Source organism: Spermophilus citellus, assembly GCF_964194105.1.
Source record: "Spermophilus citellus genome assembly, chromosome: 5".
Taxonomy (NCBI): Eukaryota; Metazoa; Chordata; class Mammalia; order Rodentia; family Sciuridae; genus Spermophilus; species Spermophilus citellus.
In genome coordinates, this window is record NC_138186.1 from 52,935,328 (window position 1) to 52,996,275 (window position 60,948).

The 60,948-nt window shown below is 51.8% G+C and overlaps 2 protein-coding genes and 1 pseudogene across 4 annotated transcripts; 2 read left to right on the forward strand and 1 right to left on the reverse strand.

Annotated features, from left to right (window-relative positions):
* The first annotated feature begins 14,172 nt into the window (after positions 1-14,172).
* CDKN1A (cyclin dependent kinase inhibitor 1A) lies at positions 14,173-22,224 on the forward strand. Of its 2 annotated transcripts, none has more exons than XM_081295816.1 (3): positions 14,173-14,304; positions 18,784-19,227; positions 20,751-22,224. In XM_081295816.1, exons 2-3 carry the CDS (start codon positions 18,789-18,791, stop codon positions 20,798-20,800), a joined length of 489 nt encoding a protein of 162 aa, XP_081151942.1. In that variant the 5' UTR covers positions 14,173-14,304; positions 18,784-18,788; the 3' UTR covers positions 20,801-22,224. The 2 variants fall into 2 exon arrangements, with proteins under 2 accessions (XP_081151942.1, XP_081151943.1); XM_081295817.1 differs by having other exon boundaries at positions 14,295-14,433.
* A 5,167-nt stretch (positions 22,225-27,391) lies between these two features.
* Positions 27,392-58,619, forward strand: RAB44 (RAB44, member RAS oncogene family). The gene is made up of 14 exons (XM_081295866.1): positions 27,392-27,512; positions 32,599-32,817; positions 42,701-42,812; positions 43,734-43,905; positions 44,817-44,963; positions 45,760-45,850; positions 46,101-46,196; positions 47,614-47,801; positions 48,284-49,527; positions 52,239-52,320; positions 54,135-54,249; positions 55,277-55,378; positions 57,316-57,392; positions 58,302-58,619. Exons 2-14 carry the CDS (start codon positions 32,611-32,613, stop codon positions 58,390-58,392), a joined length of 2,724 nt encoding a protein of 907 aa, XP_081151992.1. The 5' UTR covers positions 27,392-27,512; positions 32,599-32,610; the 3' UTR covers positions 58,393-58,619.
* LOC308650338 (transmembrane emp24 domain-containing protein 10-like) lies at positions 34,045-34,670 on the reverse strand (annotated as a pseudogene). Its single transcript has one exon. The product of its transcript is annotated as a transmembrane emp24 domain-containing protein 10-like (transcript).
* Positions 58,620-60,948: the final 2,329 nt, after the last annotated feature.

Consider the following 60,948-nt stretch of genomic DNA (forward strand, 5'->3'; position numbering starts at 1 on the left):
CAGATTGTTTGGGTTCAAGTCTGTCTTCTGCAGCTTCGAGTCTAGGTTGCCTCTTCTACAAGGTTAGTTGAGCAGATACTTGCGAACCCTCAATGAGCAGCTCGAATGGGGTGATCCCAACCTGAGTGTCAGCTGTTCCTGTTATTAGTGGTTAAGAGCCTGGACTCTGGAGCCAGCCTGTCTGGATTCTCTGATTGGCCTGGGAAATGATTTCATCTTTATCTCTACCTCAGTTTCCTAATCTGTGAAACAGGGATGAAAGTGATGATGCTCATGAAATGAGAAAGGAGAAAATTAATGAACTCACTGTGGACAAAGTACTCAGAACAGAGCCTGGCACATAGAAAGTGCTCAGTAAAAGTGGGAGTCTCTTTACTTCTGATTATTAGTAGTATTATGACTGTTGAAGGAGATGGGAAATAGGAGGGAGCACCCTGTGGGGGTGGGGGTGTGCTGGCAGGCGCTGCGGGAGGGCCCCATTCTCTGTCCCTTACCTCTCCAGTGTCCTCCTCCAGCCCCGGTTATTCTGGTCCTTTACGGTGTAAAACTGTGGGCCCAGGTGCCACCCCCCACTTCTGCACACACACTGCTACCTCCTGACCCTGCTTCAGCGCCACACAAAGGTGGATTTATGGTGCAGCTGATGAAGGGAGGCTTCTAGAACTATCATTTGCATGGGAGGTGCCCTGGACATATTCTGTTTATAATTTGTATCCTCTTTTCCATAAACACAGCCTCCATCATTCTGTAAACTTCAGCTCCAACAAGCTTGGGTCCTCCTTTGGTTTGGGGAAGGGGACTCCTAATTCAGATTTCCAAAGCCTACCTACTAAAATCCAGCCCTTCTTTAATTAGGCCTGGTCACTAGAGACCTACTCTGGGTGATCTTTTTGCCCAGGTGACCGTTTACCTTTTGATTTGTTTTGTTCTTGAGGAAAATCAGCAGGGAAATAGCTTTGTCCTGGGGTGGAACAAAGCCCTTGGCAGACAGGAGAAGCTGGAAGGTGTTTTTTGTTTTTTTTTTTTTTTTTTTTTTTTTGTTTTTTTTTGTACCAGGGATTGAACCCAGGGACGCTCTACCACGTGAGCTACATCCATATCCTTTTAAATTTTTATTTATTTATTTTGAGGCAGCATCTCTTTAAGTCACTCAGGACCTTGCTAAGTTATTGAGGCTGACTTTGAACTTGCAATCCTTCCACCTCAGCCTCCCAAGCTGCTGGGATTCCAGGTAGGCACCACTCTGTCCTGCTCTGGGAGGCATTTTTTAAAAACATTTTTTACTTGTAGATGTACAGAATATCTTCATTTTTATTTACTTTTTTGTGTAGTGCTGAGTTTCGAACCCAGGGCCTCACGAGTGCAAGGCAAGCGCTCTACCACTGAGCTACAACCCCAGCCCTGGAAGGCATTTTGAATGACAAGAAACTTTTGAGATCCCAGAGCCATTGGTAGCTCTGATCTAACTTCAAGAGACTTAACCAGAGCTGAAATGGACAAACCGCCACAGGACCAAAGGGAACATGATGGCTTGTGTTCTTTCCTGGGACATTATGATCTTCTTACACTTAGGCTTTATTAAGGCCAGTCTGCTTTATAAAATATTTATGCTGCTATTTAAAATTGAGTAAAAGGCTGGGGGCGGGGATGCACCCCTGTAATCGCAGTAACTAGGGAGACTGAGGCAGAAGGATCACAAGTTTGAGGCCAGCCTGGGTAATTTAGTGAGGCCCTAAGCAATTGAGTGAGATCTGGTTTCAAAATAAAAAAGAAAATGGACTGTGGATGTGGCCCAGTGGTAAAGCTCCTCTGGATTCAAGTCCCAGCAAAAACAACAACAAAAGAACCGGAGTGAGAAGGGGAGGAGGAGACATCTGGCTGTCTTACGTAAGGCATGAATCTGGGTGTCTTTCTGGGCTGTGCCTGAGTGGACTTTTCTAGACTCTGCTCAGAGCCTCATACCATGTCCCATATTAGGTGCTTCTCATGCTGTCTGTGACGTTTAGCATGCCACAGCTCCATCCCCTCCTGCAATTGTCAACACTGGCAAAGTGGTGACTTCCGTGTCTCACCCTGGACAACGCTCAGGGCTGGACTGAGTTGGTGGGTTGAGTTGGTGTGCTGGCTAACTTTATGTGTCAGCTTGGTTGGGCCGTACTCATTTGGTTTTGGTCAAGTGCCAGTGAAATTGCCACTATGAAGGTCATATTTAGATGTGGTTAACATTTTAATCAGTAGATTTTGATTAGAGCTGATTGCCCTCTGCCATGCATTGAGCCTCATACAATCAGTTGAAGGTCTCAAGAGAAAAAAATTGAGGTCCCCAGAAGAGGACCAAATCTTACTTCTAGACTGTCTTGGACCAGAGATTCCAACATCAACTCCTCTGGAATTTTCAACCTGCCAGTTTGCCTATGGATTGCCCAAGTGTCTTTTCTTTTCTTTTTTTGGTTTTTTAGTACCAGGGATTACACCCAGGGTGCTTAACCACTGAGCCACATCCTCAGCCCTTTTAATTGAAATAGGTTCTCACTAGGGTGCTTAGGGCCTCACTAAGTTGCTGAAGCTGACCCTGAATTTATGATCTTCCTACCACAGCCTCCCCAGGTGCTGGGATTATAGGTGTGTGCCACTGGGTCTAGCTACAAGAGCCATTTCTTCAGATATCTATGTATCCCTATCTATCTGTCTATCCAGATATGTATCTAAATATTTTGTATTGGTTTTGTTTCTCTGGAGAACCCTGACTGGAGGATATATGTATGTGTATATATATATGTATACATTATAGAATATATGTGTGCATGTCCTATATAATATATTCTACATAAATATGTAAATTACAATATATAAATATCATTATATGTAGATATATAAAAATACATGTTATATAAATATACATGGTTTATATATATTTACATACTATATGTATATTGCTTACAGGCTCACAGTCCCTTACCCACAATTCCATAATACAAAAATTTCTGAAGGCCTGGAGATGTAGTTCACTGGTAGGATGCTTGCTTAGTATGCACAAGGCGCTGAGTTTGGTGGTCAGTACTGAACAAAAGAAAAAATTCAGAAAAACAAAGTATTTTTCTTTGGGTTATAGCAAATTTATTTGGTAGCAAAACCAGAGCTGAAAAGACATGTTTTGTTTTGTTTCTATTTATGCCTGTTATTGTGAATATATGACACCTCAGACCTAGGGTAATTACCTGTCCTTGTTTGCTTGGGACTGTTTGGGACCCAGGGGACAGATCGTAGAGGGGATGTCATAGAATACATACTGTATGCACCTCATTATGCCTAAAATCAGGAAAATTACTGGGCAAGGTGGCACATACCTGAAATCCCAGTGACTGGGGAGGCTGAGGCAGGAGAATTGTACATCTGAGGCCAGCACAAGCAATTTATTGAGGGCCTTAAGCAACTTAATGTTTTGAATTTTAAACAGGGCTGGGGATGTGGCTCAGTGAGTAAGCCCCTCTGGTTTCAATCCCCAGGACCAAAGTGCAGGGAAAATCCAGACAGTTCTATACTCTGTAACCCAGCTGATTTCCAAGGGTTTTAGCTCAGGACCATGGCCCTGGTTCCTTGGCTATCTGGAAGGAGACATCAGCCACCAGCCACTTCCTCTGGGGAGGAAACAGTGGCTGGAGGGCAGGACCCCGGGAGTTTCAGGGCATATCTTTCTGCATATTTTGACTGTGAACCATGTGAATGTATTATCTACTCAAAAAAATAAATACAGGAAATTATGGAAAAACAAAACTCTCTGCACTTTGGACTACACTACAAATAGAATTTTAAAGCTTTTTGAAACAAAATAAATGACCGTGCTGCTGTTATTGATGTCGTCAAAGCAATATTTGTCTTTCTGATTCTGCTGACCCCGTGGACCCTGCTCTTAGAGCCGCTGGGTCTACTGAGCTCTGATTTGGAAGTCAAGTGTCTTGGCTTTGGTTTTCTAGGCTCCGCGGGCGGGGTGAGTCTCTTCTGGAGCATTAGGGGGACCCAGCTTGCTCATCTGCATCATGCTGCACTAAAGGGGGCCAGGGGAGGGAGCGGCAATTTTTCTTCCTTGATTGGTGGTGGTTGTTATTGTTTTGAAAAAAAAAAAAATCAAGAAGAATCATGCAAAGCAAGTGGAAACAGGCTGGGCCAGCTGAAAATACCCATATGCTCCTGCCCTGGGTCTCCTGGTGATATAATTAGCTGTGTTTTTCCAGCGAGTGGGCGGATTACTGCAGCACTGGGGCACTGGGCCAGGCCCCAGGATGATTCAACTGCAGGCAAGCCCGGGCAAGGCCGCTGGTGCTGATGCGGGAGAAAGATCGGGGTGTTGCAGGGGCGAGGGGACCCCGACCGCCCAGCAGGCAACCCGATCTCCTGCTCACCCAGCCTTGAGCACTTCCACCCACCAGCCGATGCTGGCTCCCCATTCCTCTCCCTCATCTCTACACAGTGACAGAATCTGCTGGGGGAACCTGTGCCCACATGGACTAAAGCCACCTTCCCAAACCTGGAAAAAGAGGGTGGGAATTTTCAATCTCCTAGGAGATTTTTCTTTTAATTTTTTTATTATTATTTTTTCATGGGGGTGATACTAGGGATTGAGCCCAGGGGCGCTGTACCACTGAGCTACATCCCCAGTTATGCTAAGATGCTGACGCTATCCTTGAACTTGGGGTCTTCCTGTTTCAGCCTGGATTTCAGATGTGTGCCACAACCAGCATCTCCAGACTTTTCCAAACCCCCGAATACACAGCCAGCTGACCCTCACTCAGTTTTAATTCAGTGGATTTCTACAGGACTAGAACAGGGGATACACACACACACACACACATTAATTAATTAATTAATTAATTATGGTGTTTCCTAATCAAAATAGACTATGAAAAACAAACTGAGCTGCTGGTGGTGGCGCACACCTGTAATCCCTGTGGCTCAGGAGGCTGAGGCAGGAGGATCCTGAGTTCAAAGCCAGCCTCAGCAACTTAGTGAGGTCCTAGCAACTCAGCGAGACCCTATCTCTAAACAGAATATTTAAAAAGAGCCTGGGATGTGGCTCAGTGGTTAAGCACCCCTGGGTTCAATCCCAGTACCAACAAAATAAATAAATAAATAAATAAATAAAATTAAACCAACTTTGCACCCCAAGGCAGCAGGCTGTGTGCAGCACAACTCCAGAGGGCGCTGTCCACCAGGGGTTAGTGGGGCCCTGGAGCTGGGCAACACAGGTGACTTGCTCCTCTCCCCACACACAGCCATGCTGATTGTTTCATTTCTCTTCTGGCAGAGAATCTATGTCTGTATAGGACCTGGGCGTTTTTCTCAGGGGATGCCCTTTCTCCCCCTCCGTATGTTGAGAATCCCTGGTCTAGGGGGACGAAAGTCTAGTGGCCCCATTTGGGACATGTGGAAAATCAGGAAGGGGACTAGCGCCTTCCTTGACGTCTCAGCACAGCAAGGCTGAGCCCCCACCAGATCTAGGCTGAGTCCTAACACCCGGTCAGGAAACCATCGGGGTCTCTCTATCTGTATTTGTGGCAATGAAAGGACTTTTCTTCATAAGTACCCTTCTCCTAGGGCCCTCGGGGATTTTCAGATGGATTTGCTGAGTAAGGGATTTTTCCTACATTTCAGTCCAGTGACTTCTCAGACTTTGATGTTGACTAGTTTAAAAAAAAAAAAAAGAGCTGTGTAGCTGAAGGAGGAAGTCAGTCCTGCTGTGTGCACACTTTAGGCCGCACACACTGTCTCTTTGTGTCTTGCTTCCTCCTTTGGGAACTGGGGAGGATAGCATCTACCTCCTTTTCAGTCTCTCAGCAGGGTTGACGGGGATCTGTCTGCCTCATCGTTTTCGGTTTCTCAGGGGAGCTGTAAGATCATAGATATGAAAGGACCCATTTTATAGGCGAAGATACTGAGGCACGAGGCCACTGGGCACGGCAGAGGTGGCACCATTCTTCCTTGTGGCCATGTCTGAGATTCAGCAGGAAAAGACCCTCTTGGAAGGAAGATGGGGGAAAGGAAAGGGTCCCTTCTCCAGGGTTCCCTGCTATTGGGGTGGGGGGATAGCTAGAAATCTGTGCACATACCCAGGGACCGCTTGGACCTGTGCACCTAGGTGGGGTTGTAAGCCAAGTTCTCACCAGTGGAATGTATGTGGAAGATGATTCTCAAGTCCTTCTGAGCCAGGTGTGACAAAATGCACACGCCTTCTTCGTGCCCTTTCTCCCCCTCCAGCAGGAGGCAGAGGTCCTGAGGCACTAGGGGATAGAGGAGCCACAGGATGGAAGGAGCCTGGATCCCTGACTCATGTCATGGAGGCCAGCCACCTGCCAACTGGGCGCCTTTATTGGATTCATATGTGGGTGAGAAGTGCACTTGGGTTGGGTTGTCACTAAGATGTGATGGTTTGGTACAGTGGCTGGTATCATCCTGACACAGCCCCAGTATTTTTCCCAAGCCCACTCCTGAGCTTCCAGGAGGTGCCAGGAGGGGAGACGTCAGCAATTAGTCTTCCCCCAGGTACAGGATTAGGAGGCATCACTGAGGACTCCCAGAGGGAGAAACGCCCTCCTCCCTGACTCTGAACTTGTTGGCTGCAGTGGGGCCACCAGTGTTCAGGGCTCGGGGTTGCAGCTACTGCATGACACAGTGGCTCTGGTGACATCGCCATTCCAGTGACACTTAGAGCCACCCTAGGGAAACAAAGACAAGGACAAGCAGCTGATGGGAGGGGGAGTACAGTAGGGAGGGGCCACATCCAGAGCACTGGACCTGCCCTGACCTCTGTCAGCCCAGACAAAGCCAGCACCTCCTGGGGCCTGTTTCCCTAACCACGTGTGAGTCTAAAACACATCCTGGCTGGGGGAGCCAGGGGGTGAGATGGCGAGTGAGAAGCGAGGTTGTGGATCTGAGGTCCTGACACGGCTGACCCGGCCCTGCGGAGCCTCAGAGGCTCTACAGGCCCTCTGTACTCTGATGGACGTAGGGCAGGGTTTTTTCTTTGGAGGGGCTTAAAATAATTTATTAAGGAAGAGAAAAAGTAAAGAACATTTATTCCTGCTCTTTTTGGGATTTTAAAAAATATTTATTTATTTATTTTTTTAGTTGTAGTTGGACACAAACCTTTATTTATTGACTTATTTTTTATGTGGTGCTGAGGATTGGACCCAAGGCCTCACATGTGCTAGGAGAGTGCTCTACCGCTGAGCCTCAGCCTCAGCCCCTGGGATCTTCCAGAAGGTTGTTCGGGGCTAAAGAGCCTTGGGGGCTTTGGGGGTAGCCCACAGGGTCAGACTCAGAGTTCGTGGGTCATTCCCCCTGCCCGTCAGGATCTATTCTCAGGTGTCACCGTATCTGAAATTCCACCAGTAGGGCTTCATTTCTTTGGATTCCTTTTTGTTCTCCCCAAAAAGCCACAAGCAGTGACAACCTAATGTGCATTAGACTTGTCCCAATAATCCTGAAAGACAGAGATGGCAAGGCACACATGTCTGGGGTGGAGGCTTCTCCAGTCACATTTCTCCTCAGGAAGATTGTGGGACAGTTCTACTCCTCGATGTACACCCAAGAGAAACTCTTGTCCACGTGCCCAGAGACAAGGGTAAGAGAATTTACAGCAGCCCTGCGTATAATAACAACAACAAAAAGAAATTGGAAATAACCCAAATGCTCACTGATAGAAGGGATAATTAGATATTAAAAAAGAGAGACAGAAGGATTGAATGAGGTTTTAATTATGTATGACTGCCTAACAAACCAAGTGAAAACACAGTGGTGCTGAGGGTGGTGACACACGCCTGTAATCCCAGCAGCTCTGGAGGCTGAGGCAGGAGGATGGAAAGTTCAAGGTCAGTCTCCGCAGTTTGGCAAAGCCATAAGCCATTTAGCGAGACTCAGTCTCAAAATACAAAATAAAAAGGGCTGGGGATGTGGCTCAGTGGATAAATGCCCCTGGGCTCAATCCCTGGTACAACAAACAAACAAAATAATCCACAGTGGCGACCAAAACCATTTATTTGCTCACAATTATCTAGTTTAGTCAGGGACTTATTGGGATGCCTGTGTGACTTCAGCTGGGCCTGTAGAATCAGCTTCCAAGGTGGTCCTCACATGGCTGGCAAGGTGGTGCCAGCTGTTGGCTGAGAGATTAGCTGGAGCTATTAGCTGGGAGCCAAGTTTACCCTGCATGTGACTTCTCACAACACTGTGGTCTTAGAGGAACTGAACATTTTAACACAGGAGGTTGAGGTCCCTAAGCATGCAAAAGCAGATATTGGGGCTGAGGTTGTGGTTTAGTGGTAGAGAGCTTGCCTGGCACATGTGAGGTTCTATCATCAGCACCACATAAAAATAAATAAATAAAATAAAGATATTGTGCCATCTACAACTAAAATAAATTCAAAATATTTTTTAAAGTAGAAATTGCTAGCCCTTCTTAGGGATTAGGCCTGGAATTGATACATGGTAACTTCTGTTCCATTCTGATGGTAGAAAGAGTCACAAACTAGCTGGGTGTGCTAGTACACACCTAATCCCAGTAATTTGGGAGGCTGAGACAGGAGGATCACAAATTTGAGGCTAGTGAGGCAATTTGGAGAGACCCTGACTCAGAAAATAAAAGTAAATTTATATACAACCAGAGGTATGAAAAATTGTATAAAATGAATTGTAATGCATTCCACTGTCATTTATTTAAAATAGATCAATTAAAAAAATAAATTGGGAAGAAAAAAAAGTGAAAGTAAAAAGGACTGGGGGTGTAGCTCAATTGTAGTGTGCCCCTGGGTTCAATCTCAAGTGCTTAAAAAAAATCACAAGCTGGACATATTCAAGGGGAAGCAAGTGTAAAAGAGTTTGAATACCCAGAGGTATACAGTACTGGGTGACACAGACATCCACAAATCACCACCTCCCACAATGACATGGATACATCTTAGGGTAGGCTATTTGCAGTAACAAATAGCCTCCATATTTCAGGGACTTCACTCAACCAAGGGTTCCTTCTTTCTTACATACTTGTCCCATGCAAGCTAAAGGACACTCTGCTCCCTCCAGTCTTGCTGGGATCCACAATGATGGAGGCTTCACCGTGTGGTGGCTGCATCATTAGGACATGAGACCTTGCTTTTGCCATAACTGTGAACAGGAAGACTGGAGAATTTCATCTGGCCTTACCCCTAAAGGAACAAATGTCACTTAGTATCATGTTTCGGTGGCTAGAACCAGTTGGCATGGCTCTGTCTAACTGTAGCAGGAGGGGGCTGGGAAATGTAGGAGAGGACCTGGAATAATTGACCACATGTGACAAAATGATTGTTTTAAATAGTTACATGTAAAATTCTTTTTTTTTTTTAAAGAAAGAGAGAGAGGGAATTTTTGAAATATTTATTCTTTAGTTCTCGGCGGACACAACATCTTTGTTGGTATGTGGTGTTGAGGATCGAACCCCGGCTGCACGAATGCCACGCGAGCGCGCTACCGCTTGAGCCACATCCCCAGCCCGCTACATGTAAAATTCAAGGTAGGGGTAGAACACATAGGAAAGGGCCAGTGACCGTTAATGATGAGTTTTGGGTTTGAGCAGGGAAGGTTAACTATGTATGTTTTTAAATGAATGAATGAGTAAATGGATGGATAAATGACAGAGAGGTCACAGAAGCAGGGGCACTAAAGCCTCACCCCAGAGTGCAGGCTAAAAATGGCCCTTCCATAAATATTCACAGAGCTCCCAGTGAAGGCCGCCAGGCTCCTGAGGTACAAAGATGAATAAAATATGGCTCCCTCGCCAAGTTCCCCGCTCAGAGGCCTTAGTAGGCACAGAAACCAAGCAGGCCAACAAGGCCCAGTGGACAGACTTGCTCACCAGGCTCTGGGATCCAGATGGAGCTTTGTGGAAGACTCATCCCAGGAGGTCATGCAAGGTAGGCCAGGCAGGGTGAGTAGGAGCTCAGAGTGGAGTGGGAATAACAGTGTGTGCAGAGGTGCGGAGAACCCTTTGCTCCTGCACATGAGCTGATCTGCTTACACTGCACTGGGCCACCTACAACCCCTGTGGCCAGGCACTCTTCTCCCCAGTGGCTGCCAAGCTTGCTGCTAAGGATGCCTTTGGCTTCTTCAGGACTTGGCTTCAGATAGGAGTGCTGTCTTGCCTGAGGCCATGTACCCCCTTGCTGCAGGGAAGTGAAATCCAAATGATGAATTGGAGCAGGGCTGTAAAGGCCTGGCCCCTTGCTTTCCTTTAGAGAACTCTGTAGGGCCATCCCAACTATGGAATTTGTGACACACAAACACTTCCAGCCTCCCAAACTTACCACCTGAGCCTAAAATCTGTAGGGCTATCCCAAGCCATCCCTTGTGGGATCGACTGAGGCCTCTCAAGAGCCTCTAGACCCCATGAGACCTCAGCTCCTCCCTTGCCCAATCCTGTTTCCTTTATATCCAGACAAGTGTGGGTTACAAACACGCTCCCCAATAAACCTTCAAATGACTCTCCACTTCAATGTGTTCTCTGAGAAACCGTCCTAAGACACCCACTAAATGTTTAAGGGACTACTGAATTTCAAAGGATGCTTTTTCAGGGAGTGTTTCTAACCAGTAATAATAACCGATATTCATGGAGTGGTTCTTTTTTGGGTGGGTTCTGGGGATTAAACCCAGGGGTGCTTTATCACTGAGCCACATCCTCAGCCCTTTTTAATTTTTTATTTTGAGACAGAGTCTTGCTAAATTGCTTAGGGCCTTGGTAAGTTGCTGAGGCTGACCTTGAACTTTTGATCCTCATCACTCTGCTTCCTGAGTTGCTGGGATTATAGGCATGATTCCTCTGTACCAGGCTACATACTTTGCCTATATGATCTTATTTAATGAATTTATGCCAAAGGAATGAATTTCAAACGGTGAGATTTTAAGCTCAGGTGGTAAGTTTGGGAGGCTAGAAGTGTTTGTGTGTCACAAATTCTATCACAGATTTCTCTGTGATACATTATGATCGGTCTTGACCCTGGTGCTCTCTGTCATTGCCCAGCCCCCTCCTGCATCAGGTTAGGCAGGGCCATGTGATTGGTGCTAGCCTAGTCAAGGAAACAAGAGCGTAAGTGCGACTTTGAGAGGGGAGGTGGGGGGTGGAGTGGGGGGGTCCCAAGCTCAGGGCCAGGTGCAGAGATCCACACCTCCATGTCCATAATCCCAGCAACCAGACTGTGGAGGTGCTGAGGCAGGAGGATGGCACATTCAAGGCCAGCTTCAGCCACTTAACAAGGCCCTAAGCAACCGAGACCCTGTCTCCAAATAAAAACACAAAGGGATGTAGCTCAGGTAAAGCGCCTCTGGGTTCAATCCCTAGTACCAAAACAAAACAAAACAAACAAAACCCCCAGGACTTCTTTTGCTCAGTAATATAACTTCTCTGTTCCGCCTTTTCTCTGGGGTCTCACTTCTACGTGGAGGTGAATTCCTCTGAAAGCTGACTGTCCCTGTTCGGGACTCTCCAGTCCTTTTCTAAGAAATGGAGCCGTCGTCCCCACACTTCCTCCCTGGCTTGGGTAGCTCCTGCAGCCACCAGGGAGCTCTCCTCAAATCCTCCTTCTCCAGGCTGGGTCTTCTGTCTTTCCCTCACCCACCCCACAAGGGCCCAGTCTGGGGTGGGAGCTGGTCTGGGCCCTCTGGTCCTCTAGCTGAGCTCCCTCCAAGTTGCTCCCTCCCCCTGAGCTGCCTGCTTTCTGGCATGCCCGGACAGCAGGCTACGGTCTAGACTGGCCCTCTGGCCCTCAGGAACATGTCCTAACATGTCAAACCTCGCTGTGGAGAATACTGCTGGTTGCTTTATCCTTGGAAATGCCTGCCGGGAGGTGAGAAGGGGCATGGTGGGACACTAGAGACCCCTGGAGACTTTGCCTGAGTCTCTCTGAACAGAATGTGATTTGCAGATTCCTTGGGATAGGTTGGGGTCTGGTGCACAGGTGTGGGCTTGTCTGTGTGGTGTGTGTGCGTGTGTGTGTGTGTGTGTGTGTGTGTGTGTGTGTGTATGTCTGTCTGTCTGTCTCTGTCTTGTGTGTGACTTTTGCTCCCTTGCCCTCTTCAGGGCTGAAGTCCTCCTTTGAAGACTGCCTGGGTACACATACAAGTGCATGGTCACAAACAGTTGTTGAAAGCTACTGAAGAGAGACAATTAGTAAGTGCTTAATAAGTATTTGTTGATACTATTGTGGTTGTGGTGAGCCAGAAGTTATGAATTTTTTTTCCACTTCCCAACATCACCAACAAAAAATAATTATTTCACTGTGAGGCTCAGAACCACAAAACTTTCAATAATTCATGACGATCCTTCATTTAAAAATTCCCCCCTAAAGTAGTCACATAGATAATGTCAAGTTTCTCTGAAATGCTTGAAAGCCAAGGAGATTCAAGTCAGTAGGAGGACATGTCTGTCCTCTGCTGTACATCTGACAACCTAGCCTTTGGATGACCTAGGTGTGGAGAAGAGGTGGGAGACAGCAGCCAGAGGTGGGAGTGGTCCTGGCCTGACTGCAGGGCCAGGCAGGACGGAGAGTCTGGTACTGAGTGCTCCAACCCCTGCTGGGACGCCCATCCCCACAGTTGAGAAGAAGGGGGCCTGTCCTCTCTGAGGTCAGCTGCGTTAGAGGAAGAGGACTGGGCATGTCCGGGCAGAGATTTCCAGACACCAAACTGCCTGAGACATCAGTAATTGTAGCTGATGCAAATCCAAATACAGTTTTTTAGTGAGATTTCTGTTTACACTCCATTCTGGCTATTTTTGAAAAACAAAACTGGGAATGTTTGAGGTAAAGGAGGGAAGGCCAAGGTCAGGAACAAGGGTGCTTAGGGGTGTGGAGGTGGGTGGGAGCACATGAACACCTCGCTTCTGTATCGGTCAGAAGCATCAGTGGACCCTTCCAGAAGTATCCTTTATCAATGTCATCTCAGTAAACTGCCTGGAATTGAGGGGTGCTGGGTATTTTCCTCATTCTGGACCTGAAGAAGTAGAGGGCCACAAGCAGAGAGCTCAGGTAGGAAGTAAAGGGCTGACCTTAGTGGTTTATTTGCTGTGTGATCTGAGTCAGGTCATTGGACTAATCTGAGCCTCAGTTTCCCCAGAAGTTTATGTGGGCTGTGCGGAGGAACAGTACCCAGGAGATAACTCACAGCCCGGATCTGTCTCCCTTTCCTAGCCAGCACAGCTACTGCATTCACACTGGTTTTACCGGGGAGGTAGGAGGGAGGTGAAGTCAGGGGCTCTGAGACTGGTTCAGTCTGCTTTCTCCATGTCCCTGGAGACCAGATTGTCCCTTCCCCTTTCTATTAGATACTGGGGATTGAACCCAGGGCTGGGGATTGCACCCAAGGTTGCTCTACCACGGATCTACCACATCTCCTGGCCCTTTTTATTTTGAGACAGAGTCTTGCTAGGTTACCAGGACTGGCCTTGAACTTGCAATCCTGCCTCAGTCTCTAGAGTAGCAAGGGTTACACAATTGTGCTAGCACACCAGGCTGTCGGCCCCTTCTGAAAAGCTTTGGAATCCCCTGACGAGCAATGACTTTGCATACTCTAGTTCTCTGGGCCTCTCTTTCCTCATCTGTGAAACAATGAGGATTGCATTCTATTCTGGACTCAAATATGCTTTGTTGGGATTTCAGGGCATCTCAGGTGCTTCTGGGAGAGGTGTCTAGTGAGGTCCGGGTGAGTACAACGGTGTATAGTAGCCTTTTTCCCCTGGGAATTGTAAAGAAAGATACATTATTTTTATTACTGATGGATTTGTATCTATTAACATCATTCCTCCTGATTTTCTCTGCCGGGTGGAATACATCTTACCCAGAGGGTGTCAGTGGTGGGCAGGCACGAAAGGGGACTCACCCTAACAATGTCCCTTCCCGAGGGAGTGCCAGCTCATTCACCAACTTTAAAAAGCCCGATCTGTGCTTCCCTTCGTGGGGGAAATGTATCCAGCACACAGACCCAGGCGACGGCTAAGGGGAGGAGGGGAGCGCCCTTCGCAGCCCGCGAGTTTCCCGGACCCGCTGGACTGCTGGAGCCGTGCCAGGTTCCGCTGCTCGAGCCGGGAAGGCGTGTCTCTGCGGCGCGATGGGCCGAGCGGCGCGTCCCGCCTCCCGACGGCTGGGAGGCGGGCAGGGGCGGGACGTTAATTATAAAAGGGCAGCGCCGAGCGGCACCAGCTGAGGTGTAAGCAGCTGCGGAGCCAGTTCTTTGGAGAGCCGGGATCGGGCGCAGGGGAGCAGATTCCCAAGGCACAGACACCCAGAGGAGGTGAGGGAGCCTCGACGCGGAACAGCGGCCCCCAGCCGGCGGCTGGGAGCTGAGCCCAGCGTGTCCGCGGGCGTCTGTGGGGACATCTGTTCGCGGGCGCGCGCCGAGTCCACAGGTGTTCTGTGGCAGGTGAATGGCTGGCGTGGGTCTGGGCGTGCCGGGTTTGACACCCGCGCGTCGGTACACTTGCGGGTGACAAGGGAGGCTGTATCTGAGAGCGGGAGCTGGAGTGACAGGGTCGCCCGCCACGCTCCCCGCCCCCTGAAGCCCAGCTGGGGCGAGGAATGAAGTGGTTAGGGCTGCCCCCAGGAGCTTGCTTCTGGAGGTGGGTGGGTCCGGACCCCGGGAGCAGCTGCTCGAGGCGCGAAAATGAAGCCCAGGTCCCCCGCGGGGGCCGAGAAGGGGAGGGGGACTCTCGTAGAACAAGTTCATGTGGAATCCGACCCGCGACGGTTCTCCAATCCAATAGGACCAGGACCGTCTGGGTCCAGGTCCCTGAGATTCAGGTCTTCTACGCCCTGGTGTCTGCCTCCCCGCTGGGAGCTGAGGTCAGCACGGGCTGTGTCCCTGGCCCTCGGGAACGTGTTAGGACATGTTTCCTAAGGACAAGAGAGGAGGTGACTCACGGTGACAAGGAGACCCTGGGGACTGGACTGTGAGATCAGAACCCCACCCAGACTGGGGAATACTGGCACCCCTGAATCGCTCTTCCCTGCCTCACCGAAGTCCCCGTCCCCTATCAGCACAGTGACCTATTTGGCTGGCACAGAGTGTTCCCAAGGAAGCCGGGACACTAGGAGGTCTGGGGCTGGGCGTCCGGTCCCCCGCTCAGTGGCGCGCCCTCGGGGACCGGGAAACGCGACCGAAGCTGGTTGGGCTCTCGCCAGCCTGCCAGGCGGGCACGCTTAGGGGTCCTGCCCACCTCTCCCACAGCTGCGGGAGAAGCCTGGCTCCCGCTGTCCTTGCGTCAGGACTCTGGGCTCTGGTGCGCCAGTGGAGCCGGCACTGCGGAGCGACACTAGCCTACGCTAGGGAGGGAAGCACAGAGAGGCTCGCATCTTTGCGGGATGGGGCTGCGGGAGGACCCGACGGTGCCCAGGGCATCTGTCAGCTGCCTGGGGGGCTCGGGGCACCTGGACCTAGCCCCCAACCCAGTCGGCAGGTGACCAGGCTGAGTGGAGTACAAGGGCGAGTCGCTCCTTGGGCGCGTACGCCCCGTCTGAAACCTGTAGGGGAACTTTGCGCCCTCCTGGTGTTCCCAGATGTTAGGGCTGGGTTTGGCATTTTGGGACACTCAGGAGGCCTCCTTTCTCTTTCCGTTCCTTCACGTCGCGTTTCTGGGAGGACTTTCGAGCGGTTTTTGTTTTCGTTGCTCTATTTTTATTTTCCAGGGATCTGACTCATCCGGAGTTTTGGGCGTGGAGATAAAGGTGGAGGGGCCAGATTTCGCCGCGCCTGTGCGTGCGCAAGTGTGTGTGTGTGTGTTTGTGTGTGTGTGTGTGTGTGTGTGTGTGTGTGCGCGTGTGCATGCCGAGCCAGAGCGCGCCGTTTCCCAACAGCGGCGGGAGTTTCGGAAGCCGGACGGCTCAGCGTGACGTGTTCGCGGCTCTGGGCCCCTCCTCCCCTCCCCTTCCCACCCCGGAGTGACGCGCGCGGCGGGAGGGGAAGAGAAGTTTTGGCGGGCGGGGAGCGCCTGGCAGGAAACTGACTCATCACTACTTGCTGGCGCTGTCCACGGCTTGGCCCACGCACCGTCCACCAGCGCTGCATTGCCTGGAGACCGGCGCCCCCTCCCGGCCCCGGCGCGAGTAGCAATCCCGCCGGCCAGGGGCGATGCCTCTCCTGCGCGCTCACGCGAAATCGCTCCCAAAGGCCCCTTAAAAAGAGCACCCACTGACTCAGCAGTAGTTACTGGGGACGTCACGGGGGAGCCAGTATTTACTGGCTGAAATCTATAGGAAGCCATTCTCAGTTGTTTGTAAAACGAGGGCTTGTATTTGAGGTTGTTTTGAGATGGGACTCATGATAATGGCATGAGAGCAAACTTGGGGAGGAGGGATTTATGAGAACAATCCAGGAAGGGTGGAGGAAGGGGAGAGGGTCCCTGCCTGGAGTCTGGCCCCACCCTCAGCTCCTAGGACCCTCCTTGTGCCTATGCAGCACTGAGACCCATCCGTGTGTCCCCACCCCCACCCGGGCTGGCGCCCAGAGAGTGCCTATCTGGGGCAAGTGTCCTAAGTGCATAAATCCCCTTCAATTTGGAACCAGTTGGTTTGGGGAAGCAGGGGTGCATCAATCTGTATATGTTTTTAAATGATTCTGATAGACATCTCTTTAAAAAAATCAAAATAGTGGAGAGAAAAACAGAGTGCTGCCCACACCAGGTTCTGTCCTAGAGCACAGAACCTAGAACCCAGGGCAAATGGGTCTGGATTCAAACCCTGGCTGTGCCACCTGTGAGTTGTGTGACCTCAGACAAGTTACTTCTTTGAGGCTTGGTTACTTCTTCTGTAAAGAGAAGCTAACAAACCCACTTTCAAAGAGGGTTGATATCTGAGGACAGCCCCAGCACATAAAAATATATTTAAATCCTATCCCCTGCCCTGAACATGCTGGGCAGAGGTTATACGAGTGTCCTGTCCAATGTAGTGTGTGACCCCTTAATAGGGTGGTGGACGTGGGTCTTTATTAGATGTGTGATTTAAGGGAAAGTTTCATATCTCTTCAAGCTCCTGCCCCTTTAAATGTGTTCTGAGGGGCTGGGGATGTGGCTCAAGCGGTAGCGCGCTCGCCTGGCATGCATGCGGCCCGGTTCGATCCTCAGCACCACATACCAACAAGGATGTTGTGTCCGCCGAGAACTAAAAAATAAATATTAAAAAATTATTTCTCTCTCTCTCTTTCTCTCTCTCTCTCTCCTCTCTCACTCTCTCTTTAAAAAAAAAAAAAAACATGCTAAAAAAATGTGTTCTGAGGTCACTGAGTGCCTCTCCTCTCCAACCAGCTGAGAGGTGGAATTAGGGGCTACACTCACCATGAGAGGCAGAGAGGTGGGGGTGGGGTAGGTGTGGGCTGGGTCCAGGGTTCCTGCCTCTACTCAGCAGGGCTTTCACCCCAAGCCTGCAAATCAGGACTTGTCCCTAGGAAACAACCCAGTCCCTTCCAAGGTCCTACGGTTTCTCAGCTTTGAGTCAGGCCAGAGCAGGACAGGTAGGCACCAGGGCTCCTCGTGGGTTTTCCCACTCCTGAAGTGGGAGGAGAGGAGCTGGGTGGACCAGCCACCTTTAATCTTCTGTGCCTGCCAAACAGGTTTTTTGGATGCAGGCAACGCAGGGCAGGAGGGCAGGGTCCCTGAGGTGTCTAGACTTCTGATCACCTGATGAGCCTGGCAGGATGTGTCTCAGCCTGGGAGAAATCATCACCCTGCCCTGCCCCACCCACCCCTCCTTTCCCCTGATGACATTCTTGGGAAAGGCCCTCAGCCTACAGCACCTGTCAGCTGCTGCCTGAAGGAGCTGATGGCCAGGGGGAGTGATGGGGAGGAGGCTCAGCCCCAACTGCAGGCAGAGAGAAATAATAACACTTTCATTTTTCAAGATCTTCCACGTACCAGGTGCTGCTCCCAGCACGTGACTTACCATAATTCAGTTAATCCTCACATCTGCCTACAGAGACAGTCATCATCACTGCCTCCATTTTACAGATGAGCCCAGAGATGTTAAGTCACTTGTCCAGGGTCAAACCAGCAGAGGCTGGATCCCAATCTAGGCAGTCTGGCTCCAGATCCCTCACGCGGATCCACCAAGCCACAGCCTCTCAGCTCTCTTCTAGGCGCTTCCCTGGCCAAATGCCTGAGCATGCTTCCACAGCCACACTCCTTAAACTGTCATGTAGCCCCATGTATACATGAGAAAACTGAGGCCCAGAGACATGAAGTGACTTTTTAAGGTCTAGGTAGTAAGCAGCAGAGCTATTAGGGCTACAGCCCAGGGCACTTTTCATTTGTGGGGCAAGATTACCCCATTTGGGCATCTGGGTGGGGGAATCAGGAAGCTGGAGGAGCTGCCACCTGACCACTTGGGAATCGACCTCCTGTCCAGGGCTGGGGTTGAGAAACCAGACTCTGGCAATTCACCCGGATTGGGGGCATTCACACCAATGGGACAGCTCAAGGGGGAAGACAGATTTATTTTAGCTGATGATTCCTGGTGGTAAACAGGACCCTGATCCCTGTGGACTCAGCTTGCCCTTCAATGCCAGCTCCTCCCATCCTTGACCTTGGGAAGCTGGGCTGCTGGGTTCTGCCAGCCCCCAGTGTCTGTTGTTGGGCTTGGGGTGGTGTCCTGTGGGGAGGAGTGGTGGGAAATCGGCTGGAAGGGACCAGAGAGACCCCTACCTGAGGTTGCCCAGCAGCGCCTGGTTGGTAAGGGAGGGCCCAGCTACCCTAGTGACTGGTCCTTCCTTGTGTCTCAGCCACAGGCACCATGACAGAGCCGTCTGGGGATGCTCGTCCAGTCCCTCACGGCAGCAAGGCCTGTCGTCGCCTCTTCGGCCCAGTGGACAGCGAGCAGCTGCGCCGTGATTGCGATGCCCTCATGGCTGGCTGCCTGCAGGAGGCCCGGGAGCGGTGGAACTTCGACTTTGCCACCGAAACGCCCCTGGAAGGCAACTTCGCCTGGGAGCCTGTGAAGGGCCTGGGCTTGCCCAAGCTCTACCTGACCCCGGGGTCCCGGGGTGGCCCGGATGACCTGGGCAGGCGGCCCAGCACTTCAGCCGCCCTGCTGCAGGGGTCATCTCAAGAGGACCATGTGGACCTGTCGCTGTCCTGCACCCTCGTGCCTCGCTCCCCTGAGCGACCTGAGGGGTCCCCTGCTGGGCCTGGAACCTCTGGGGGCCGAAAACGGCGACAGACCAGCATGACAGGTGAGGACAGAAGTGGGGAAGGATTCTCAGATCCGAAGAGGCTGAGGTGACTGGTCCAGCTTGTACCTTAGATGGAGGGAGATGGGCCCACAGAGAGGAAGCTACTACTTGAGGTCACACAGCAACTTTGTAGCCAAGACCAATTAGGTGGCATTTATTAGGAAATAATTGCATTCCAGGCAAGAGCTTCTAAGGTGGATTTCAGTTAGTCCTACTAGCAATCCTGTATAAGACATTCTTCGCCAGGCACAGTGGTATGTCCCTGTAATCCCAGTGCCTGGGGAGGCTGAGGCAGGACCACTGCAAGTTTTGAGGCTAGCATCAGCAACTCAGCAAGATCCTGTCTCAAAATAATAAATAAAAAGGGCTGGGGATGTAGCTCAGTGGTAGAGCATCCCAAGGTTCAATCCTCAGTGCCCCACCGCCCAACAAAAGAACATTCTTGCTGCTTTCTTTTCAGAACTGGGGATCAAACCCAAGGCCTCGTGCGTACTAGGCAAACACTCTTCCACTGAGCTGTATCTCCAATCCTGTTCCTACTTTTTGGAGCAAGGAAACAAGGCTCAGAGCAGTACAGTGATTTGTCTAAGGTCCCACAGTGAATTTGCAGTGGAGAGAAGAATGCTAGTTTTTAGTCCACTCCTTGCAAACTGTACTCCCTTTTCCAACACAGTTCCCTCGCCCTTTCCTGCCTGGCTGGCTGTCTATCAACAGCTCCTTCCTCACGGTGCCTCACTAGGATATTGGCCTCACTAGATATCAACAGGGACCTGCCTCTCTCTGGTTCATTGCCAAATCCCCAGCAACTGGCACAGTGGTACATAGAAGGTTCTTGGCAGATAATGAATGGGTGGTGCTGACATTTGAACCCTTGCTACACGGGGTCCTAGACCAAAGCCTTCATTCTATCCTTAGGGCACCATGCCGTGTTATACTTATTTTACAGGTGAGGAAACCGAGGCTGAGAGATAAAGGCAGAAATCCCATGGCGTATTTGCAATTGGTCAGTACCAAATAATGATGATGACAATAATAACAACGACGTTCGTGTGGGCCAGGCACTGTGCAAAGCACTTCTCTCAGATGATCCTATGGAATCCTCAGATCAGTGCTGTTTAGTAGACTCTCTGCAGTGACAGGATAGCCCAGTGCAGTGGCCCTCATAGTGGCCACGTGTTGGCCATTAAGCACTTGACATGTGGCTGGTGTGACTGAGGGGCTGAGCTTTTCATTTGATTTGGATTTTCGTCAATTCACGTAACCACAGGGGTAGTGGCTCTGTGCTGGGCAACGTGCCTGAGAGCAGATAGATGGGTGCTGGTGTCCTTGCTGTCACATCTGGAAAGCCCATGGGGTACCATGATTACCCCTTGGGAAACAGCGGAAGTTCTCCAAGTTCTTCCCTGTACTTAGCAGTGCGTCCCTGTGGCCTCGGGAGGGGCATTCCTTCCTCAGTCTGTCTTTACAGGTGGCTCAGGGCCCTCTTCCTCCCAGCCTGGTTGATGTCTGTTCTCTCCCCACAGATTTCTACCACTCCAAGCGCCGGCTGATCTTCTCCAAGAGGAGGCCCTGATCCACCCCTGGAGCCTTCGCACTCCTGGACACAGCGGGAGGGCCCCCAGGCCTCTCCCTATCTTCTGCCTTAGTCCTTCAGTTTGTGCGTCTTAATTATTATTTGTGTTTTAATTTAAACTCCTCCTCATGTACATACCCAGCCTGCCCTCTCTCCCCCCAGCCTCTGGCGGTAGAATTTATTTAAAGAAAAATTAGGCAGTAGAATGATAGGCTCCTCAGAGTGCTGGGCATACTTTTATTATATGAAATATTATTTAAAACCTGTCATCCTATCCTCTTTGTGTCCTCTCGTGGAGGTCAGGGGGGTCTGGCTCCATGCCGGCCACCTCCTCCTCCGCCTTGAGGGACCTGTTCCCTCCCTCTGCTCATGTCTCATGAGTGATTCCGCCCCTTTCTTGGGTTCTCAACCTGAATTCCTTACCATTTGAGAAGTAAATAGATAGCACTTTGAAGGGGGCCCAGCCAAGTGGGGTCATCATAAAAAAAAATAAATCTTTGGAGTCCCTTCACCTCCTTTAAGATTGGGCAGGGTGACTGTAAAGTGGGCACAGCCTAAACTAGGGCTGGGCACTTCGTCCCTCCTGGCCCTTGATACCCACCTCTGTCCTGTGGTAGGGGAAGGTGGGCCCTGTAGCAGCTCCCCACCTCCACTGATGGCCCCCTTGGCCATCCCCTGGGAGCACGCCTCAGTGTTTGGGCTTCTCTCCTGGTGGCTCCCCCTCTACATTTTGGGGGGCCTCGACTGACTCTCAAGGCCCCTCTGCTGCTCTCCCCTCCCCCATGTCCTTTGGCTCTGGGTACCTGCCCCTCCCCCCCCAACTTCATGGACTGGAAGGAAAAAGGACACACAGGAAGTGGACTCCCAAGTCCTACCTCAGGCAGCTCAAGCAACAACCGCCTTCTTATGTAGCTCTAGGGATGGGGGTCCTGGGTGGTCAGGCAGGCCTCCGTGAGTGGGGGCCACTCCATATTAGGGTGTGTGGTGGGGGGACAGACCCCAGCCCCTGGAACTCATCCAGTGACCTTCCTTGCCTGCTCCATCCTTCCAACTTTCATTGCACTTCAAGGAGCAACTGAACAAGGAGATGGGTCAAGATGGCGGGCATAGAGGCTGAGGAAAGGTGCGCTAAGTAGACTAATAGGAGATGGAGTTGGGGGTGGTCATCTTTCCCAGCACTGAGCATGGAGCCCCTGGAGGTGCTGAAGCACTTAGTGGGTCTGACCCCCAACACCCTCCAGTTCCAGTTACATCCTGGCCTGGACTGTTTCTCTCCGGCCCCCAACTGTTCTGGTTCCCTGTCTCTACCTAGACTGTAACCCTCCCAAGGACAGGGATCCTGCCCTGTACCACTCTGTGTCCTTCATAGCCCCTCCCTCGGTGCTGGATATACAGCAGGTGCTCAATAAACATTAATGAATGACTTTACTTGTAATATTGCTGTTGTCATTACATCTTGTCATTTATAAGAACACACAGGTGGAGGGCTCTGGGATGGTTTTCATGATTAAATAATTTTTAAGGGCTGGGGGCATAGCTCAGTGGTAGAATGTATGCTTAGCAGGGGTGAAGCCCTAGGTTCAATCCGAAGCATTCTAACAGTTTTTTAATTAAATACTTCAATTTTTAGAATTTAGAAATTTTAGCAAATAGACCTTGTAGCAAAAAAACAAACCAAAATCATCATCACGCCTCTGCAGATATCACCACTGTCAATATTCTGGTCTGTTGTGTAGTCTTTGCAAAGAGTATTTTGTAGCTTAACATTAGTTATTGAGGAAACGCAAATTAAAAGCACAGTAATAGCTGGTTGCACAGGCCTGTTATCCAGCACCCAGGAGGCTGAGACAGGAAGATTGTGAGTTCAAAGGCAGCCTGGGGGTGGGGGCGCTAAGCAACACAGTGAGACCCTTTCTCTAAATAAAAAAATACAAAGCAAGGCTGTGGAGGCTCAGTGATTAAGCACCCTGGGTTTAATCTCTACCCAAAAATAAATAAATAAATAAATAAATAAATGAACAACAACAACAATAGGAACTTAGCAAGGCCCTAAGTAACTCAGTGAGACCCTGTTTCTAAATAAAATATAAAAAAAGGCTAAGGATGTGGCTCAGTGGTTACGTGTCCCTGGGTTCAATCCTGGATACAAAACACACACACTACACACACAAAATTGGATACCACTATGTATTTGCAAGAAAGTATCAAACTAAAATGTCTCACAATGTTGAGTGTTGTCAAACATTTGGAGAAACTGGAAAGCATAATTCGCTGGTAGAAGTATACAATCTTGTGCTGGGTTTTTAGTTTTCCAAAGTAGTTGAAATAGGCTTGGGGTGTAGCTCTGTGGTAGAGCACTTGGCTCGAATGGGGTACTGCAAAAACAACAACAAAAAACACTCTTATGGTCTCTTCCTAGGTCTCCAGGAGCACACATTTCCACTAAAGACGTCCAAACTGTTCCTAGCAGCATTATTTGTAATAGACCAAACTAGAAATAACTGAAGGGTCCATGACAAAGGACCGACCTGTAAATTTTGGTATATTTATATAGTGAATTATTATACAATATTAAAAAGAACCAAGTACTGTATCATGCACGCTCTGATCATCTATATATAATCAACCACCCTAAGACTTAGTGGCCTAAAACAATAGTCTTTTATTTGCTCTGGTTCTGCAGCTCGGCCAAGAGCTACCTTTGAGAGGCTGATGGTTCCCGTGGTCCAGGGCAGGGCCTTGCACCAGAAGCCTGGGCTGAGACGGTCCCGTCCTGGGGCTTTCCTGACTTCTCGGTCTCCTCTGTAGCTATGCTCAGGACCAGGGGATGTGCTGGGCTGTGTGACCCAAGGGCTTCTGCCACAGCCTCACCCATCACGGAGCCCTCTCCTGCTCTGGATTCAACCCAAGTGTGGCCGCTAGCCAGGTCTTCCACTAAATGGGCAGAGGGCGTTTATTGTACAACCTCCAAAATCCAAATTAAAAAGCAGTTGGAGGTACAAGATATAAGTTGCCCTTCACTACAGACAATGTCCCAGTTCATTTAATCACTTCACTAAGGTGATGGATCTCTAGATTTTGGTAAAGAATGTGAATGTGGACATTTTTGATTTTCTTTCCTGATACAGATTGAAAAGAATGCATTTGTCATTATTGATGAGTTTCTTTTTTTTTAATTTTAATTTATTTTTTTGGTGCTGGGAATAGAAGCCAGGGCATCATACACGCCAAGTGAGTGCTCTACGACTCAGCTCCAGCCCCAGTCCCACCAATGCCCCAGGCGAACACAGACCTGGTCCTGGAGGATGCGGGGTGAGGCTCCAGCCGTGGCTTCTGTTACTAACCGTCGGCCCACCCAGTGCTGGGGTGAACGTAGGGGTACAAAGTCACTGTGGCTTACCCCTGCCACCTGCCCCACAGGACTGTGAGCTTCCTGAAAGCTGGTCTTGGCCCATTTTGCTGTCTGCAGTACCCCAGCACCTGGTGCATCGTGGGCGCCACACTGTGTTTAATAAATATTTGTTGAATGAAGGAGTGATTCACCGTTGCTTGAATTTCCTTCTTGAGCTGAGCACTGGTCTTCCAAATCCAGCCCCACTCCTTGACCCTACCCAGCCCCATCCTAGCTCCCAGGCCCAGGGCACAGGTCATTGCCCCTCACCCCTTGACAATCAGTCTTAATTTATGAACAGGCCGTGTGTAGGTTGGTAGGAGGGAGCCATGGAAGAATCACACTCAGTCTCCTCTCAACAACTTCACAAATAACCACAGCTAACATTGATTACCATCCGCCCGACACCGTTCCAAATGCTTCACGTGGTGCCTGTCGTTTAATCTCCATAACAAACCTCCAACATGGGCACGGTTACCACCCCCATTTTACAGATGAAGAAACTGAGGCAACAAGCTAAAGTCACTGGCCTGAGGTCACGCCCCTAGGAAGTGGTGAGGAGCCAGGAGCCCCACGGTGAGGTTTGCAGGTCACATTGCCTGTTTGATAAACCAGAAAGGAGAAGTGCTAGACTACGATTCTAGGAGGAGGCTGGTGGGGATCAGTGCCCTTCCGTGCCACTCCTCAGTCTTTGATGTAACTCAGATTTTCTCAATTTTCCGGAAAGTGCCTCACCAATACAGCTCCGAATCCAGCTGTCTAGCCCGGGTCTCCCGTGACCCTTCCACCTGCCTGAGCTCCTGCCAGAGAGACGTTGGAGGCCAGAATCTCAGGATTCCCTAGCTTTACCCCAGCTTTCACCACTGAACCCCCAAACAGAGATGCCGTGCTTTGGGATTTGCCAAACTGTGACGTGAATTGAAGCAGCTGTAGGTAGGGGGCTGACCGTGAAGGACCTTCCTAACTGTGGAATGGTCTCGCGCCTCTGACCCTTGTTCACGTTCTATTTTGTAAAACCTAGTTTCCGAGCTCAGTGCGTTTAAGTCCAGCGACTCTGGATTTTAAAATTGGCTCCACCGTCTCCAAAAGCTCCTGGACCTGACGTTGTTTCCTGGCACTTGGTCTGTGCAGCCGTCGGCTCAGCCAGCCCAGGCTGTCACCCTGGGACAGATGCCAAGGGTGGCTGAGCTGAGCAGGGGATGAGATCCTGGAGGCTGGGCCTGAAGAACCCAGCTCACCCGGTGCTCAGAGAACAGGAGGGTTGGTTGCGTTTGTCCCAAATGCCTCAGCAAACCCTGCTGGCCCAGCTTTCAAAATATACCCAGGGTCAACCTCCTCCACCACTGACCTCCTGTCCAAGCCATCACCTCTTGTCTGCATGAGTGGAGTCACCTCCTCACTGGCCTCCCTGCTTCTGCCTTTGTCTATGGTCTATTATTAGAATGAAAGCGGGATCCTTTTAAATTCTAAGTTGGGAGAGCTGAATCCAATCTCTTCCCCACGGCAAGACCCCATGGTAACGGTCGTCCCTCACCCATTACCAGAGCCCTCTTTGAATAAACTCTTCCTTATCATCTTAAAAAAAAAAAAAAGCTGGGTGTGATGTTGCACGCCTGTGATCTCAGCAGCTCAGGAGGCCGAGGCAGGAGGATTGCAAGTTTGAGGCCAGCCTCAGCAATTTAGCAAGGCCTTAAGCAACTTAGTGAGACCCTGTCTCAAAATTTTAAAAAATGGAAAGGGCTGGAGATGTGGCCCAGTGGTCGAGCACCCCTGGGTTCCATCCCTGGTACCAAAAAAAAAAAAAAACAAAAAACCCAAGTTGGATCATGTCACATTCCAAATGGCTTCCATCTCACAATAAAAACCCAGGTGTTCACATGGTCTGTAGGTCACGCCTGTTACTTCCGATCTTGTCCCCTCTTCCTTCAGTCATGCTGTCACCCTGTTCCAGGTGCACAAAGCATGCTCCTGCCTCAGGGCCTTTGCACTCACGGTTTTCTCTCCCTGAACACTTTTTCCGGATCTCCTTCCTCTCATGTTTGATTCCAACATTGCCTCCTCAGTCAAGAAGCTTCATTTTGTTTTTCAATTTAGCTTTCTGACTCTGCTTGTGCCTCCAACACTCTCAACAATTTTCTCCTCCTTGTCAAGGAGAGTAACTTCAGCTGTCACAGACATGTTTCGCATATGGAGCTGAGAACGCATAAGAACTTGAGAATAGGCTGATTGGTGCTCTGTCAACCTTCTTGGTATAGAGGTAAATAATCCTATTACCTTGGGGTCAGGGCAGCTGACTCCTGTTAGAGGCTGTACAGTATGTCCAGTGCTAGGTCATTCTGAGAGCCTCAGACACCGTGCCCTGAAGAGGCACTGACCACCCGTTTAAAAGCACCTCCCACCACCACTCCGCCCCTTCCCTCGCTCTACTTCTCTTCGCAGTCCTTGTCACTACTGAACTTAATGTTATCGAGGTTTTTCTCCCACCTTGATAGCCTTCATGCTCAGCACAGTGTCCAGCACAGAGTAGCGCTCAGTAAGTACTAACTGAGCCGGTCTCAGTGGTGCACGCCTGTGATCCCGGTGACTGGGAGGCTAGGGTAGGAGGATGGCAAGTTTGAGATCAGCCTCTGCAACTTAGTGAGGCCCTGTCTCGGATATAAAAATAAATAAATAAAAAGGGCTGGGGCTAGAGCTCAGTGGTAAAGCACCCCCCAAAACAAGAACAAACAGAAAATCCAGTATTAGGCAAGAAGGTGCCCATCTAAGAGATTATATTTAGTCAGGCATGGTGGCACATGCCTATAATTCCAACTATTCAGGAAGCTGAGGCAGGAGGATTGAAAGTTCAAGGGCAAGCCTTAGCAAATTAGCAAGACCCTGTCTCAAAATAAAAATAGAAAAGGGTTGGGTGCAGGGGCGCATGCCTGTAATCCCAGCGGCTAGGGAGGCTGAGGCAGGAGGATCATGAGTTTGAGATCAGCCTCAGCAATGGCGAGGCCCTAAGCAACTTAGTGAGAGCCTGTCCCTGAATAAAATACAAAAACAGGCTGAGGATGTGGCTCCGTGGTCGAGTGCCCCTGAGTTCCAGTGTTCCCTGTTACTAAAAAGCAAAAAAAAAAAAAAGACTTTGAAGGGGCAGTCAGGGGTCGCTTCAGCAGGAAGTTCCACAGGTGACCACAGGAGATTGGCTGGCTGGGGAGCGGAAGGAGTGATTAAGCAAGAGACCAGACTGTTAACAGTCCCCAGGCGTGGGCTCTGCAGGGCGGCAGGGCCGTGTCACCAAGTCCAGGAGCACCGGGCTGCAGCGGGGAGCCTTTGAAGGTGGGGCCACCCCGTGGTGCGAGGCTTCTTTCCTTTGGGGGGTGAGGGCGGGCAGGAGGCGCAGCCCCAGTCTGTCTTCGTGGCGAGGGGCCAAGGTCACGGTGTGATGTAGGGCACGGGGCGGGAGGCTGGAGGGTCACCTACCCCTAATGGCTGGTGGTCCTGGGCAGGTGGCCGGCTTCGTCCCTTCCTGAGGGTCAGTAGGCTGGAGAAGGCCCCGGGTGCTCTCTGGGCCCAGCTTGGGCACTCTGGGCTCGGTGACTGTCAGGACTATCGTCACTGAGTTGGTGGCGTGGGCAGCACCCCCAGGCTCAGGCCCCTCTGTGCCAGGCCAGTGGCAATGGGGAGCCTAGGCCCCTGCGGGTGCCGTGTTACCCTCTGCCGCTGCCCTGGCCCTCCCTTTGTGGGGTGTCCCCACTTCCTGGTGGACAGCCTTGGGGCCTGCCGCCCCGAGTCCACAGTGAGCCCCGCTGTGGGGAGCTGGCTCCTGGAGGTCCCTGGGCGTGGGACAGGCAGGTGCCCGTGTTGGGCTGCAGACCTGGTGTGGGCCCTGTGGTGAGCAGTGTGGGGAGAGGCGCTGGAGTTGGGGGACAGTGGACTGTCCCTGGCCACCAGCTCTCTGACGGCTCAGGGTGTGGGTCCCAGGGTCCCCAAGGGCACTGTGGAGGAGGAGGGTGCTGGCCTAGGGCCGCCCCCGCTGGCTGACTCAAGGGAGGGGTTCTGAGCGACCAGCCCTGGGGGGTCCTTGGCCCAGCCAGGCTCAGGAAGGGTGTGTGTCCCACTGAGAGCCGCGTGGGGGAGGGAGGTGACGATGGCCTGGGAGGGCGCGTGTGTGCCCACATGGTGGGTGGACTCAGGGATGTCTCTGCTGTCACAGAGTGGCCATCCCTGGCCACAAAGGGGACACGGGCTGTTTTTGTGCTGCAAGGCCCTGAGGGGCCTGTGGCTGATCTGAACTGAGCGGGGACACATGGGGACAAGTGTTCTGATGACTTTGAGGCGGCTGACTGTGGGGCATCTGCTGACTTCCTGCCCCAGGCCACCTGACAGACAAGGAGGGGACAGGCTGAGAGGCGGACACAGAGGGCCCCTGCAGGGTGGGGCCATGAGGGGTCCCCGGAGCTGCTTCCTCATGAGACGCGGGGGACTGCAGGAGAGGGCCGCAGAGGTGCCGTGTGGCTGGGACCCCCAGGAGTGACGTCGAGGGTGCCCTGGGCCCTAGGACGAGGCTGCAGGGAGTTTATTTCAGGGCTCTGACGTCCTTCAGGGTGGGAGCCTGACAGTCCCGGGACACGAGAGCCACATCGGTGACCTCCCAGCCTCCACACTGGAAGCTTATCTTGTTCCCTGCCCCTTATCTCTGCCGCCGGAAGCCCACGTGAGTGGCTCTGAGTGTCCGAGTACCGAGACCGAGTGACACCACACGAGCACAGCCAGCCCACATCTGGCCCGCTCTGCAGCCCTGTCCCTCCCAGCACTGCCCGCTGGCGTCTGTGACCCCCAGAAGGGCCTCTGCCCGCTCCAAGGCCACTGTCCCAGTAAATGTCTTGGGTAAGCTCATCCCAAGGCGGGGCCGGAGTGCAGTCTAGTGCCAGTTCCACCACGCGGTGGCTGCGCAGCTCAGGGCGGCTGAGGCCTCTGCTTCTCCACCTGAGCAATGGGGGGAAGTCACCCTGCACCCGTCCTGGCTTTTCTACAACTCAAATAGGATTTCACCCCCCCCCCCATGTCAGCACTACCTCACCCAGGGTCATTGTGTGCCCAACAAAAGAGCTTGACGGGGATTACATGATCAACAAATATTTGCTGAGCACCAGCTGTATGCCAAGCGCTGATCTAGCCATTTGGGATGGAGCGGTGGCCAAGAGTGAATCCTTACTCACAGAAGGCATGTATCTCAGTAAACGGAAATGGAAATTTATAAAATAAAAGAGTACAGGACTATTCTGAGACGGTGACAAGGGCTAAGAGAACGTCAAGGTGAACAGGGAGGTGGGCGCTGCTGAGGAATGGGAGATAGTGTTGCCATTTCAATCATCTAATCCTCACAGCATCTCGGTGTGGTAGATTTTAATCCTTTGAGGAAATTGAGGCACAGAGAGGCTAAGTGAGTTGCCCAAGGCTGCACAGCAAATGAGCAGCAGAGCTGGGAAGGTCAGAGGTCTGCGTGACTTTTGAGTAGTATGACCAGAGGCCACTCCCTCTCTGTGGCCGCCTTTGCCACATCTCTTGGTCTAGAGAGAGAAAGTGGTTCTCTTCTGATACTGATGCTCAGTGAGTCTTTCTTTAACGATAACCCAGAGGTGCTAGGATAAGCTCCACTAGTCCCTGGAGAGCCACATGGTCCCCCTCGTAGGGGGACAGTGAACACAGATGGACAGTGGCTTTCTGGGTGTTGACGGATGTGGCCCAAGGTGGGATGTGCACCTCATCATTGTTTCCACGGAGCAGTTTGTGGGTGCGAAATACTAGGTGAAGTGTGGTCAGATTAACAGAGGGACTTCCTTATCCTAGTCCCTGGCTAGTCTTTTTGGCTTTTTATTAAGAAGAGCTGATCAAATAGCTCAGCGGGCGGCGCTGTGCTGAGGGCTGACTCTGCCCACACCACACACCTTTTACATTTGGTATGTATTTGTTTAGAGTCACCTCTAAAGGTGAGTTCAAGACACCTCATCCCCTGCCTTTAAAGGACAGGAGAGTCCCCAGCATGACTGACACGCCTTCATCATGCCCAGGAGACTTCACAGCGCCCAACATCAGCTCAACCCCGCCATGCTCACATCTCCCTGGTTGATCCCCAGAACACCCCTATTCCCATGCCTGTCCTGAAAAGGAATCCACCTAAGGATCACAAGTTGTATTTAAGTGTCATTTCTTTATATTGGGGATATAAAGGGATTGAACCCAGGAGCCCCTAACCGCTGAGCCACATTCCCAGCCCCCCACCTGGTTTTTGAGACAGGGTCTCACTAAGGTGCTCAGGGCCTGGCTAAGTAGCTGAGGCTGGCTTTGAGGTCAAGATCCTCCTGCCTCAGGCTCCCGAGCCGCTGGGATTACAGGCCAGCGCCACCACACCTGGCCAGGTGTCATTTCTTTTAGTCCCTTGAATGTTGAATACTGGGCGGGGGCAGGCCCTGGCAATTGAACCCGGGCGTGCTTTGCCCCTGAGCTGCATCTCCAGTATATTTTTAATTTTGAGGCAGGACCTCCCTAAGTTGCTGGGCCTCCATCAATGGCCCCGACCCCCTGCATGAGCCCATTGTCCCTGAAGCAGAGCCCTAGGACAGTCCCATTCAGCCTTTGGCCCTGTGTCCCACAGCTTTTTGGTACTGTGAAAAAAATACCTGAGAAAAACAACTTACAGGAGAGATTTTCGTAGGCTCGTGGCTTTAGAGGTCTCAGGCCATGGCCAACTGGCTCCGAGCATCACGGTGGAGAAATGGGGGCTGGACTGGGGGAGGGGCCCAGGATAAGAGGACCCCCTTCAGGACATGCCCCCAATGGCCTGCTTCCTCCAACTAGGCCCCGCCTCCTGCAGTTCCCACCCCTTCCTAATAGTCTGTTCCATTAGAACCCACCAAAGGGTTAATCCACAGAGTCCTCATGAGTCAAGGCCTCTCAACGTGGGTGCATGGGGGACCACGCCTTTGACACACGAGCTTTGGAGGATGTTCCAGACCCAGGTCATAACAGGCTCCTCCCTCCACAGCACAGACAGGTTCTGCCGCCTCCAAATCCCACCTGCCTCCTTGAGAACTTGCTCACGTCCCACTCCCTGCAGAAGCCACCCTAAGTGCCCATCAGGGTCTTCCCATTCTCGACAGCTCCGGATGCTATAGACTCACTGCCCTGAGGGCAGGCCCAGCATCCCTGGTCCTTACCCTGGGGTCCTCAACTGGAGAACGTTTATCTTTCAAAATTCTTGTCAACTGACTGAACTCAGGCCTTCAGCAACAGATGAAGGGGACCCAGGGAAGGAATTTGACAATTCATGTCTGAGCACCTACTATGCACTAAGGTTCTAGGGTTGGTGTAGACTGAGATGCACAGAGACATGATCCCTACCAGGGGATCCCAGGCATCAGGGGACTGTCTTACAGAATAGCACAGATTGAGTAATGTATGAAGCACGTCTGTTTTAGGAGATCAAGGCCCTGGCATTTGAGGAGAGCTTTCTTGCTGCATCATCCCATGGTGGAAGGCAGAAGGGCAAGAGGGAGCCAGAGGGGCCTGAACTCATCCTTTACCAAGGAACCCACTCCTGCAGTAACAGACCTGCTCCTGCAATGACAGCCTGAATCCATCCTGAAGGATGGAGCCCCAGGACCCAAGCACCTCCTGTGGGGCTCCACCTCCCGGCACTGCCACACTGGGGGTTGGGTTTCCAACACATGAACTTTTGGGGACCCAATCAAACCATAGCAGGTCACAGATAAGGGGACACTGAGCCTGAAGCACGAGGGTGACTGTAGGGAAGGCTTCCTGAGGAAGGGAGGGTATGAGCTAGACCAGGGGTGAGAGAGTCAGAGAGGTTCGGGTCAAAGGGAGCTGGGAGTGGGGGAATCTGACATTCCTGGAGCCACCAGTTTTTCCTCAGGGTCCCCATGGATCACGAGGGTGTGAGGAGGGAAGGAAGAGGGGTGCGTGTCAGGGGGCACGCTTTGCTACCTGGGTTAACGATGCGATGCATGTGTCAAAGGAGGAGAGGAGAGCTGGAGAGGCGAGGCTGAGGGAGGGAGAAGGCCAGAGCAGTCATTTGGATGCTGCCAGGGTGTGCAGATGAGCTAGCAGAGCAGCAGGAGAGAGAACTGGTCCTTTGACAGCAAGTCTGGGAAGACACTAGGTCACCTTCTCCTAGGACAACTGCCTGGGGCCATTTTATAGGGTGGCCAAAGAAGAGTTCAGGACATGGGACCTGTGGAGAGCTGGGGAAACGCAGTCCAGGCCAGGCCCTGAGCAAGAGGTAGGGACGATGGGGGACAAGGACAGAGGGCCCAGCCAGGGACGGATCAGGTAGGGCTCATTGGGGATGGTGGAGTTTCTTGCGGGGGTGCCCAGTGCCCACTTAATTCTCCTCGGTCCCCAGGTCCAAGGCGCCATGGAAAATGGACAGAGAATACCTCGGAAAGGCCGGAGGCTGGGCTCCAGTCGGCGGCGGCAGACCAGAGAGCCAGCTGATGGCCAGGATGCCCCGGTAGCCCCAGAGCCAGAGGCCTGGTCCGCCCAGGCAGATGCGGAACTGCAGGCCTTCTTCCAGGACTGTGGTGCCCAGGAGAGGGGATTTGTCACCCGCGAGGACCTGGCGGTGAGCTCAAGCCCCCCCCTAAATCCTGAGTCCCCCTTCTGCTGTCCCAGCAGCTCAGAAAAGACTAGGGCTTTGTTTAAACCCACGTGGAAAGGACTGATAAGGCTTCCTGGGGTGCCCTCTTCCAGGAGCATTTGCATTTTAACAAAGGAGAGGATTTTAAACCAGAGGAGAAATTTGCCAATGGTATAATTTCAGGCCGTTTATGCAGCAAAGTTTTTCTTGGGGAGCAGTCAGAACCCTAGAAATCAAACCAGATTGATGACTATAAACTTTATTATTATTATTGTTGTTGTTGTTGTTATTATTATTATTATCATTATCAGGTACCAGGGATTGAACCCGGGGGCACTGAACCACTGAACCACATCCCCAGCCCTTTTTTTTTTTATTTTTTTTATTTTTTTTAAAGAGAGAGTGAGAGAGAGAGAGAGAGAGAGAGAGAATTTTTTTAATATGTATTATTTTTTAGTTCTCGGCGGACACAACATCTTTCTTTGTATGTGGTGCTGAGGATCGAACACGGGCTGCACGCATGCCAGGCGAGCACGCTACCGCTTGAGCCACATCCCCAGCCCCCCTTTTTTATTTTTTATTTATTTTATTTTTTTGGGGCACAAATATTTTAATTGTCTAAAATGAAATTTTTTTAAAGAAGTTATCTACAGTTCTGAGCTTACTTTTATAAGATATCACATTCACGACCCTTATAAGAGACATCAAATTATGAAAGGCTATCACCAGAAACTCTGTAAACATTTCAGCTAAGGGCCAGGATGTTTTTAGAAGGAAACCCAAAGAGGACAATGAGTATGAAACAAGTTCGACATGGTCATACAAATCTTGGTGAAAGAACTAGAGTGAAAGCCCAAGCTGCTGAGCAGGTGGGAGAAGGAAAGCAAACGTGGTTCAAATAGGTCACGTGAGGAAACCCAAGACAAAGGCTGACTTTGGCATTATCTAGGTAACCCCTGTTTTTCGTCATGGGTGACTCTAATAATAGTCCTATTGTTGCAAAACCAGTCCAAATCCTCCCGAGTTAAAAAGAAGCCCCTCATTGACTTGTTGAGTGTAGGTAGTACCCCAAGTCCTCCCAAAAAAGATCAGTTCTGGCAAGAAAGCTTCAGTGTGCCTTCATGGTGCTGTTAGTAGGATGCCTTAGGCCAGGCGCGTCCCAGCGATGCTCTGCTGGCTGAGATTCACTAGGGAGGAGGAGATTTGGTCTCATTACTCAGTTAACTTCTTGGCCTTGAAGAAGAAGACCTGCCAGGTGCTAGTCCAATAAGGCAGAACAGTGAAAAGAGCTGAAGTACAGGACTCAGTGTTTGGTGACTCATTGGTATCACACATTTCCTCCTCTGGCTTCTTCATGTAGGCAAAATCATTAACAATAGATCCTGAAAGGTCTTCTAGGCGTCTTAGCTCCACCTCTAATGGTCTGAGCTTCTCGACTTTTGCCATCTCTTTATAATTTTTCGCCTCCACTCCATGCTTCATGTCTAGGATCACGAGTTGGTCAGGGATCCGCCCCGTCCCGTTGCTCTCAAAACATACTTCCAACATGTCATGATCTTCAGTGGTAAAAGCAAACTTCCCCTTGGATGCATCTTCCTTGGAGTATAAAATATGTCCAGCAGAATCTGTGATCTTGAGGTGGGTGCGCAGGCCGCCAGCGCCCCCAGACTGGTGGGCGATCTCGTAGGCGCCCGTCACGACAGGTCCTTGTGGATCTCCTCGTGGAGACACTTGCAGGAGTTAACGGGCAGATGGAAAGAGATGGCGAGGACCGAGCTGGGTCCGAGTAGGAACGGGCGGGGGCCACGCTGGGCTACAGGGCCAGACAATTCAGACATGATGCTGGAGACTTGTTCGCCACCTGGCCCCAGCCCTTTTTTATATTTTGAGACAGGGTCTTGCTAAGTTGCTCAGAGCCTCACCTGGGTGCTGAGGCTGGCTTTGAACTCGCGATCCTCCTGCCTCAGCCTCCCAAGCTGCTGGGATTACAGGCACCACTGCTCCTGGTGATGACTATAAACTTTAATATAAGATCAGCCATGGGGGCTGGGGATGTGGCTCAAGCGGTAGCGCGCTCGCCTGGCATGCGTGCGGCCCGGGTTCGATCCTCAGCACCACATACAAATGAAGATGTTGTGTCCGCCGAGAACTAAGAAAAAATAAATAAATGTTAAAATTCTCTGTTCCCCTCTCTCTCTCACTCTCTCTTAAAAAAAAAAAAATAAAAAAAAAAAAAGATCAGCCATGGTTGTGTGTTCCAGTAAGGAGTCTTGGGCTACGGCCCAGACCGAGATTGACTGATTTTAGTTTGCTTTCTCCTCATTCATTGCAAAAGGGCCTGTTATGAGTTGCTAGAGTCTCAAGGGGCCTGCTCTTCCATGCTGGTACTTTTGTCCTTTCCCCATCAGAACTGACCTTCAAGGCCACAATAAGGTGTAAATATTGAAATGTGATTCTCAAAAAGGTAAAAACAAAAAAAAAAAAATGACTTGAGTAAATATGAAATCAATACTTATCAAAGGTCTTGTGTAATTTACTTTTATCATTATTAATTAATGAGGGAAACAGAAAGATGTTTTGACTCATTCAAAGAGCCCTTGAACAATAGGATATTTATAGACAATTTGACAGAAAAGTGTTTAAGATTGCTGGGTTCAGTATTAAACATAGCTAATGTCTAACAGGCCATAAATCTTTGGGGTTTTAGTTCTATTGGATAAAAATTGTTTTTGTTTTCCTTGGATAAAAATCTTCCAGGTGGCAAGTAACTTTAGTCAGAGAGATGTATATATATATTTAGTTGTAGATGGACACAATATCTTTATTTTATTTATTTTTATGTGGTGCTGAGGATCAAACCTAGTGCCTTACGCATTCAAGGCAAATGCCCTACCACTGAGCTACAGCCCCAGCCCTATCAGGGACTTTTAATTATAGATAAATAATACAATGATCTAAATCCCTTCTCTGGTTTAGACAATGCATGTAGTCTTCGCCTCTATGTAATATGGAAAAGATGTGCTTTCTACCTTTTGTCTTTTTTTTTAAGTTTATTTATTTATTTTATATGGTGCTGGGGATTAAACTCAGTGCCTCACACGTGCTAAGCAAGTGCTCTGCCCCTGAACCACAACCCCAGCTCCTACCTTTTTGTCTTATTTCCAAGTTTCAGATAATTTTTCTGATTGAAAATAATATCCTAATTTTTTCTTGATGTAAGAAAGATTTGATTGGGTTTGGGTTTATTATTTGCACAGGTGCAACAAGAGGATAAATTAAATTAAATTTTTGGCAAAATCAAGACTTGGTAGTATTAGGCCCATTTTAGCTTCTGTTCAGAAGTTTTGATATGAAATCGTAGGTTGGACGTTAAAAACCTCTGTAATTTGCCCTTCTAAGTGACAAGCTGTCCCAGTTTTCCAAGGACTTTGAGGGTGCCTGGAATATGGGATTTTCTGGCTAAAACTGGGAAAGTCCTGGGGAACCTGGGGAGGGTTGTCATCTTACTTGGATCCTAAGGTAGGAAATCAAGCCCAAGACACTCTCTCCAGCAGATGGCACCTATAGATTTAAGTGGCTTCCTTTCTTGTCGAAGTCCCCAATTTTTCTGCCAGGAAGTGACCTTCCTTATCATTTGGTTCCAAAACAGCTTCCTGAGAGGTCTTTGCTCACACCTGATTAAATGAGGGTCATTTTATAAAGTGACACCCCAGGTAGGGCCTTGGTTACACAATACGGTTTTTTTTTTTTTCCTTTTTCTGGTGGTACTTGGAATTGAATCCAGGAGCGTTCTACCACTGGAATCATCTCTAATCCCTGTTTTATTTTTTTGTTTTGAGACAGCATGTCACTAATTCACCCAGGCTGACCTTAAACTTCTAATCTTCCTGCCTTAGCCTCAAGTAGCTGGGATTACAGGTGTGCACCATCACACCTGGCTCATAATTGTTTTGTCCAATTATATCCTTGTAAAAAAGTGGCCAGATTCTTTTGAACCTGCACATATAACCATATTGCTTTGGAAAGTAAGGAGCTTCTGTGAAAGCATTGGTTTCTAAATCGTGAGGGGGCAGTGAGATTCAGATACCATTTAAAATGTTTCATTTTAGGGGCTGGGGATGTGGCTCAAGCGGTAGCGCGCTCGCCTGGCATGCGTGCAGCCCAGGTTCGATCCTCAGCACCACATACAGACAAAGATGTTGTGTCCGCCAAGAACTAAAAAATTAAAAAAAAAAAAAAAAAAAAGATTTCAGATCAGGGCTGAGAATATAGCTTAGTCAGTAGAGTGCTTATTTAAAAAAAAAATAAAATAAAATGTTTCATTTCCGTTTACAAATGTCTGATGTACCAAACTGAGGATTAGAAACAGCTCAAGAAGAAAGAGAAAGAACTTCCTCCCAGGTCTATTAAAGCAGAATAATAATAAATAGTGATCAGCCATCTTCCCAACCAATAACCACAACCAGATTCCCTGCAGCTGTTCATTCAGAGCCATGCCATTAATTTGGGTTCTGCTGGATCTTGGATAAGCTGTCTGCATTTGGACTCAAGAGCCCTGCAAATCCTCAGGCCATCAGATCCACGTGAAGGTCATCCAATGTCAGCCCAGAAGCCGGTATCCAAATGAGGCATAAATAGCTCTGGGACAGTCCTTTTTCTTTAGTCTTTGACTTTTTCCTTGTTGAAGACAAAAGCTGTGACCTGTAGATCATAGCAGAGCCTTCAGGCAATCCGAGGAAAGCAGAGACCTGTCTAGTACAGACAAAAAGGCTGTGGTGATTTAGTAGAGGAGCTAACAAGACCCAAGCGGAGGAGAGCCGAACACCCTGCCGGGGGACACGCATAATTATTTCATAAGGGTTTGATCAGTGCCCCCCCCTGAAGACAAGAACATATCATGGGTAGCAAAGGCTTTGAGAAATCTCCAGGGTCTCCCCCACAGAGCAGGACATTGCTGAAATATTTATCTTAATAGCATTTTGCCTGTGTAAATTTAGCCTGGGACGGGAGGGATGTCGATTCTGATTTAGCAGGTGTTCCCATGATGCTCCTTATAATATGTATTGAAGTATTTAGGAAATACAGAGAAAGATAACCTCAATATTTTATTTTATTTCCCCCCTCCATTAGGGGAAGCAACATTAAAAGAGCTGGCAGAGGACACCTGAGCCCTAGATTAGGATAGGATCCTGGGACCCAGAAATAGCAATTGGTCACCTAACTTAAAGTAATAGTAGAATAAAATATTTTGAAATAAACATGGGAGAAGGTAATGTGATTACAAGAAAAATGAGCTCTTTCATAAGGGAGGTGACTTTGCTTGTTCTTTAAAAAATTAGGATATGGTATAGAAAAAACAAACCAGAAATTATTGTGGTGAGATAGAATCTGTTACCTATGTAGCTTACACAGAGAAAAATAGTCACCACCACCACTCCGCCTTTTTTTTTTTTTTTTTTTTGGTACTAGAGATTTAACTAAGGGGCACTTAACTACTGAGCCATATTGCTAGCCATTTTTATTTTTTTACTTTGAGACAGAGTCTCACTAAGTTGCTCAGGACCTCACTAAGTTGCTGAGTCTGGCTTTGAACCCTCAATTCTCTTGCTTAAGCCTCCCAAGCTGCTGAAATTACAGGCATAGGTCACCATGCCTAGCATAGTCACCCATTTTGAGCCCTTGCTGAGAACTCTGAGACCAATTTAGCATTTTAATAGAGATGGAGCCAAATTCTGGTTTTGCATTAGTAGAATATCATGGCCATTAATGTTCCATGAGTTTTTGTTTATTATGATTTTCAAACCCATCCCAATGAAACCAATTTGGCAAAATGTTAATACATTTCATAGCTGATTTCCAGGCATTATAAATTAGAGCAAATAAAACTGCTTTCAGCAAACCTTCTCTATCTATTCACGTTTTGTCTTTTTATCCTTTTTTTAAAAAAATTTCAATATTTATTTAGTTTTCGGCAGACACAACATCTTTGTTTGTATGTGGTGCTAGGGATCGAACCCGGGCCGCACGCATGCCAGGCGAGCGCGCTACCGCTTGAGCCACATCCCCACCCAGTCTTTCTATCCTTTTATGCAAAAGGATAAAAAGTTATTCCATGTTCTGGAATAACTAGGCACTTTCAGCCAAAACCTCTTGCCTGATCCCTTGGAAAGCAAAACCACATTCCATTTTCCTTATAGACACGACTGTGTTTCTGTCACTATTGCTCTTAGTAGTGTCTTAAGCATCCAGAGGGATTAATGCTTTTAATCAATGTAATTAGCCTCTGTTTCTTAGAAAGAACTGAGGGTAAATCATCAAGAATTATCCAACACAACCCCTTGTATCCGTCTAGCAAAGCTCTCCAAGACACCTAACACAGCTTTCTACAGCCGCACGTAGTTGTTATACTTTTTAAAAAATTGTGATAAGGTGGACATAACATAAAACTTACCATTTTAGTCATTTTCAAGTGTGTAGCTCAGGGGTATTAAGTGATTCACACTGTTGCACAACCCTTCTGCACCATCCATCTCCAGAACTTTCTTTCATCTTCCCAATCCGAAACTGTGCTCATGAAGCAACCGCTCTCCTGCCCGCCTCTCCCCACCCCTCGGTGGCCTTATTCTCCTTTCTTTCTTTCCTCCTCCTCTTCCTCCTCCTCCTCCTTCTTCTTCTTCTTTGTACTGGGAATTGAACTCAGGGGTGCTTAACCTCTGAGCCACACCCCCAATCCTTTTTATATTTTATTTTGAGACAGGGTCTTACTGAGTTGCTTAGGGCCTGGCTAAGTTGCTGAGGCTGGCTTTGGACCCTTGATCCTCTTGCCTCAGCCTCCCGAGCCACTGGAATTACAGCTGTGTGCCACCACACTTGGCCCTTATTCTCCTTTCTGTCTGTGTGAATTTGAGCACTCTAGATACTTCAGCGGGATCCTGCAGTATTAGTCCCTTTGTGACTGGCTCATTTCAGTTAGCATAGTGTCCTTTCTGCTCACTCAGGTGGAAGCTCGTGTTCCAAATTCTCTACCTTCTTAAAGCTGGGTACTATTCCATTGTACATGGATACCACATTATCCACTGATGGGCATTTGGGTTGCTTCCTGTGTGAGGCTGTTGTGGGTACTGGTACTGTGGGTATGAACATGCAAACACCTGAGTCTCTGCCGTCCCTCACACAGTTTTTTCTAAGTGGCAAAAATGAATTCACTCATTAACATGACTCAAGATATGGAGACCTTCTAGCACGTGCGAAAACAGGCAGGAAAGGATATAAAGTTAAAGTTATGGTTAGCAATCAACAAATGTAGTTCAGTAAGCTCAATATTAAATTTTTCTGTGAAATTATATAAGTAGGGGCTGAGGCTGTAGTTCAGTGGTATAGCACTTGCCTAGCCCACGTGAGGCACTGGGTTCGATCCTCAGCACCACATAAAAAAAATAAAATAAAGGTATTATGCCCATCTACAACTTAAAATATATTTTAAAAGAAATTATATAAGTAGCCAAAAATTATTTGTTAATGTAATTGAATATAAATTCAGGCTCTTAAAGTTACCTGAGGATTTTGGAAATTGTGTTGAAGATGAGACACTATAGGCTGGGTGTTCAATCCCCAGTACCTGGGGGTGGTGGGGTGGGGAAGAGGATACACTATAAAATTAATACTATTTACATAAAATGTATTTGTTAGAATAATGGATTTATTTATTTACATTTTTATAACCTTACACAATAACAACAGCACATGGTTAAGGATGGTGTTGGCTTATTTCATCAGTAAGATAATGAAGTGAAAGCAATTCAGATTAATTAGCTTTCTCACAAAAAGCAAATCAAGATCTTCTAAAATACAGAATGGACACCTGCATTATAGTTAACATAAAGCAGAGAAAACACAGATAGCTATTATTTGCGTTCTTTAAACCAAAATTAACAAATCAGTTTAATTTGTTCTATAATCCACCTTAATTATGGCTAGCTCTTTAAAATTTATTTTGAGTTAGCAGTTTCTATAAGATCATATTTTAAAGTGTAGCATATTTATAACACCAGAATTTCAGTGTTCTTATTTTCTATTTTGAGAAACATATTTGTCTCTGTAAACCAATCATTGCTTAACACTTTCAAGAGACATATTACCCTAAGTTATTATTTCCTCCCACAGGTAGAAAAATATTGCAGATTCTCAATAAGTGTAAAAGGCTTTTCTGAATTACAGACACATGCGCACACGTGCACACACACAGAGTCCAGCTTCATTTCTACAATTCCACCCATGGGTCAAAAAGAAATGCAGAGACACAAAAACTCACCATCTCAGATCTCCAAGAGCTGTCCTCCTTCCCTGTGCAGAGCAATTCTTAGCCAATTTGACGTCACAAGTAGAAAAACAAACAACAAAAAGATGAGCAAACCAAATTTCTGTTATCTCTCCACCAACAGGCGCTTGGTCTCCACCATGCATCCCAACTAGGCCACGAAATCTCATCCCCATCACTGCCAACACCATCTGGGAACAGCTTACCAGCAACATGCAACCCAAAATAAAAACACAAAATCAGCAAAAGGAAACCAATAATCAGAGGAACAGAATTGGCAGATTCAAGGTTCTGTTATATTTGGATTCCTTCTGAGACTCAAAAAAGAAACACCTGCTGGGGTTGTGACTCAGTGGTAGAGCGCTCGCCTAGTATGCACAAGGCACTGGGTTCAATCCTCAGCACCACTAAGTGTAAAATAAAGATATTGTGTCCACCTAAAACTAATAATAATAATAATAATAATAATAATAATAATAATAATAATAATAATAAAATAAAAAAAGAAACACCTGGATTCCAAGAGCCCATGAGGTATCTGGCAATGTAGGATACTTGGCTCTGCCAGGTGAGTCCCTTAGATGGTGGATCCTCTAAAGAAAATTAAAGGATAACTTTCCAAAAGGTGAAATCTCATGACCTATAGGCAAACATAAAAACATGCACATCAGAGACGGACACAGTGGAGCACATCTGTAATCCCAGCAGTTTAGGAGGCTGAGACAGGAGGATCACGAGTTCAAAGCCAGCCTCAGCCACTTAGTGAGGCCCTAGCAACTCAGTGAGCCCCTGTCTCTAAATAAAATATAAAAAGGGATGTGGCTCAGTGGTTAAGCGCCCCTGGGTTCAATCCCTGGTAACAAAAAAAAAACAAAAACAAAAACAAAAACAAAGAACTTCATATCAGAGACTTAACTCATTAATTAAGGTCAGGAATGATTCAAAGCACATTTAAATAGCTAGGCAATTAAACAAAAGCATTAGAACCAGATTGCTGAGTTGGATTTTTAAAAGCTGGTTAATGTTCAACAGGCCATAAATCTTGGAGTTTTCTGTTCCATCAGATAAAAACTATTTATGTGTCTCCTGGATAAAATCTACATGTTGACATGTGACTTCATGTAGTCAGTCCCATGACTTGAACTAGGTCCACCTCCTAGTCTGGAAGACGTGTGGGTGGCCTTCGCTCCTCTGTGACACTGAGGAGAGGACGTGCTATCCACCTTTGTGACTTATTTTCCAGTTTCAGATCATTTTTAGACACTGAGGAACACGTCTGGGGAGGATTAGTGGCTGTCCTTTATCGAGGTCCTGAAGGGCTGGGACTCAAGTGGATTTTGGAGGGGGAGAGGGAAAAGGCTTGGGGCCTGCTGGAGCTGCTGGGGTGATGCTGGGAGCCCTGGGCAGCCCCTGGTAGCCCCGGGTGGGGGGTTGGGAGAGCTCTGAAACGGGGATGGGAGGGGGCTGGAGACAGCACCCCCCCTTTTTGGGGGGGGGGACCCGCAGCCCCTCGCTGTGGGAACAGCTGCCCAGCTCATGCCTTCCCTCCAGGAGGCCAAGTTCAGTTTCCTGGCCAGCCAGGAGGAGCCACAGATGATCTTCGACTGGGTGGACGCGGAGCAGAGGGGCCGCCTCTCCCTGGAAGAATTCGGCTCTGGACTCAGTACGTCTGACCTGGGAGGGCCCCGGGGGACTTCCCCAGAGGTGTGCCAACCGCATGTCTGGTGGCTGGGTGACCCTGTCACAGCGCCCCCTCCCATGCCCAGCAGTTCAGGGCACTCCCCTGCACATGCCCAGAGGCCTCTCCTCAGGGATCCGTTAAAACCTCTCATCTGCACTTAGGCCACAGGCAGGTGTCCACCTGAGGGAGGCGACAGTGCCTGCTTTGGGGAAGGGAATTCTAGGCCCCAGGGCATTTAGAGAGTGGGGCCCCCTGACTGGGCAGGGTCCCTAAGCACCTGCTCTCAAGATGAGCCTAACAGGACTCAGAGAGCTGAGGCCACGCTTCTAGGAAGCAGAAAACTTCTGGCCCAGGGAATGGAAGGGGCGATGTCCTCCCTCTCCGAGTCCCTCGGCCTTCGGTGTCCTCATAGCCATCCAGAGCTCCAGACCAGGGGGTGACTCAGAGCTTGGAGGAGAGCAGAGAGGAAGGCTAGGGGTTTGCACTCCTGGCTGGAGCCACCCCGGAGGTGGCTGCTCAAGTTCTGGTGATTGGGAAGCTAAGAGCGGAAGAGAGTTGGGCAAGTTTGCTTTTCAACCTTGGCTAGAAGGTCAGCTCTGCTTTTGCCTAATTTAGACACCAGCACAGAGTAGGTGCTCGGTAAATATCCTTCGACGGAGCGCACGATCTGTTGGCTTCCGGGAGGTGCGGTGTGAATCCCAGCAGGTCTTTGGGTGTCTCTGAGTGTCAGGTGACCTGTAAGATGGCCAGTGCCTACGTTCAGTGGACTGCCGAGGTTGCAAGAGGAACACACAATGAGGACCTGTATCAATGTGACCGGCACAGGAATAGTCCTCCCTCAAGGGCTGGAGAGGGGCGGGGTGGGGGCCAGGGCCCACCCACCCGCTCCCCTTTGTCCCACAGGAACCCTCTTTGGCTCCAGCCTGAGCACCCATCGGCTCCGCAGAAGGCGGCCGCTGCCCGCTCGGGTGTCCGTGGCCACCAGCTTCCCTGCGCTGGAGGAGGCGGACGCTGAGGAGAGGGAGGCATTCCTTGCCCTCATGGGGCAGCTGGGGACCAGCCCTGCCCTTCCTGAGTAAGGCCACGTGGTGGGGTGAGGGCCGTCCTGGACACAGAGCCACAGACGCAAGCTGGGGGCAGATCCAGCCTGGTCACCTGCTGGCTTGTGACCACGTGGTGGCTGACCTCTGACCTCTGTCCCCTGGTTGTCCAATGGGGAAGCTGCTGTGGGGTTGAAGCCTGTGCAGAGGATGCCCGGGGTCACCTTCCCCGCCCAGAGATTGGGGTGTCAGCCTCCCGTGAGTGCTGGGAGCGCATCTCTCCTGCTCGGAGAGAAAACACCCCCTCCACATCCTCCAGGTGCCTCGGGGACCCTCAGAGCCCCCCACTCCCTCAGGTTCGCTCACCCCATCCACGGGGCTCTGTGAGGACAAGATCCCTCCCATCTGGCACTTGGAGGGTGGGGCCGGGTGTCGAGGGACAGGCAGGGTGGGACCTTGGGTGTAGAACGGGGAGCCGTTTACCCACTTGGCAGCTTGGCCTGGGCTCCCGCCCTCTGGTGTCTGTCTTCACCACTTAATTAACAATCCTCGTGGAGCAGAATTTGCTGAGTGCCTGCCGTGTGCCAGGTCCTGCGCTGTGCTCTCAGGGTGTGTCTCTCACTCCCTAGTGACGTTGCCAGGCGGTATTGCCCTCCCCATTTACAAGTGGGCCCAGAGAGGGTGTGATTTGCAGAAGATCACACAGCTCCAGAGTGGGAGAAGACAGGAGGCCGATGGACGCCCTGGCTCACAGTCATGAGGACCAGGGGAGAGGGCGCCTCCGGGACAGGTTCCTGGAGGAGGTGACGTTTGAGTTGTGCCTTGAAGGCTGTTGCTGGAGTTGGTGCCCAAGGCTCTGGGAGTGTTGTTGCCAGGAACACGGAGGAGCAGGGTCCCCTGCTGCCTGGCCCCTCGTCCCTGATCTCTGGTGGCCTCCCCTCCCCAGGCAGGCGGAGCTCTGGCAGCTGTGGGGGAAGCTGCGGCAGGAGGAGCCCCAGCTGGCGGGCAACCTGGAGGCCTTCCTGGCCAGGATGAGCGGCCGCCTGCAGGAGGTCAGGGCTGACCGGGAGGCGCTGGAGCTGACCCTGAGGAAGTGAGTGAGTGGGGACCTGCGCTCGTTCCCACGGGCTCTCTGTTGGATGGAGTCCAATCCCGCTCCTCCTAGGGCAGGCCTCGGGCTGCGCTGGGGGCCAGGGCTTCAGGCAGCCTGGGAGGACTGTCCATCCTTCTGCAGGGGAGAGTGGCAGTTTGTCTGGTGCCGGGACACCCCCAACCCAGTCCAGGGACACCCCAGCCCAGTCCAGGGTCACCCCCAGCCCAGATGCAGGGTCACTCCCAGCCCAGTCCAGGGTCACCCCCAGCCCAGATGCAGGGTCACTCCCAGCCCAGATGCAGGGTCACTCCCAGCCCAGTCCAGGGTCACCCCCAGCCCAGTCCAGGGTCACCCCCAGCCCAGTCCAGGGTCATCCCCAGCCCAACTCCAGGGTCACCTCCAGCCCAGCTCCAGGGTCACCCCCAGCCCAGTCCAGGGTCACCCCCAGCCCAACTCCAGGGTCACCCCCAGCCCAGCTCCAGGGTCGCTGCTCACCCAGACTGCAGAGTGTGCGGTGACTCAGGGCTGGCAAGGTCACCCTGCCAGAGGGTCTGAGCGAGGGGCAGGGGTTGTTGACCGAGGAAGGTGGGACCAACGATGGGGCCACAGGGACCATGTGACAGGGGAGTAACCCGTGTTAAAGTGCTCAGATGGCTGTTCCCAGGGTGACAAGGGACCGTGACTGCTGGAAGGGTGAGGCGAGTGGTAGGACAGGCTGGACCCTGGCTCGGTCTGCCCCGGCAGCAGGGGCCCCCAGGTGCTGAGGTCCGGGCGCCCGCCTCCTGCCCCCCTCCAGGTGTGACTCTGACCACCACCGCGAGGTGCGCCGGCTCTATGAGGAGATGGAGCAGCAGATCAGCAGGGAGAAGCGGCAGCTGCAGGCCGAGGTGGGCACCGCCTGGCCGCCCTGCCCAGCTCCTGCCCTGGCTGGGCACTGGGAGCGCAGAGCTGCTGTCTCCAGGGCCAGCTCCCTTCTCTGGGTCTCAGCCTCCTTTTGTGCAACCTGGGATCCTGAAAACACTCCTGGGGCCTCCTGGCCTCCGAGTCCGGGGCCGGGCGGGGGCCACGCGTCGGGAAGGCCGCCCAGCCCGTTGGCTCGGGGAGTCTCAGGGCAGGGCTGAGCCGTCTTCTCCACAGAGCGACTCCCGGGGCCTGGCCCTCAGCTCCCAGATGCAGGAGGTCCTGGAGGCCAAGGAGCAAGAGGTGCAGAAGCTGGCCGAGGGCCAGAGGGAGGTGAGTGACAGGGACGGGCAGACGCCCCCTGACGAGGAGTCCCAGACTCTGACACCCATCCTGATGGGCCTGCCCTCCGTGCTCCCTGATCCTGACTGGACAGGTCAGCCTGGAGCCACCACCCCACTCTGAGGATTCACTGGCCCAACGGGGCTCCCCCACAAGCCCAGCCCCTGGGAAAGGGTGTCCCGGGCCCTGTTCTGAGATCAGCAGTGAGTGGAGCTCTGAGCTCCATCACGAGGTCCAGGTTCAGACCCCTGAGCATCCTCCAGTGAAGATCCATGCAAACCTGAGGAAATGGCTTCTCCTGGCCTCAGTCTCTCCACCTGTAAAATGGGTGGCTGTGTCCAGGGTGTCCCCTAGGAAGGTGCACTGGGTCAGATGAGGTAGTAGATGGGAAGGTGCTTTGAACTGGGAAAGCACTGGACAAACACAAGGTCTTGTTGTTGGAGAAGCCTGGTGACCAGGTGGATCATCAGCTGAGTGACCTTTGTGGGTGCTTAACATCTCTGAGCCTCAAGGGGCCATTTTATCTTGCACCCTGCACCCCCCACCCCCGCCATTCTTCCCTCCACCCCACGGTTCCTTATTGGGCACCTATGATGTGCTAGACGCTGCTCTAGATTTTGAGGAACACGAGAGACAGACCCCTGCCTGTGGAGGTACCATGTAGTCAAGGGGACAGGTGACAAAATGCACACGTATAATATGACAGAACACGAGAGAGGTGGGTGAGTGCTGAGGAGGTACTCAAGCAGGGAAGGGGGCTGGAAGGGTGGGGAATTTTAAATGAGTTGAGAGGGGTGTCAAGGAAGGCTTCCCTCAGATGATGACATTGGAGTACAGACCGGAACAGTTGTGGGCTGAGTCTTGTGTTAACTGGGGGAAGAGCAGTGCAGGCAGAGGGAGTGGCAAGTGCAAAGGCCCTGAGGTAGGAATGTGCAAGGACTGATGAGCAGACCTGTGAGCTGGGACAGACTGAGGGAGGGGACAGCACTAGGAAAGGAAGGCAGAGACATAACAGGGGGGTTGGGGAGACTGCAGGGTCCTGGAAGCCGTTGTGAGAGTCCTACCTTCCACTCCCTATGGTCACACAATTCTTCATCTGAGCCCCATGATCTGCCATTGGGTCAAGAGCATCCCAGATGGAGCAGCCATGGGGGTCTCGAGCCCAGGCAGGTGTGCCTGTTTGACACGGGCCTTCCCCTCCTCCATGCCCTGCATGTCACATGACCCCCTGTGTGGATGACAAGGGAGACGGTGAGGCCATTGAGAGCCCCCCCACCCCACATCCTGTGTTTCAAGCTGGTCTCCTGGAGCTTGGGCCCTGGGGCGGGCAGGGGGTTGTCCCCGATGGCCTGGGGAGACTTCCGGCCACCCTGGAGGGCAACTGTGCCTCTGCCCCTCCCCCTGGCAGCTGGAGGCCCGGCTCCATCACCTCCGTGACACGCGGCAGGAGGCAGACTCAGAGAACCGGCAGCTCCGGGAGGCCAAGCAGGACCTGGCTGGGCAGCTGGAGGAGATGCGGGGTCAGTTGCAGGTCACCAGGAGACACCTGGATGTTGCCAGGGGCCGAGTGTCCTGGCAGATAGAGGAGGAACCCAGGCAAGTGGCTGTCCTGGGACAGGGGAGGGGGACAGGGGAGGGGGACTCGGTTCTCTAAGGCTCTGGTCAGCATGCAACACACACCTACCCTCCCTCCCTGATGCTCACGGCAACCCTGCCGAGCCGAGATGACCACGCCCATTTCTCAGCTAAGCAAACTGAGGCACAGGAAAGTGAAAGACTTGTGCCCAAGGCCACGCAATGGGATTAAGACACGTGTGTGCAGGGCACAAGTGCACGCACACACACACACACACACATGCACACACACATGCACACGGCCTAGCGTGCTGCTGGAGGAGGTCAGGCTTCTTGTGGGCCTTGGGATGAGGGCTTGGTGAGTGGGAGGGACATGGCCAGGTAGGGAGGGTGCCTGAGCCAGCACTGGAGGGGACAATCATGGGACATGCACTGGATGGGGTGGTAGGCAGGCCGGAGTGGGATGACCTTCCCCTGACTTCACTGCCCCACGTCCTTTCCAGTGTCTCCCGTTCCCATGAGAAGGCCCCAAGCCCTCCAGCGATTTCCCCGGAGGAGCCGCCCCTGCCTGGGCTGTTTGGGGACAACGATGACTGGAGCCAGCTCCTGAACTTCAGCAGCCCTCCCCCCAAAGCCCTGCAGCTCTCCTGGAGCCCACCCCCGACCCCAAGAGATGCCTCAGGCCCCCAGACACCCCGCGTGGTCAGACAGATCTCCCTCTCCAAGTCACACGCTTTGCCATTTGGTCAGGAGCCATCCTCAGATCCAGAGGGGGCTCCAAGGAGCCCCCTGGGGCTGCCTTACGGCACCGAGGATGGGAAAGGAATTGACCCCGAGGAGCCGGACCTTGGTCCAGAGCATCCTGTGAAGCCCCGAGGCCTGGAACCCGACACTGAGCCAGGACCCAGCCCCAAGGCCCCGCTCCCCTGGAGTCCAGGAGCCCCAGCTGGCGGGTCAGGGAGCCTGGTGGCAGCTGCACTCCGGGTGCTCATTCCTTTGGAGGCCGAGCCTGCCCCCCAGGGGATTGTGGCCCTCCCAGAGGGGCCAACGGAACCCTCCTGGGGCCTGCGGTCTGTGGGTCAGTCTCCCACAGAGGGGCTGGGGCAGGGCCACCCCGGGGGGCTAAGAGAGGCTCCTGGCCAGGCCCTCAGGCCAGACGGGCTGCCTGCCTCCCCTCTCCAGAGGCTGGAAGAGGAGCCCAAGGCGGAGGCAGGAAAACCAGTGGACCGCAGCCGGCAGGACCCTGGTTCCCCGCAGGCAGCTGAGGCTCCTGGCCTGGAAACTGGGCATCCTGAGTCCCCCCAGCAGGAGCCTCCGCCTGCCCCTCTCCCCGCTGACCTACCCCAGACTCCTGTGGAAGCCCCTGCTCCTGGACAGCTGTCCCCTCCAGGGGACCCTCTGCCCAGGACTGCTGCAGGGTCCCTAGAGCCCCCTCGACCAGTCCCCGAGCTGGCTGAGAGAGGAGCGCAACCCGGGTCCCCAGTCACAGCTGCTCTGGCGGAAAGAGAAGCAGGCCCCTCTGGGGCCAGGGAGCCAAGGGCCGGGAGCAGGCCTGAGGACATGGGATCCGACTCTGGGGAGGCTGGGCTGACCCCGTCCCCGGGGGACTCCCCAGCCGGCGGGCCTCCAGCTGACCCCGAGTACCTCTTCCACGTCATCTTCCTGGGCGACTCCAACGTGGGCAAGACCTCCTTCCTGCACCTTCTGCACCAGAACGCCTTCGCCATGGGGCTGGCAGCAACCGTGGGTAAGGGCCCCGCCGGGGAGGGCAGACCGGGGGTCAGGGACCGGGAGCTGGAGCAGGCCCAGAGCCAGCCCCCGGCGAGGAGGCAGCAGGTTGTGCCCTGGCCACGGCCCGGCGTTTGACCTTGTTCTATGTGGGCATGATCTTACCATTTCACTAATCGTCCCTAATTATAGGTAATTTGCTTTTCTGCATTGATCTGATTAGCTTATAATGTGCCCATCAACAAAGCACCCTGCAATTTAGGTGCAGCGCTGGTGGAGGGTGAGCACAAGCCCAGCTCCACCCACGTGGCCGTGGGCAGCCACTGCAGAGCCGGCTGGACCCATCACAGCCAGCCCCAGGCCAGGCTGCCTGTTCCAGCAGGAGGTCCCCCGGGCAAGTTGAGGCTCCTGCACGGAATCCACTTGTAGATGTGGCCAAGAAGGCACACAGGTGTCTGCCTTCAAATCCTGGCTCTGCCACTTACCAGGGAAGTGAACTTGGGTCCATTCATCAACCCCCTGTGCCTGCTTTCTGCCACTCTAACAAACATCTGCGATAATGGACTTATCATGGCTTGGAGGTGCCCATCCATGGTCGGGTAGCCCCATTTGCCTTTGGGTCTGTGATGAGGTGTATCGAGGTAGGAAGTCTGTTGTGGAGCTAGACACTGACCTCAGGGTGGGAAAACAAAAGAAAGGAAAAGAGCCAGGGGAGGTGGCGCACACCTGTCATCCCAGGCGCTCAGGAGGCCGAGACAGGAGGATCACAAGTTCAAAGCCAGCCTCAGCACAGTGAGGTGCTAAGTCACTGAGCGAGACCCTGTCTCCAAATAAAGTGCTAAATAGGGCTGGGGACGGGGCTCAGTGGTCGAGTGCCCCTGAGTTCAATCCCTGGTGCCAAAAAAAGGAAAAGGAGGGGCTGGGGTCCCCCTCTCCCCTTCAAGGGATGATCCCAGTGACCAGAAGACCTCCCGCAAGGTTTCCACCACTTCCCAAGCGTGCCAGGCTGGGAACCAAGCCTGGGAGACATGCCTGTGGGGACCCATTCCAGATCTAAGCCATAATTCCTTCCGAGCCCACAAATCCTCGTCTGCATGACAGACACAGTGTCCCACCAACCGCCTGTGGTGGTTGAAGGGTTAGTAAGTTCACAGCTCTAACAACAATGCCTGGCACACACTAAGTGCTCAGGAAAATGTCAGCCATTGTTATTATTATAAGTCAATGTTTGATAAGGTCTAATTCGGTGGCTTCTGCAAAAATGAGGTGCCCCAAGGCACTTTCTGGAGCCAAAGTTCCCCCCCACCCTAAGACTCCCTGGATAGCTGGCCACGGAGCGTGGTACAGAGTGACAGAAAAGTGAGCTTGTGGGAATAAAAGGGAGACCCTCTGGGGGACAAAGATGGGAGCCCTGCACGCCCCCCTGTCAGGCCAGGCTGAGCACAAGGGAAGACAGGATCATGTCGGGCTGGTGGCTTACAGACGGCCCTTCCACAAAAGGGGCCCAGGACACGCTCTCGAGCCTTTCTCTGCCCAAGATCCTCACGTGGGGGGCTATGGGATGCAAGGTCCTCGGGAGGGAGGGGGGACCTGTGGCAGACTCGCCCCATGTGAAGTGGGGTCCCAGGGACTAGAAGGCCACCATCATGAATCCCCTAAACTACTATTTACTGGCCACCTACAGTGCACCCCACGTCTCCATGGGCATCTTGTTCCTTTCAACAACTGCCCTCCTTACGCCTGGACCTCCCGTCATTATGGGAGAGGAAGTGTCCACTGAGTCGGTGGAGCTAGAGCAGGCTCAGCTGGGCACGGGGTGCCTCTCTGTGACTGCAGCATCACAGGAGGCTGAGGCAGGAGGATTGCAAGTTCAAGGCCAGTTTAGAGAGACCCCGCCTCAAAATTTTAAAAAGGCTGGGGCTGTAAGCTCAGTGGTAAGGCACCCCCGGGTTCAATCCCTGGTACCAAAATAATAAGAAGAACAGCTCCTCGGGGTTGACGGAGAGGGAAAAAAGACAGAAGTGACTGCGGCAGCTGCTCCTCCCAGTGTCCAGGTGGGGAGTGGGGGAGAGGGAGGGGCTGCAGGTGCCTGCGGGTCTCACGGGAAAGGCCTGCAGCAGGGTGGCTGCCCCTCAGGTCTGAACCGGGCATGGCTAGCGTGAGGAGATCCCCACCTGGGAGCAGGCCCGGGGCCTCTGTGCCCCACAGGAAGGTGGGCAGGACAGGGACAGGGCTGCCCTGTCCCCGGGCTGCCTCTCCCATACCCACCAGGTTTCCTCGAGGTGCAGGGCTTGACAGGAAGGGGCACCCGACGACTCTAACCCTCCCTGGGACGTTCCGTCCCCCCCCCCTCATGGAGAGACTGGAACTGTCACCAGAAAGGACCATGAGAACAACTCGCCACCTGGCGGCGCCTTCCACGTACCCATTTACCCTCCCCAATCCCCCGCCCCGCATCGAGGATGAGAGGGAGGCTCAGAGGAAGGCAGTGACCGGCCCGAGGTCACACAGCCAGCACAGAGATGGCCCCATCCATCATCCCCAAGGCCAGGGCTCCATCCTCTGCCCCCCAGGTGCCCCCCGACGGTAGCCTGTGAGGCTCGGGGACTTGGAGAGCGCAGGGGAAACCCGGCAGCCAGGCTAGGGGCAGGCATGGGTGTCTCTTGGGGCAGGTCTGGGCTAGAGTCCAGGCGGTCCCTGAGGTAGGCCTTGCCCTGTTCTGTTTCCTAGGAGTGGATTTTCGGATCAAAACCCTGATGGTGGACAACAAGTGCTTTGCGCTGCAGCTCTGGGACACTGCTGGCCAGGAGAGGTAGCGGCTCAGGGACCTGGGTGTGCGGAGGGGGCGGAGGGCAGCCCCGTCGACCTGGGCCAGAGAGGGATTCGGGATGTCAGGGAAGGAGCGTGGGTCAGGCCCAAGCCAGGGAGGAGGGGCCGACCCACGGGCCCCTGGGCCTGCAGGGCATGGGTTAGGGCTGTCCCAACGCCACCCTCAGGAGACAGCCACCTGGTCACCTGTCCTTCTGGATACCTGGCCTCCCACTTTATACCGAGGCAATAGGATCATCACCTAAAAGGTGCGAGTGGTTTGACTCTGCAGTTCCTCTTCCAGAAACCCATGCTATAAATTATAAATTTATATTTGTAACAAAACATGACTGTAACAAAGGGACTGTTTATACCCACATCATTTATGTCACAAAACCTTGGACACAGCCAGGCATGGTGGCACACACCTGCAATCCCAGCAGCTTAGGAGGCTGAGGCAGGAGGATTGAGAGTTCAAGGCCAGCCTCCGCAACTTAGTGAGACCCTCAGCAACTTAGAAGGTCCTGACTCAAAATAAAAAGTGAAAAGAACTGGGGATGTGGCTCAGGGGTGAAGCACCCCTGGGTTCAATTCCTGGTACCCAAGACAAACAAACAAACAATAACCAAAAACCCACCTTGGAACCTAAATGTCCATCAACAGTGGACTGTTAAATGAATCAGGGTCAGTCCATGCCCTAGAACACTACGCAACTCCAAAAAAGACGGAGGACTCTTTATGTAGTGGCAGGGAAATATCTCAGACATCTTGTCTTGTTGACTGGAAAAAACAAACGCAGGACATGAAACATTAATGAGTATGATGAGGGTTTCGTGCTGGTTTTTTTTTTTTTTCCATCCTGGGGCTCAAACCCAAGGCCTTAGATGCACCAGGATACACTGTGTTTGTGTAAAATGGGAAAAGGTGTGTGTCTGTGTGCGTGTCTGTGTGCGTGTCTGTGTGCACGTCTGTGTGCATGCATGTGTGTGAGTGTGTGTGTGTGTGTGTGTGCCTGTGCGTGTGTGTCTCTGTGTGTGTGTGTGTGTGTGTGCACATAAACTACCCCTGGAAAGCTGGGCATGATGGCACAGGCCTGTAATCCCAACCACTCAAGAGGCTGAGGGAAGAGGGTGGCAAGTTCAAGGCCAGCCTGGGCAAGTCAGTGGGACTCTGTCTCAAAATAAAAACTAAGCCGGGCGCAGTGGCGCACGCGTGTAATCCCAGCGGCTCCAGAGGTTGAGGCAAGAGGATCGCAAGTTCAAAGCCAACCTCAGCAATGGCGAGGTGCCAAGCAACTCAGAGAGACCCTGTCTCTAAATTAAAAAAAAAAAAAAAAGTGCTGGGGACCTGGGAAGGAGCGTGGGTCAGGTGCCCCTGAGTTCAATCCCTGATGCCCCCCAAAATAAATAAATAAATGAATAAATAAGAAATTAAAAATGAAAATAAAAAATGAAAGGGCTGGGGATGTAGCTCAGTGGTAGAGCACCCCTGGGTGCAATTCCCCAGCACCGCAACACACACACACACACACACACACACACACCCTCTGGAAAAATCTTCAGACCCTGGTAACCCTGCTTGCCCTGGCGAGGGGCTGGGTGGGGAGGCGCTGGTGGCCGCAGGGTGGGCTGGGGAGGGGGGGTTCCTGGAGGCACTGCAGCCTGGTGTGTGGGAGGGAAGCAGACGCACTTCTCTTTGGGAAGCGACTGTGGCTGAACAGGTCAGTGGCCCCCTTTGCAGAGGGCGTGGCCGAGGTCTGGAGAGGCCAGGTCCTGGGAGCAGTGTGCTGACGTGGTCTCATGCAGGCTCTCTGGGCAGGTACCACAGCTTGACGCGACAGTTGCTCCGCAAGGCTGACGGGGTGGTGCTCATGTATGATGTCACCTCCCAGGAGAGCTTTGCCCACGTGCGCTACTGGATGGACTGTCTACAGGTGAGCACACACCTGGCAGAGCTGGTTCCGCATTTTAGAATCTTTAGGAAACTTGCATCCTGTCCTCTCCTCCTTTTCTCCCAGGGTTACAAATGACACTACAGTCCTGTGAGTGACACCACTCACTGAGGGTATGTGACTGGATGAGCAGGGAGTGCAGGAGTACAAAGAAACCACAACCACATAGTACAGCCTCCAAAACAAACTGTTTCCTTTATCCTACGAGCATTTCTTCTCTGTACACAGCAGCTCTGTTGGTGATGTTTTCTTCCTCACACTTGAGGATGATGTGAAAATTCTTGTTCACACGTCTCTATTTTTTTTTTCTCTCCAAAATACTTAATACACATTTACTGGAACTCTGCAGTGCGTATGAGCTAATGTGTGACCCACATGCAGGGAGACATGCTGCTTCTCTTCCAAAGTTTCTAGTTAGTGAGGAGAAGCAGGATAAGGTAAAGCATGAGGAGGGGACCTGGACTCTGGGCCTGACAGGACTTAGCTTTGAATCCCAACTATCCCACCCCAACTCTGTGACTTGGGACCATCAACTTAAACTCTCTGAACTTCCATTTCCTGGCTTTTCCCATCAGGGAGTTCTGAAGATTAATAAAATAGAATTGCTTTCAGCACAGCGCCTGGTGTATACAGCAAGCACTCAGTTATCAGAAGTTATTGTTGTTATTATTAATGAACTAGTTAGGGAATGTGCCAGGGCAGCCTGTGTGATCAAGCACTGGCAGGAAGAAAGGGGCATTGGGTAGGAGCAATCTGGGAATGCTTCCTGGAGGAGGTGCCCCTGAGTTTGGCCTTAGAAAGCAGGTGAGATGTTTGTAGGCAGAGAGGAGGAGCAGACCCCCTGCGGATGGAGGGAGGGTACAGGTGGGAAGGAGGCAGGTGTGACACTGACAGGGAGACACCTGGGAGGGCACCCCATCAGCTTCTGGGAGCTTCAAGCTGGGCCTGGCCATGGCATGTCTGGGGCCTGCCCTGACCTGAGGGGGCTGAGGAGTGCGTTCTCTGACAGGATGAAGGGTCGGGCCAAGCAGTCGTTCTTCTCCTGGGAAACAAGATGGACTGTGAGGAGGAGCGCCAAGTGCCCACTGAAGCTGGGCGGCAGCTGGCTCAGGTGAGCACCCAGGCAGTGACCTGTCTCCCCACCTGGACCGGGTGGACGCCTCCCCAGCACTTAATGAACAGGGTCAACTGGCCTGTGCCCTTTCCTGCCTTGGCCCCGGGGTCAGAGTGGACCACCTCCACCTCCCACCCACCCTGGGCCACTGCAGGGCAACTCCCAGGCTGTGAAGGGCGTGATGTTGAACCTGACGGTGGAATTAGCAAGTCCCCACACAATAACCCTACAACATAAAAAAAAAAAAAAAAATCTTCAGAGTCAAAAGGCTTTAAAAGCTTCCCTTAAAATTCCCAATCAAATCTTAAATTTATCTCTGCTCTCTAATTAGCATGCACCCTTCTAATTTATTTTATTTTAAGACAGAAATCCTTCCTCAGGAAGACTACATCAAAAGCCTCCCTCTGGCAGACAGTGGATACATTTATTTACAAATGGGATTTAATCACATTCTAGAAAAACCAGAGAGTAGTAAGAAAAGAGGGGAAAAAATCACGGCTGGCCCCACCCGACACAGCCCTCTCGGCATTTCGTTCCCATGTCTTCTCTCATTTCTCATAATCTGGGGTCACTCTGGTGGCTCCCAAGTGGCAGGAGATTTCCCTCTTAGATGCAGCGAAGCATCCTCTGGTGCAGTACCTTCTCCTGTGGGTGGTGCCCTTGATTCTAAGGGAAGAATCAGAAATAATGGGCCTAAGGGAATACAGGGTGATCACCCCAGGAAAGTCCATATTTATCTGAGGATGTTCGCTGCAGTGTTGTTTATAAGAACAAACCTTTGGCAGTGGTTGGAGGTTAAATTGTGGAGAGTCATGTAAGAGGCTGGTGTCTGACTTTAAGAATTCTGCCCTATTTAAGGGTGTGGGGCATGCTGGCAATATAATGTGAAGTTGGAAAAGCAGACGTAAGCCGGCTGGGGACAGAGCTCAGTTGGTAGAGTGCTCGCCTCGCAGGCCCAGGGAGGGCCCTGGGTTCAGTTCCCAGCACCACACACACACACACACACACACACACACACAAAGGTGTAAATCTAGATCAAAGTTGTGGCTGGGGTTGTAGCTCAATGGAAGAGCACTTGCCTAGCCTGTGTGAGGCACTGGGTTTGATTCTCAGCACCACATATAAATAAATGAATAAAATAAAGGTCCGTCACAACTAAAAAGGAAAAAGAAAAGTTGAAACATCTGAAATGGCTGGTATGGGATGGTTTAGGGCCTACAGAAGCAGCCATTCATAAGGTTTAACCGGATAGAGTGACAGAGAGCCCAAACCCCACCCTGAAAAGGGATAAAGGGATCTATAAATTGGAATGGAAATATATATCCAAATGCTAACACTGAATTATACTTTGAGTTTATAGTTTTTAATACTGTATTATTCAATATTATATATAGTATTTTATATATATATATATATTTGTACCAGGGATTGAACCCAGGGGCACTGGACCACTGAGCCACATGCACAGCCCTTTTGTATTTTACTTAGAGACAGGGTCTCACTGAGCTGCTTAGGGCCTTGCTGTTGCTGAGGCTGGCTTTGAACTCGCGATCCTCCTGTTTCAGCCTCCCCAGCCGCTGGGATTACGAGTGTACACCACTGTGCCTGACTCCAAAGATATATTTTTGAAATGAAAAACATAAACTGATCATTAAAAGTGTCCCCAGAGGGCTGGGCTGTAGCTCAGGGTAGAGCACTTGCCTCCTTTGGGACTCAGTCTTCCTGTTGTCACTCCCACTCTGCGGGATGTCTCCGGGTAAAGGGTGGAGGGCAGGGCCCTACTGGGGATGTGGGCCACGCTGAGATGTGGGGGCTGCGTCTCCCACAGAGATGGGTTTGGGAAGCCCGGGCCGGACCCTGGTTGGCCCAGAGTTGGTGGCAAGAGCTGTCTGGCCCTTCTGCCAGTTTCCCCAAGTCCCTCTGTCTGCCTGCAGGACCTGGGGGTCTCCTTCGGGGAGTGCAGCGCTGCCCTGGGTCACAACATCCTGGAGCCCATGATGAACCTGGCCCGGTGAGTGCCGTCCCCCACCCTCCTGTCCCCACCCAGAGTCCTCCAAGGCAGCTGCAGTCCGGCCCTGGCTCCTGTGGGGCAGGGAAGGCCCCGATTGAGGAGGTGGCCCCAGAGTGGGTAGGACACGGGGCTCCTGACTGCAGCCCCACCCTGTCCTCCTCCGGCCTCTGTTTCCTTGATTTCTGGAGGAGGGCGCGTCCCCCTCCTGCTCCCACCTCCTGTGGATTAGGAGTGAAATCCAAAGGCTTGCCCTGAACCCCCTCACACTCACCAGCTCCAGCCACTCAGGAACCTCCCTTGCCCCCTCTGTGTCCCTCATGGCCCCTGGACACGCCATCACTGTGCCCACTCTGTTCTTCTGGCCTGCTCTGTTCAACCCCCTGGCACAGCCGGGGCATTCGGTGGAGTCCCAGGGTGTTAGACGGGCGGAGTGCCACCTGGCCCGCGGCGGCTGTGCTGTGGGGAGGTGGACAGACTTCTTTTACTGTGCCCACCCGCGTCTGGGCCCTCTCTCTGCCCAGGGCCCCCTTTCTGCTCACAGGCTGGAGCTTAGGTCCCAGCTCAAATCTGCCCCCACCCCGCTCCATCCCCGGCTGTGGTCATCCTCTCCCTGTGTGTCCTTTACTACTCAGGGCAGGTCACGTCAGCTTCTTTGTCCCCGTCGGTGTCCCTTCATGGTGCTCGGTGCTCAGTGCACCTGAAGGATGCAGAAGAGACACAGAGGGGCATAGAGGGACACAGAGGGACACAGAGGGCAAAGCCTCCCTGGCCCCATTTTTCCAGTGCCAGGAGCATTGCAGGGAGGGGAGGGAGCCCAGGTGCAGCCTCTCAGCCCCTGGCCACCCCCATGGCCCCTCCACACCGTTCCTGAAGGCGAGGGGACACTAACACCTGGATATTGTCATGCAGGTCACTCAAGGTGCAGGAGGACCGCCTGAAGGGCTCGCTGGTGGAGGTGGCCTCTGAGAGGCCTCCCAAGAGAGCTGGCTGCTGTTTCTGACCACCTGTCCAGTCCCACCCCCTGGTCTTCCTGTCCCTCAGCTCCTGTCCTGCCTTCCTGGACACAGGCAGAAGCCCAGGACCAGCTTGAGAGTTGAGGAAAAGCCTCCTCAAATCAGGACTCAGAGGGCCCCACCTCTGCCCCGCACACTCCTGGGGACTCTGCTGAGTCAAATAAGGCGGTCGGGGATGGAGGTGGTAAAACTCTTCAAGGAAAGGAAAATTCTAGAAAACCAACCTAAGGAGGGGCTGGGGTTGTAGCTCAGTGGTAGAGCACTCGCCTAGCATGTGTGAGGCCCTGGGTCTGATCCTCAGCACCACATAAAAATAGATAAATAAAATAAAGGTATTGAGTCCAACTACAACTAAAAAATAAATATTAAAAAAAAAAAAAAAGAAAGAGAACCAACCTAAGGAAAAGCACTGAGATATTGGCACTGCATGTTTTGCTTCTTGGACCTGTATTTTCAGATTTTCTGCAATGACAGGTGTTTCTGGTACAATCAGGGGGATGGTGAGTTGAAGAAAAGAAACTTTCAAAGCAGTTGCTTGATGCTAGTTCACGATTCATACAACCTGTTAGTTACAAAGTCCCTCTGTGTGGACGCAGGGCCGGCTGGACTGTGGCTCACACTGTTCCATTTACCTACTTGGGCTTCCTTCCAAGTGGCATCTGGCTCCTGGGAGGAGGGCCTTCTGACAGCCCCTGATGTGCCCCATGCCCTCCCTTTCCCCGTGATCCACCTCTGAAGGGTCACAACGGGGGGTCCTCCTCCTTGCCCTGGTGCCTCAGTGACAACAGGAACAGCAGCGGCTCCCTGGATGTGTGTGATTATGGGCCAGGATGCGGCTGATGCGCCTGGAGGGCAGCAGGGGCCAGCAGGGAAGTGTGTTTGGGGGTCTTAGCCTCGCAGGGCTGGACTGTCCCTTGCCATCTGTTTGTGGCCAAGGTCTGTGGCATCTTTCTGGTAACCACAGTGATGCTCACCACAAACTGAATGTCTGGTGGGTGCCCGGTGCTGAGTTTGGTACTTGGTGATTGCCGGGGCGCTGGGGACTCCCCGGCTGTGTCACAGGAAAGCCCAGCCTTGTGGAGAGACCCCCAGGGCAGCTGGAGGGTGAGCGTTAGGGAAAGTGAGGGGAGAACCGGAGGCAGAGGACACAGCCTTGTCACTTGCTACTCACAGTCCCCCACTCCTGGCCCTGGCTCTGACTCCAACAGGGAGGCCTGGACAGCTGGGAGCTGTCTCACTGGAGGCCACTAGTGGATGTCGGGGACATTTGGAGAGGGCCACGGAAAAGGTTCCAGCAACAGTGGGACTAGGTCCCTTAACAGACCCCATTCCACCTCCCAACTGGATGGGACGCCCCATGTCTCCTTGGGCCCCAGAGCCCCCCTGCCCAGGGCAGTTTCTAAGGGGTGGGGGTGGGGGTGGCAGGGTGGATCGGATGAAGCTGGGCCCTGGCAAGGGTGGGGGGCAGGTCCTGCTATGGCTAATGGCGCTCCCCAGGGTCGAACCTGACAGGCACCCTCTGTCCTGTGGACCAGGGAGTTAATAAGGATAGTAGGGAAGGTGTGAGCCCTGGGGAGCCAGGACAGGAATGGGCCTGGCCTCAGGCAGCTGGCCCGGGTTGGGGGGGGGGGAGGGACTGCGCGCCTGCAGGGACCCCCTCTGGCTTTCTCTGGCTGGATCCACCTTCTGGGCAGAGCACATCTGGCAGGGGCCACCGGCCTCTCTCAGTGTCCAAGGACTCACAAGTCATCAAGCAGGACGAAGGACGCTCAGAGCTGCGCAAGGTGAGTGAGGACCCGGCAGCAGGGCTCCAGGGGGACTTCAGAGTCAGCTTGGGGCAGGTGTTGAATCAGCGGGGCTCTAACACAGCTTGACCTGAGGCCAAGAAAGGGAGAGGGAGGCTGGGCTGCCTGGGCTCAGAGTGTGACCTGAGAAGGGAAGTACAGGGGACGGAGGGAGGCAGAGAGGAGTACTAAAGAAGACCGTTTAGAATGGGGGGGAGGGGCAGGGATGGAACAGCAGCCGTCATTTACCCAGTGCCTGGTGTGTGCCTGGCACCCTTCTAAGCAACAAACTCATTTACCTCAATTAATCTTCGCACCAACCCTGTGGAAATTGGGCCTGTTATTACCCCCATTTCACAGATGAGGAAAGTGATGCACAGAGAGGCTGAGTAACTCACCCACAGCCATACAGCTAGTAAATGCTGGAGTCAGGCTTTGAAACTACGCTCCTGTAGTAATGAGCTGAATCCCGGGGGTCACAGAGCTTCTTACAGGAATGTGCAGGTGTTTAGAGCAGGGCTTGGGGCCCTCAAGCCTTTCACACACATGCACACACACACGCACACACACTCCAGTTATTCCATGCCATTGGAGGGCCTGAACCAGGAACAAAATCAATGACAAACACAAATGACAAACACAGTGACAAAGAGTGGCTGGACTGGAGCATTCATCCAGGCCGTTGGGTATCTGGGCTGGTTCCTCATTTCCTCACCCCGAGTCCCTTGAACCACAGTGTGGGACCCCGGGTGGGTGTGG

What these genes read in the sequence shown, in the direction of transcription:
- RAB44 (XM_081295866.1), top strand. Translation starts at nt 32,611, where the DNA reads ATGGAAAATGGACAGAGAATACCTCGGAAAGGCCGGAGGCTGGGCTCC. An exon ending in TCACCCGCGAGGACCTGGCG is followed by an intron (nt 32,818 to 42,700) that starts GTGAGCTCAAGC and finishes CCTTCCCTCCAG; the next exon opens with GAGGCCAAGTTCAGTTTCCT. An exon ending in AGCGGCAGCTGCAGGCCGAG is followed by an intron (nt 45,851 to 46,100) that starts GTGGGCACCGCC and finishes TCTTCTCCACAG; the next exon opens with AGCGACTCCCGGGGCCTGGC.
- CDKN1A (XM_081295816.1), top strand. Translation starts at nt 18,789, where the DNA reads ATGACAGAGCCGTCTGGGGATGCTCGTCCAGTCCCTCACGGCAGCAAG. An exon ending in GCGACAGACCAGCATGACAG is followed by an intron (nt 19,228 to 20,750) that starts GTGAGGACAGAA and finishes CTCTCCCCACAG; the next exon opens with ATTTCTACCACTCCAAGCGC.